The 72089-nt window shown below is 37.5% G+C and overlaps 1 protein-coding gene and 1 long non-coding RNA gene across 3 annotated transcripts; both read right to left on the bottom strand.

Moving 5' to 3' along the window:
• Positions 1-291: 291 nt before the first annotated feature.
• SrpRalpha (signal recognition particle receptor alpha) lies at positions 292-44721 on the bottom strand. Of its 2 annotated transcripts, none has more exons than XM_067782384.1 (3): positions 44494-44713; positions 43514-44140; positions 292-1451 (listed from the first exon to the last, which is right to left on the bottom strand). In XM_067782384.1, the coding sequence occupies exons 1-3, from the start codon at positions 44608-44610 to the stop codon at positions 378-380; spliced, it is 1818 nt and encodes a 605-aa protein (XP_067638485.1). In that variant the 5' UTR covers positions 44611-44713; the 3' UTR covers positions 292-377. The 2 variants fall into 2 exon arrangements, with proteins under 2 accessions (XP_067638485.1, XP_067638483.1); XM_067782382.1 differs by lacking the exon at positions 292-1451 and adding an exon at positions 12531-17301 and having other exon boundaries at positions 44494-44721.
• On the bottom strand, positions 1461-6387 carry LOC137250100 (uncharacterized). Its single transcript, XR_010952722.1, has 3 exons — positions 5088-6387; positions 4889-5033; positions 1461-4822 (listed from the first exon to the last, which is right to left on the bottom strand). It is a non-coding gene; the product is annotated as an uncharacterized lncRNA (long non-coding RNA).
• Positions 44722-72089: the final 27368 nt, after the last annotated feature.

A 72089-nucleotide genomic window follows, 5' to 3' on the forward strand; every position in this document is an offset into this window, starting at 1 on the left:
ACCCCTGTCGAAACGGCAAGTTTCCTTGGACTCCCATTAGAGGATATTGATGACAATTTGTGATCGGTCGCGAATATTAGGTGGGGCGAGCATTGCTACAACAACAACAACAAACGCCTCTAACACCTCCTCCAGGATATTGATTACAATTTTTAAGTGGTCGCGCCTATTGATTGGGCAGTTCTATACAAAGCGTATTTTGCCGAACTTGAAATGCACTTTAGATCAATCTCGTATGATAATTTCTTGGTAATACCAACAAAAGGAATAATCATAAACAACGCCTCAACCTAATGTACATACTTGTTTAATTATGCAAATGACAATGACCATCTACACGGAATTAACATAGTTTACCTTAAAAATATGTAAGTAATTTATTTCATAAGTGCACGTACGACAGCGTTGACGTTTAAAGCTTTAAGATCTGAATAAGTTTGTCCGGTTCCAACAAAGACAATAGGCTGCCCAGTAACGTATGTCATTGATATGGCTGCACCCACTTTGTCATCAATGGTATCAAACTTTGTAAGAACAATTGCATCTATTGTATGAGGATTTTCATTTGCAGAATAATCGGCTAAAGATTGATTAAACTTGACAAGCTGATCAACCGCTTCATTGCCTACTAACGCTTCACCCACAAACAAAACCAAATCCGGATCATTTACTTTAATTAATTTTGATAATGATCTCATAAGCGGTTCATTATCTTGCATGCGACCAGCAGTATCCACAAGCACAATATCAATAGAGTTATCAAAGGCGTATTTAATAGCTTCCATTGCGATTCCTGCAGCATCTTTTCCATAACCTTTTTCATAAAGGTAAACCATTGTTCGATTATTGTGACTTTCCGGTGGATGTAATGCATTTAAATGACGCGTATGTATTCTAAGTTGTTCTACAGCACCCGCTCTAAAAGTGTCACACGCTGCAATTAGTACACTGAAGCCATTTTCAATTAACCAGAAACAAATCTTTGCAAGATTTGTTGATTTTCCCACTCCGTTAACACCGCAAAACGTTATTGTATATGGTCTTCCAACGCTTTTTGCTTCTAAAGCGTCACGAATAATGTCTATTCTCCTCTTTGGTGATAATATGTGCACAAGCGAAGTTGTCAAAGAATTTTTTACTAGGGATGCAATCGAGTCAAATGTTCCCATTGATTTTCCGGTTAAATTAGTTGCAACGGATTCACATAATTGATTGGCAATATCTGCAGCTACATTTTTCGATATCAAATGATCCCGCATTTTCTCAAGCGCCGGTTGCAAATCTGGTTTAGATAATATTTTCGAGCCAACGATTCCCCTAAAATATGACAAAATTCCACTAGATTTTGCTTTTTTTTTGGAGTTGGCTGATTTTCTCTCATCGAATTCAATGATGTCGTCATCACTTTCAACCTCTAGATCCCGAATGCTGCCTTGCATTGTCCCAACAATCTATAAGGAAAAGTTATATGAATTAAGGTTATCATAACTTTTTTGCATTAATTTAATAAATAGTGAAAGCACGTTCTAAATTGCAGCTCAAACAACGAACCATCAGAGTCAATAATTCAAAACCATTGCATTGTGAAAAGTGATTACTTCAACGTTTTGAGAAAATAAAGAAAGATTTATTTAGAAAGTGCAACTTCGGTATTTTGAACAATATGACTATAAATAAATAAAAACAAAATACATACTTGGTGCGATTGTAAGATGTTGTGTATGGGACACCGCAAGATATTTTTTTTGAAGCGCTAAACTCCTTTACTGAGTGTATTCTTGATATAAATAGGGCAATTGAAGTTCTAGATAGCAACAAAAAATTTCACTAAAGAGTTAGTAATTGTTTTAAATTCGATGAAATCTTCGTTAATCTGGGGTGTCATGAAATCCGATTGTTGTCGGAATCGGATTTGAAGCCAATAAATATTTCTACTATGGATTGTGAAATACCCTCCAAAGACCGCCCAACCGACATGAAGGGCGCATCCGTATGACGAAAGGATTTTGTTTTTGCCGAGTTGTTGATAGGCGGAGGTTTGTTAAACGTAGAGATCTAAAACTGTCTAGCTACAGAATAAAAATCATCAGCTGATACTCATATACATAACAGTTGAAAATTATACATATAGTAAATTTTTAAATAAGTTAACGCTTTTAGCATATAAAGATTTTTTTTACAATTTTTATTTTACTTTGTTACGAGTTAAGATAGGATAGGACACTTTTCCTTATAGTAAAAAGTGAATCCGTTATATCGAATGAGAGTTAAAATCATGACACAAACACCGAAAAGGTTCATTTAATTCGAAATTAGTTCTGCACTGTCTCAAAAGAAGAGGTTTGTAATGTCTTCACGCTCGTGATGGGACATTGAAGTTTACTTCGTTGAAAAGAAAGGGACTAGAAATTTGTCCATTCAGTATTTTAGCCATAAATAATACGCCTAGCATTTCTCTACGGCTAGCGAGAGTTGGAAGATTGATTAGCTTTAACCGACTAGTATGAGGTGGAAGATTATACGCAGAGTCCCAATGAAAATTCCTTAAAGAAAAAAGTAAAAATTGCTTCTGTATTGACTTAAGCCTATCTGCACGAACTTGATATCGCGGATTCCAGACTTTTGATCCGTATTCTAGTATCGGTCTAACTAATGTGGTAAAAAGGGCTTTGATTACATAAGGTTCATTAAATTCTTTAGACCATTGTGGTGATTGAAACCACTCTTAATTTTATATATAAAGAAACTTTTATTCAATAAAGAATAGTCCTAAATGTATGCGTCAATATCTTTTTAAATTTTTCACCATAATGAAAATTTTTGAAATACGAAAATTAAAATATTGATAAAAAATTTTAAAATTACAAAGTTCAAAGTAACTAAATACAAAGTTAAATAAAAATAATAAGAACCCTACCGTACTCCCCCTTCAAGAAAATTTAACATTAGACAAATTGAACGTAACTCTCTTTTTATGTAAATTCTTGGTGTTGTTTGTGTCTGTTGTTTCAATTATTGCAGGTTTTAATCTATCAATAGGAATAGTTTTAATATTCACCCCTATCATGCATTTCTTGAATCGAAATTTTCTCCGTTTGGCAACTTTGGTATCATGCGTTCCGTTTCCGTTCAGTTCAACTTCGAAATTTACAATTCTGCCTATCATGCACTTCGATCGTAGCTCCGTTTTTCTAAGTTGCAATTTTGTTGGTGGAAAACTTTTTGTTTTTTTATTTAACTGCACAAATTTTATTAATTTGCGTTATTTTTTTTTAATTTTCTTAAAATTTAAGTAAAACTTGTATTTAAAAGTTGTAACACTCACGCTATTTCCAGTTTTTGCGCTCGAATGATGTTTTTTGATATGCTTTCAGGTCAAAAACAACAACAGCAGAGCAATATGGAAAATTGGCAGATATGATGGAGAGTAAGCCAGATATAGCCAACGGTTTCCACCAGCCTCCGAAGGAAGATGTGCAGGATTTTTGGGAAGAGGTAGCATCTAATTTAAATGCACTTGGTCCACCATCAAAAGACTCTAATGCATGGAGAAAGGTAAGGTATTAATTGAATTGAAAACGAATTTGTAAAATCTAACGTTTTGTTACAGGTTTGGATTGACTGGAAGTGCTATATCAAATGAAAGCTAACTAGCAATAAGAAGGAAATGATGAGCACAGGGGGAGGGCAATGTCGTTTACAACGTATAAGTCCACTTGAGGAGAAAATTGTGCTTTTAACGGGGTTGGAAAGGTGTACAAGTGGAATAAGGAATACCTACGATTATGGCGATAGTGCACAATACGCCGACCGGACCTCCGAAATGGACATTTCGACACATTCAGACGATGTGCCTTCAACCAGCAGAGCTAGCAGCCATAACAGAGAAAGAAGAACAGAAAAGGAGAGCGCTGCATCGTTACTAAGGGAGCAACAAGATCTCCAGAAAGAATTTTATGCCGAAACAAAAAAACATTATCAAGCTGTCGATGGAAAAATGAAGGAAACTGTGACATATTTGCGGCGAATGAACCGCTCTCTAGAAGTTATCGCAGACACTGCAGCAAAGCAGCTTCAAGAGCAGCAAAGCAGTTTCAAGAGCAGCAACGACACAACAAGATAAAGGAAAACCTGTTCAAAGAAAATGTGGAAATAAAAATGCGAATGCTAAAACTAGATCCCAACTATAGAGAAGACTCGGAATAATTGTATACCTGATTTTTTTTTATGTATTATCTTTAATGAATTAGAAGACTCGGAATAATTGTATACCTGATTTTTGTTTGTTTTTGTATTATCTTTAATAAGCAACTTGAGAAATGAACTGAATGCCATTTTTTTGTGTAACAAAATGTCATATGTACTGAATTTAATTCTTAAATTAACATAGATAAATGAATTTAAAGAAAAACATGAAATATTGAAATAAAATTGTATACACTTTGAAAAGAAGAAAGTATGTTGTCACGAATACGATTTGCTGTTGAAGTAAATTCAGGGTCATTGGTTTGTTCCTCTTCCTCTTCCTCTTGACGGCTTTCATTATCAAATTCTATCGGATTCAAATCTTCTACATTGTAGAAAATGCAAATATTGTGTAGTGCACAAGCTACATTTATAATTTGACTCGCTTTTTGAGGCGAGTAATGCAGCTCTCGAGCTCCCAACAAACATCGAAAGCGGTTCTTTAAAACTCCGATCGTCCGCTCTATAATATTTCTAGTTTTGGAGTGCTTCATGTTAAAATTACTTTGCCGGCTGCCTTGACTTACGGAACGATACGGAGTCATTAGCCAAGGTTGTAATGGATATCCAGCATCGCCTTGAAAAAAAGCAAATAACTATTTTAAATTGTCTTAGAAACGTACATATATGTATAACTAAATACCTAACAGCCATGTGTTCCTTTCACCTTCACGATATCGTCGTTCCATATAGCACCTCAGCTTGCTCAATCCCCATACATGAGCGTCGTGATTGCACCCAGGATACCTAGCGTCAATGCTTCTTATTCGTAATTTGTGATCGCACACCTAAAAAATTAAATTTTCAATTATGGAATTGATTTCATGAAATACAATCCTCACCACCATAGCATTGATGCTATAAAATCCTTTTCTATTGTAATAAAGGAAAGGTTCATCGGATGGCTTGATTATTTGTATGTGCGTGCCATCAACGCACATGATAACACCTGGGAAACCAGCCTTCGTAAAAAAATCTTGTTTTGCTTCCTGCTTCTCTATTTCATTTTGCTCGAATTTTATCCACTGTGGGCATAGCTTCCGCTGCATTATTTCGAGAAAATTTGACAGCCACTTTGACACGGTTGACTATGCCATTCCAACATTGTAGTCTGCGCCAACTCCATGCTGGTAACTGCCTTCCGCAAAAGATCTTAAAGCGGATACTACAATGTTAAGCGGAGATAACGAGGACAAAGTACTTGCCATCGTTTCTTCCGCAAACGTATCTAGGACATACTTGAATGCGTCCTTATTCAGACGAAAGTTTTTTTTGAATCTAAATAAGTAAACAAATTGTAAAGAAAATTGTCTACTTTCACGTGCAATTACTTACAGTCCGTCATTCATCTGGAAGGGATCGCACATAGCTCGCAATCTTCTCCTTTCAATTCTCACCACAGCAGTAATACCACCAGTAACATCGCCGCCGATAAGGATTCCATACTTACGTTTAATAAAAATAATAATATAAAAATTTTACGGTTTGCTGGGTTGAGCTTATTGGTCGTCTAAATAAGCAAAATTTGTTTTTGTTTGATTTGCTTCAACGCGTTTCAACGCTTCATGCGTCATCCTCAGGAAGCTATTTATTGAAATATTTTAATAGTTTACAATTTTTTTAACAACAAACATGAAATTATTACTTACATTGATTAATTTACATAAATAGTATCACATTTTTTTACACTGTGTACAGAATACATATATATAGGTACCTTAATGTTGACATTTACTTGTTTTATTTTCTTTTCGCACAACCGCAGTATAGACATTACTTATGTTGTTTATATCTTCTTTGAAGTTCATTACATTGTTTATCTTTTGCTGTATTCTTAAGCTCTCTAAAATTAGTCTTGTCTTTTCTCTTTTTTCTATATCTAATATTTGTGCATTGTCAAAGTCCGCTATATGGTTACTCTTAGCCAAATGTTGCGCGAGAGCTGTGGTCATTTTCTTGTTTTTTGCATCCGCTCTGTGTTCGTTTAGCCGTATACCCAGTTGTCGCTTTGTTGTGCCCACATAGTACTGATCGCATTTTTCCTCATCTTTGCCGTTGCACTTTATTTGGTACACTACGTTATTTTGTTGCTCTTTTTCCACTTTGTCCTTTGTTTTGGTAAAAATATGTCGTATAGTGTTGTTAGGTCTGTGGGCGTAATTTATATTTTGAGATTTTATGATATTATTAGATATAGAAAAAAGAGAAAAGACAAGACTAATTTTAGAGAGCTTAAGAATACAGCAAAAGATAAACAATGTAATGAACTTCAAAGAAGATATAAACAACATAAGTAATGTCTATACTGCGGTTGTGCGAAAAGAAAATAAAACAAGTAAATGTCAACATTAAGGTACCTATATATATGTATTCTGTACACAGTGTAAAAAAATGTGATACTATTTATGTAAATTAATCAATGTAAATAATAATTTCATGTTTGTTGTTAAAAAAAGTGTAAACTATTAAAATATTTCAATAAATAGCTTCCTGAGGATGACGCATGAAGCGTTGAAACGCGTTGAAGCAAATCAAACAAAAACAAATTTTGCTTATTTAGACGACCAATAAGCTCAACCCAGCAAACCATAAGATTTAAAATTGGTCCAAACAAACTCTTCAAAATACAACATCGGTGAGCAAATCCGAAAAACCAACACTATCCAAACTCGCAACAAACAACAAACATGAAACATTTTTTTCGTTACATAAAAATCAATCACAATGAGGAAACCCAGTCCATAATTAAACAGTTCAATAAAAATTCTAAAAAAATCTTGAGACAGAAGGGAAGACTAAAATTTCTACTTGGTTGCAAAAGCTATGGAATTATACCAACACACCTTCGAGGTAGGACAAAGTCTTTGTTATATTGTTTTAAAAATGAGACAACACGTCGCAGTTTTGAAAAAATAGAGGAATGCTTTCTACGAAAAATTTTAAATTTGGAAATCAAGGAAACAAATATAACTATCAAAGTAATCGAAAAGGATCTAAAACGCACAAAGGACTCGCTGAAAACGACGCTCGGAGAAGCAGACTACAATAACATTGTAGAAAAACCAGATCTTTACATCAAATACATCGATACCATGATGGAAAAAACGCATCAAAAAAGCTACAAAGACAAATTTCTAAAAAGATACAACAATTTGGGATTCGATTTAACGAAGACTGGTTTATAAATAAAACTAAAATTGAAATACCAGAAGAGTACCGTTGGTTACTTTCGTTAGGCACAAAATTTGCTCTACCAGTGTCCAAAAATAGTTTTTCACCATTGCATATCATCGCAGAACTAGAGCAGGCTGTTCAGGAAATCGAAGATGACAGAACCAAAGATAGTACAAGAAGCAACATTGCAATGGAAATTAATAACTATCAAAGAAGGCTCAGCAACAACCCGAAAGACAAATTTATAATGAAAACATATGAAGACACGAAAAAATTCATATCAAAATATAAAGAGGAAATAGTTCTAACTCAGGCTGACAAAGGGAACAAAACAGTCTTGATGTACAGAAACGATTATGTAAAGAAAATGAATGAATTATTAAGTGACAGAAAAGTGTATAAAACGATAAAGAAAGACCCGACACAACAACTTATGAGGAAAAATAACACAATTGTAAGCGAAATGCTGAAAAGAAACGAAATTGACATTAAAGAAAAATTTCACTTGTCCAGTGTAGCATCCATCGCACCGAGATTATACGGTCTTCCCAAAATACACAAAGAAAACATGCCCCTTAGACCAATCGCATCATCGACAAAAGTACCATGTTACAACTTATCCAAACATATTGGGGGTATACTCAAAAATATAGTTTCTGGCGAATATAATATTAAAATTTCATTCCAATTAAAAGACAAACTTAAAAATATTCATATAGAAGATGACGAAATCCTCATATCATTTGACGTAGTTTCACTGTTCACAAACATCCCGATACATTTTGCAATACATACAATAATGAAAAAGTGGTCAGAGTTGGAAAAACATACAAAAATTACAAAGAAACGATTTCAAAATATACTCGAATTTTGTCTAAGAGAAAACAATTACTTCATGTACCAGTCAACAATATATCAACAAATATATGGCATGCCCATGGGTAATCCACTATCTCCCACCATAGCCGACATAGTACTGGACAAAATACTTGACGACAGCATAGCTGAACTTAACGCAAATGACATATATATCAAATACATAAATAAGTATGTAGATGATATATTCGCTATCATAAAGAGAAAGGACGTGGAAGAAATTTTAAGAGTATTGAACGCACAGCATAATAGTTTAAAATTCACAGTAGAAAAAGAGCAAGAAAGTAAAATAGCCTTCCTAGACTTACAAATAATTAGAAATAATAAAAAACTATTAACGAATTGGTACGCAAAAACCATTGCATCAGGAAGAATAATTAACTACCATTCGAACCATCCATACAATCAAAAACTAAATACAGCGACAAGCCTTATTAGGAAAGCCATAACGCTTACAGACATCGAGTTCATGGCAGAAACCCAAAACATTATAAACAGTATTTTATTTAAAAGCAGCTATCCCCAGAAGCTCATTGACAGGCTTCTAGAAAATACAAAGGAAAAAATACGCAAAGAGGAAAAGGAAACATCTAATTGTGAAAGGGAAAAAAACAAAAAATTTATCGGAGTAACATTTATACCGGGCTTAACGGATAGCAAAATACTCCAAAAAACCATAAAATCTCAAAATATAAATTACGCCCACAGACCTAACAACACTATACGACATATTTTTACCAAAACAAAGGACAAAGTGGAAAAAGAGCAACAAAATAACGTAGTGTACCAAATAAAGTGCAACGGCAAAGATGAGGAAAAATGCGATCAGTACTATGTGGGCACAACAAAGCGACAACTGGGTATACGGCTAAACGAACACAGAGCGGATGCAAAAAACAAGAAAATGACCACAGATCTCGCGCAACATTTGACTAAGAGTAACCATATAGCGGACTTTGACAATGCACAAATATTAGATATAGAAAAAAGAGAAAAGACAAGACTAATTTTAGAGAGCTTAAGAATACAGCAAAAGATAAACAATGTAATGAACTTCAAAGAAGATATAAACAACATAAGTAATGTCTATACTGCGGTTGTGCGAAAAGAAAATAAAACGAGTAAATGTCAACATTAATATATATGTATTCTGTACACAGTGTAAAAAAATGTGATACTATTTATGTAAATTAATCAATGTAAGTAATAATTTCATGTTTGTTGTTAAAAAAATTTTAAACTATTAAAATATTTCAATAAATAGCTTCCTGAGGGTGACGCATGAAGCGTTGAAACGCGTTGAAGCAAATCAAACAAAAACAAATTTTGCTTATTTAGACGACCAATAAGCTCAACCCAGCAAACCATAAAAATTTTACTTTTATTTATTTTCTTTAAACAGCACTAATATGTGTATTTTTGCTTTGTTATGTTCCATTTTCACGTATTTCAAGGCAAACAGCTGGTTTCGAAAGAGTTATAGCTCTTCCTCTTCTTCTTTCAATCCAATTGCAACGCATGATACCTACTTTCGACTCCGGCGGAGCGTAGAGCGGGAACGTAATCGAAATGCATGATAGGGGTGATTATTATCTATTTCAAGTTTAAAACATGTTTGGTCTTTTTCCACAATTTTGTAAGGTCCTTCATATGGTTGTTGTAATGAATGTTTATTAATGACTCGAACAAATGCAAATTTACAAGTTTGAAGATCTTTCGAAAATGTTCACGTAAATTACTTAAAATTTCAGTTGATGAGATATTTTTAGCTGATGGCACAACAACTTCCCCTGGCAAACGTAAATTCTGACCGAAAACCATTTCCGCTGGTGTAGCCGAAATATCTTCTTTGTAAACAGATCGCAAACCAAGTAATATGACAGGTAACTCGTCATAACAATTATTTGTGTCCTCTCTAGCTATTATAGTAGTCTTTAATTGTCTATGAAACCTTTCAAGCATACCATTTCCTTGAGGATGATATGCGGATGTTGTAATTTGGTGACTACCAAATAGTTAACTCTAAAAACAATTTCGATGTAAATTGGCTACCTTGATCAGTAGTGGAATTCACTAACTTTTTTAACGATATTTGCCATCGCTTTATTTGCGAATCGATAACTATAACGATTTCGTTATTCAGTAACTATTTTTTATCGATATTCGTTAATCGACGATCAGCTGTGTTGTTAAATAAACGGCAAGTGAATTGGCTGCGTTAAAAATCATTAAATCTACATTTCGGCCAATTTTACTTAAAAAAAAAATCGGAACTTCAATTAAAAACTTTCAAACACGAAAAGTTGCTTTATTTATAAATCAAATGGCATTTGAGTACTTAGCATACGTTTTATCACAAGATGAAGGGTTACTGAGTCCATCGCCAGTGGACAGACGCCTTCTTAGAGAAGTAGATAACCCATTCCACCTGAATGCAACGGAGTTTCGAAAGCTGTACCGAATAACCCCAGACTTGGCTCATGATATTATTTCTCAACTTGATGGTCAATTAAGGGATACAAGAATAACTGCGATATCAACAGAGAAAAAAATTTATTCTGCATTTACTTTCCTTTTGTTAAAATAGGTAAAAGCATGTACAATAATGACTTTTAAAAGCAGTTAGTATATGGAATTTGTTTATTTTTGGCATTCCTTTTGTGCTTTTCGCATTTTTTAGGTTTCGTTAAGCTGTGCTGCCACCTTTCTACTATTTTAAATGTCATTTATTGCGAGTCGTTAAAACTAAGTTAGTGAATAGTATAATCGATAAGGCAAGCGACAAAATCGTTAATTAAAATCTTGACAAATAGCATCGTTATAAGTTAGTGAATTCCACTACAGTTGTTATCTTTAACGGAACTCCAAACCGAGAAATATATTCTCTAAAAAACTTATTTGCAATTGTAGTTGCTGAAATATCTTTTAATGCATATGCCTCAGGCCAACGGGTAAATCTTTCAATAATCTTTAAAATATAGCGATGTCCTTTTGAAATAGGTAATGGTCCAACTATATCTAAGTGGATGTCTTCAAATCTATTCTTGGAATTTGAATTTTGACAACAGGGGATTTTATATGACGATAAACTTTAGACTTTTGACAATTAAGACACCCTAGGCCAATAATATTTTTTAACTATGAGCCGTCGTGTAGCTCTTGTACTCGGATGCGCTATTCCATGTAAAATATCAAATACTGTTTTTTCCAAATTACTCGGTACAAATGGCCTAGGAGTTTCTCCTGAAATTTCACACCAAATATTAAAATTTAAAATGGGAATACTAATTAGTTTTAAATTTAGATATTGAGAATCAGATACAAGTTGATTTATGTCATCATCTTTTTGTTGTTCAGTTTGTAAAATTTTAAAATTCAGTTCTGTATTATATATTGCATTAACCTCAAAAGCTCTAGATAGCGTATCTGCTATAACATTGGATTTTCCTTTAATGTATTGTATGTCATCAGTAAATTGTGCTATAAATTCCAAGTGTCTCGTTTGTCTAGGACTTCGTTCTGTTTTTGAATTTAAAGCAGTAGTCAAAGGTTTATGGTCCGTATAAACTGTAAATTTTCGTCCTTCCAAAAGATATCTAAAATGTTTTATATTTAAGTAAATCGCCAATAACTCCCTATCAAAAGCACTATATTTAATTTCAGTTGGAGAAAGTTTTTTAGAAAAGAATGCAATGGGTTCAGTTTTACTATTGTAATTTTGTTGTATAACGCCACCAATCGCTGTGTTAGATGCATCTAAAGTTAAAGATAATTTAGCATCTTTGTTAAAATGATTTAACAATATCGTAGATGCAAATTTTTCTTTAATGCTTTCAAAAGCTTCATTCGTATTCTCGTCCCATACCAAAGTTTTGTCACGTTTCTTACTAACTTTGTTAATTAGATCATAAATTTTGTTTGTAAATTCTGCTAGTTTTGGAATGTATCTATGATAATAATTTACCATACCAATAAATTTCTGTGCCTGCTTAACTGATTTTGGACGTTCGAAATTGCGAATAGCTGATACCTTTTCATCGGAAGGTCGAATACCTGTTCCAGAAATGTTATGTCCTAAAAACTCAATACTTGGTCCACCAAAAGTACATTTACTTGGTTTAATGTTTAAACCGTAAATCTTTTAAATGTTGTTTTTCGTCTTTACTTGCAATAAGTAAGTCGTCGATGTAAGCATATACAAAATCTAAGTCACCTACTACCTCATTTATAAATCTTTGAAAGGTTTGTGCAGAATTTCTAAGTCCGAAAGGCATTCTCATGAATTCAAACATACCGAAAGGAGTTGTAATAGCAGTGTTAGTGTTAAAATGCGGGTTGCGGGTTGTAAGTTTTACTTACGCGAGGATTATAGCCGATTATAAAGAACACTTCCACTTATTTTTCTTTGTTTAATTACTTTGAAGATAAACGCAAGTAGCCATTGACAGCTGACAGGCAGTGCTGCCAATGCCACTAATTAACGTTTGATATGATTACATATAGAGATGCCAATTAGGCGCAAACATGCCGGCCGCCTTGAACGACCGTTCAAAATTAGAAAAAGGTACAAAGCATTTAAAGTTTACATCAATAAAATTCAAAGTGAAAAAATGTCTGTTTTTGTTGGTAATAATGATAGCTTCGCAATAGGTCTTAGCAGCTCTCCTTCGGATGTTCGTAGGTTGACAATTCGTACGCGATCATCTGAGCCGGTATAGCTGTCGAGAACTCGACCAAGTTTCCATTTAGTGGGCGGAGCGTTGTTGTCGTGTATAACTACGACATCATCTCGTTGTAGGTTTTGCGTTGGACGAACCCATTTCGATCGTCGCTGAAGATTCGCGAGATATTCGTCTCGCCATCGCTTCCAGAAGTGCTGCTTTATTGCTGTGATTGCTTGCCACCGCTGATGAAGGTTGCCCTTGAAAGGTTCTGTGTCAAGCTCCGGTAACCCCTTTATTGGTTCGCCGATCATAAAGTGCCCAGGTGTTACCACTTCGAAGTCTTGTATGTCAGAAGGTATCCAGCAGAGTGGTCGAGAATTGCCGCATGCTTCCACCTAGGTTAGGACTGTTGAAAACTCTTCGTAAGATAGTAACGCGGAGTATAGTACGCGTTTTAAATGATGCTTTATGCGCTTAATTCCAGCCTCCCAATAGCCGCCCATGTGTGGAGCGCTTGGAGGGTTAAAATGCCAGGTGACTTGGGTGTTGGCGAAGTAAGATGCCAACTTGTCGTCGTTAACGCGCCTTTCAAACGCGACACGTAGCTCCCTTTCGGCAACGACAAAGTTCGTGCCATTGTCGGAGAACATATGCTGACATCTTCGGTTGGTGAAACGTTTGAATGCGGCGATAAAGCTTGCAGACGTGAGGTCTCCGGCCAATTCTAGGTGCATGACGCCTGTGCTCATACATATAAATGAGCAAATGTAAGCCTTTGTTAATTTCGCGCCTCTACCATGAGTAAATTTTACGTTATATGGGCCGGCAAAATCGACCGCACTTTGAAGGAAGCATCGCGTACTCGTAACGCGACTAGGTGGTAGATCGGACATCTGCTGCTGTAGCGGTTTGCGGTTCAAGCGTTTGCATCGTACGCAATGGCGGTATGTACCCCGAACTAAATTGCGAATGCCAGGGATCCAAAATTTACGTTGTATAGCAGCTTGCATCATTTGCGGGCCAGCGTGCAACATACCGATGTGAGTTTCAGCGGTTATTGCTTTAGCGAGCGGTGAATTTTTAGGCAAAATTATCGGATGTTTTATATCGTTCGTGTACGATGCGTTCTTAATTCGACCTCCTACTCGTAAAATGCGAGCGTCGTCTAAAAACGGCTGATGACGAACGAGGCTAATACGTATCGGTATTGGCTTCCCTGACCTGCAATTAGAAATTTCTTGTTGGAAAACGTTAGCTTGGGAATACCTTACCAAAGATAATTCGGCTTTGCGGATTTCAGAGCATGTTAACGGTCCGGACAGCCGTTCGTGTGCACTCGACTTCTGAGCAGATATGCGAGCGTTGTTTATGAAGCGAATTATATGTGCAGTCACTCGTTTGAGTTTGTTGTAAGAGTGAAATTTCGTTAGTAAATCCCAATCTTCGTGCGTTTGCGTTACATGAGAACTAGCTTTGATTGATTTCAGTTCCAAATTCGTAGTATGTTTCGTTATGTGCTGCGTCCAAAAACGATCGGTTTCCGATAACCAGTGTGGCCCCTGCCACCATAAGCGGTGATCGAGGAGCTGTGAGGGTGTGAGACCCCGAGAAGCGCAATCTGCAGGGTTATGCTCTGAGATGACGTGTCTCCAATGCTATGACGGCAAGACTTCTTGTACATCGGCTACACGATTTGCAATGAACGTTACCCAACGATTTTGATTTGATTGCAGCCATGCCAACGTTATCGTTGAGTCTGACCACGCGTACAGCTTTTCAAGTTTGTGACCAAAACTTTGTTGAATTAGGCGGACGGGTTTAGCGCCTAGATGAGCTGCGCAGAGTTCCAGGCGAGGTAACGAAGTTGTTTTTAGCGGAGCTACTTTAGTTTTCGCAGCAATGAGCACGACGTTTATCTCGTCGTCCGATGACTGAGTGCGACAGTAGATAGCGGCTGCATAGGCAGCCTCTGATGCGTCAGTGAAAACATGGAACTCTGTGTCGGCGTTTGGACTAGTACCAAGCCAGCAATTTAGCTTCAGCGATGAAAGCATGGCCAACTCTTTTCTATGCGTTAACCAATCTGTAGCTATCTCAGGCGGAACTAACTCATCCCAATCGACATTACAACGCCAAATTCTTTGCAACCAAATTTTTGAGCGAATGGTGCATGGAGATATGAGGCCGAGAGGGTTGAAAATCTTGCTGGTATCGGAGAGAAAAATGCGTTTTGTTAATTCGCACTGGAGTGGCTCTATATTGAAGGCTATCGCAAGAGAGTCGGTATCCGTGTGCCAAATACATCCTAGAGTTCGGATATCGCTTCCATCAGCCAAGAGATGGGACACCTGTGTAGACGCATGCGGCATCTGTTGTCTCAATGGCTTGCAGTTTGTTGCCCACTTCCGGATCTCGAATCCATACTGAGATAAGACGTGTGAAATGTTACGTTGAAGCGCTGTCAGTTCTTGGAAAGAGTCGGAGCCGGAGAGCAAGTCATCCATGTAAAAATCCGACGTAACGATATTTGCGATATTTTGATATAACGCGCCAGCTTGTTGTGCCGCGCGATGACACGATTTGACAGCGAGATGAGAAGCGGATGCTACCCCATAGGTAACCCTTAATAGACGATAGTCGCGTATTGGCTGCGATGAATGCTCACGCCATACAATGCGTTGATAGTCGACGTCCCGTTTATCGACGTAGACCTGTGGATAAATTTTCTCGATGTCCGCAATTATACCATAGCGATGGGTGCGGAAGCGGACTAAGATCAGGAAGAGATCTTGTTGGAGCTGAGGGCCAACCATTAGCGCGTCGTTTAACGAATGCCCTGACGACGTCTTCATTGACGCGTTGAATACGACCCTAAGCTTAGTAGTGGAACTTGTTTCTTTTACCATGGCGTGATGTGGCATATAGTATGCGGTTTGCGTTGTTGGAGTAGCTAGCTCCATATGACCCAAGTCAAGAAGCTCCTTCATAAATTTGCAGTACTCTTCGTGAAGGTCTGCGTTACCCGAACGGCTGCGTTACGCGACTCACCAATTAACACCTCGGGTTTTAGCGGTAAACGTACAATAAATCGGCCGTCAGTTGCGCGCTGTGTTGTATCGTCGAATAACTTCTCACAATATAACTCTTCGGGCGTGTAAAACTTTCTAGGTGGTAGCTCTTCCAGCTCCCAAAACTTAGCGAGGAGGTCAGTTAGTTGTGTATTACAATAATGCGTTGAGATTACCCGGGGTTTTATTTGTGGGGGAGTCGCGTTCCCAAACAGCACCCACCCAAACACGGTGTTCTGTGCCATCGGAGTGCCATTTTCACCCTTTTTTAGGCCGTCGAGTAAAAACTTGTCCATTTCGTCCATGCTAATCAAGACATCTATCGGACCAGGTTTGAAATAGTTAGGGTCAGCAAGCGGTAAGCCACTGACATGCGGCCACCGTGATTCGGACAAGGCGTTTGTTGGTAGGTCGTTAGTAATTTTAGATAAAATAAGCGTACTCACGTGAAATTTAGAGATTAGTGACTTTGGCGCTATGGATAACTTGACCTCACCCTTTGTGCGACCTCCTTGTACGGATCCAATACCCGTGACGCAATCTGATGACGTATTTCGTGGTAAACGAAGTCGTTGAACGCAGGGCTCCGTGATGAACGAAGCATGTGAGCCGTTGTCGAACAGTGCCCTGGCTGGCTGACAGCGGCCGGAGTTATCTTGCAATAAAATGTCAGCAGTACCTAGTAATACTACGCGTTCAGCACCGGCGTTGTGCGACGTTACGTTGTTTTGGACGGCATTTTGCATAGCAGGAGCTGCCTCGTTTGTATTGAGCCCAGCATGAAGAAGCGTGTGGTGGCGGCGTTGGCATATGGGGCACGATGGCGAGCTGCGGCAGTTAGCGAAAACATGTCCTTTACTAAGGCAGTTTAGACATGCACCATCTGATTTGATTGTGGATAGCTTTGCTCTCGCGTCGAGTTGGTTGAATTTTTCGCAAGTGTAGATTCGATGCTCACCTTTGCAGTATGTATACGATGTGGTTTTAGCGGTTTTTGATGATGGATGATTTTTTGGTACTAATTGGTTGCATGTTGTATGCAAAACGTTCTTTGCAGTTGTACGTGCGTTTGCGGCAGCGGGCACCATCTCCAAAGAGCGGGCTCGCGTTTCCAAAAAATCTCGAAGCGATGTAAACGATGGCACATCGTCGGCTACAAGCGATAATTCCCACTGTTTTCGCGTTTCATAGGCTAGTTTCAAAACAGTCAAATGGACAAGCCAGTCGTCCCAAAATTCAACCGGGCGTTTGAGGGCACTTAGCGCACCAACGTGCTGCAATGTTAAATTTAAAAGTTGTTTAATTGCTTTTGCGGAGCCATTTTGCATTATTGAATAGTGGAGTTATTTATTCAACAGTTCAGTGATTCGAACTTAGCAGAAGATTGCAAATAAGGGGAATTGCAGTAAATTCGTTACAAAATTATCACCCAGATATAGACGTAAATTCAAATTCAGTGCACTTGTAGCAAAGCACCGTTTGTAGTATTTGCATTTATATGGTTTTTCACCGGTATGAGTACACATATGCTGGGTTATGTACGCAGTATGTATAAATCGCTTATCACAAAGTTCACATTTATTGGCCTTTTCGCCGCTATGACATAGTTTGTCTATTTAAAACCGATTTTGTTTTAAACATTTTTTCAACAAATATACATGCATATATCTGAGATACTCCTGAAAGTATGCAATGAGAAAAACTATAAAATTGTGCAATTGTAGTTACAGCTGAGAAGTTTGAGAGCTGCTGGACTAGTAGATTCTGGAAGCGCCTAAAAGATGCGAACGTTGAAATTGAATACAAGCGGCAATTGTAGAGGCGGTGGAATTCAGTTTCATTTGAGTTGAAAAGCAGTTTCGACTAAGACGCTATATAGCGAGCAAGAGCAGTATTATTTTGAATAGTAGAGTTTCATTTGAGCTTTCAATCAGTTTGGTTATTAAGCAAGCTATTCGTGCACAGTTTGAGTGTTATTGTGAAGTACTTTAATAAAGGCCATTTTGCTTTATTACAAATTGGAGTTATTTATTCAATAGTTTAGTGATTCGAACTTAGCAGAGGATTTGCAAGTAAATTCGTTACAATTGGTGTCAGAAGAGGAATTGTTGAATAAATTCCAGAGGACAACAAGGACATGGCAAAGTTCAGTGAATTGAAGATCCAGCAACTGAAGAAGGAGTTGGAGAGCCGTGGATTGAATACAAGCGGCGTTAAACTTGAACTTCAGGCACGGCTACGAGAGGCAATGGAAGTAGAAGGAATTGACGTGGAAGAGTATGACTTTCATCTTGATGGCGAGGAAACAACAAAAATGGAAGAGACAGTTACGCAGACAGTTACGAGCACAGACTTGAACATGATTTTGGCTGCAATATCTGCTCAAACATCGACAGTGGCATCTCAACTGGAAGAACAGAAAACATATATGGCATCCAAGATGGAATCATAGGAGACACGTATAACATCCAAGATGGAAACTCAACTGGAAGAACAGAAAACGTATATGGCATCCAAGATGGAATCACAGGAGACACGTATTGCAGAAATGTCGTCAGAAATAACATCGAAGATTGAAGCACAAGAAATGTCGACACAGATTACATCCAAGATGGAAGCACAAGAGGAGCGCTTATCATTGCAGGTGGCACAAATGTCTTCGCAGTTAGAAGCACAGAATACAAAAATTGTACAGCTCGAGGACAAAATGGATGCCGAGATAGAAGCTTTGAGAGGTCGTATACAGGAGTTGCAAATAAATCGCCCAACAGTTTCAGCGAGTAATCCAAAGGTAAAGACACCATCCTTTGACGGTTCTGTTCCTTTTCAGGTCTTTAAGCTACAGTTTGAGAAGACCGCAGCAGTGAACCAATGGAATGCTGAAGATAAAGTTGCAGCTCTGTTCGTGGCACTGAAAGGGCCTGCCGCGGAAATCTTACAGACTATTCCAGAGTACGAACGGAACAGTTATGACGCATTGATGGCTGCTGTAGAACGAAGCTACGGAAGCGAACACAGGAAACAGATGTATCAAATAGAATTGCAAAACCTTTACCAAAAAGCGAATGAGATTTTGCAAGAGTTTGCTCCGGTTGTTGAAAGGTTGGCTCATTTGGCAAATGCGGACGCACCCGTGGAATACGCCGAGAGGGTAAAAATCCAGAGTTTTATAAACGGCATACGGGACGTAAAAACGAAGCGAGCGACATATGCAAACCCAAAACCCACATTCGCAGAAACGGTGTCACAAGCTCTAATTCAGGAAACAGCGTCGCTTCTATGTAAGCCAGTTTTCAAAACACGCCGTGTGGAAGTAGAAAGGCCAGAGTGGGTAGACGCAATATTGGAGGCGCTGAAAGGATCGCAAAAGCGGAGTGAAAAAGTTATCAAATGCTTCAAATGCGGGAAGTCCGGTCACATTGCACGTCATTGCGATCTTGGTCCTAATAGTTCCAACAATGGGGGTGGCCGTAAACGCAAAGGTGGAGGAAATGAGCAAGAGCGTGTCGGATGTAAAGAACGAAAACTTGTCCCGGCTATTGAATGTCCTGTGATATCTGTGTCGCAAATTGGAAGGAAATCAAGCAGTCGTACCGTCAGAGGGAATGTGGATGGCAAGGAGCGTGTACTGACTGTAGATACGGGCGCATCTCATTCCTTGATCCGATCTGACTTGGTCAACAGGAAAGTAAAACCGTTACCTGGAGCGAGGTTGCGTACGGTCACTGGCGAGTATAACCAAGTCCGGGGAGAAGTGATCTGTGAAGTCTTAATTGAGAAGGTCATGGTTTTACACAAAAAGAAGTTATATTGGGAGTGGATTTCTTGGTTAACCATGACATCAAGATCGATATGCATAGAAGGGTGATGCATTATGAGAACCAAGATGTGCCACTTAACTTCAGTTTGGAAAAAGGGTTCAGCAGTAAGCGAGTGCTGGTGGAGAAGACTCACGGCTACAAAAGTCATAAGGAAAGGTTGATGGATGAATGTGCCAAATAAAGCGAAATTAAAAGTACTTGCGAGAAAAATACCGGCATCGACAAACCCTAATGGATGCACTAAAATGACTGAAAGAATTTTTCAGAAAGAATGCAAGGATGGTTTCAAGCCAGCGCGCACTTCTGTTGGGAAACATCGGAACGATACTTTGTATGTGAAGCCAATCCGTCAAGAACAAGCTCTACAAAGTAGTTCTTCATTGGCCAAGCAACAGAGTGCGAGAGAACGATCCAGAATAATAGTAGTAAGATGGAACACAGGTACGACACGGAAAATAATTCGGAAGGTTTCCGGTAGGGAGATTTGGTACTGCTATACAACCCTCACCGGCGGAAAGGTGTTCCATCCAAATATCGGTGCAGTTGCAAGGCCCGTACAGAGTTGTGAAGACGATCAGTGATGTCATCTACCGCATACAAGCAATTGTGAAATAACGAAATGGAAGAGTGGTACATTTGGCGATGCTAGCAGCGTTTAGATCAGGCATCGGAATTTAGTAGCACAATTGTGCACACTCAATTCACACATATTGTTATTCTCTTTAGTTTAGTAGTCACTGAGCATTTGGCGCAGCAACACCGATTGTGTGCTTCGCTCGCAATGTTGACGAATGTTATTAGCAAGCAACAAGCAAAGATCGTTTCTTAATTTTTTCAATGCGCACAAGCGAAAAATATTTAATGTTGACCAACCCTTTTGCGCAAATACAATGTATTTAATTGTATAAACCTTTTGCTTCCCATTTTCCGCATTTAAAATATAATAACAAACGATCTTGTATTGTTGCTGGCTAATAAGCGAATGAACTAAGCAAACCGATGCATCAAGTAATGTGCGCGACTATCGCGCTCTCACTAACACATCTGCATTTCCAAAATGCCGATGCCTGGTTTAGATCGAGAGATTTGTCTGATCGGGACGATCAGACATAGGTGGAGGGCAGTGTAACGAATGTTAGCAGCACTGAGCGATGCTATCGTCTCTAAGCCTATGCTAAGCAGTGACGTGAATTCACATCAATAATTCAATCATTATGTATCTACATAAACGAAACAATAATTGCGTCTACATATATGTACCATGTACGTATACGAGCAGCGGAGAGTCAATGCACAAACACATGCATATATCTGAGATACTCCTATAAGTATGCAGCTGCTGGACTAGTAGATTCTGGAAGCGCCTAGAAGATGCGAACGTTGAATTCCAAGAGTATAAAAGGCGGCAATTGTAGAGGCGCTGGAATTCAGTTTGATTTTAGTTGTCAAGCAGTTTCGACTAAGACGCTATCTAGCGAGCAAGAGCAGTATTATTTTGAATAGTAGAGTTTAATTTGAGCTATCAATCAGTTTGGTTATTAAGCAAGCTATTCGTGCACAGTTTGAGTGTTATTGTGAAGTACTTTAATAAAGGCCATTTTGCATTATTACAAATTGGAGTTATTTATTCAACAGTTTAGTGATTCGAACTTAGCAGAGGATTGCAAATAAGAGGATTTGCAAGTAAATTCGTTACAATATAAAGAAACTTTTATTCAATAAAGTATACGCATAAATATATACGTCAATATCTTTTGAAATTTTTCACCATAATGAAAATTTTTGAAAATTGAAAAATCAATATTGAAAATTAAAATATTGATAAAACATTTTACAATTACAAAGTTCAAAGTAACTAAAATACAAAGTTAAATAAAAATAATAAGAACCCGACAGTCATCTCTTCACGAATGATAGAACACCTCTAGCCTTATTGGCAGTAGTCATAATATGAAGGTTGAAACTTAGTTTAGCATCCATCGTGACTTCCAAGTCAATAAAATAATTTACTGATACAAGACAAAACTTATCAGTTACGTAAGAGGCAGCTGGCAAAGATATCCGAGAGAGGCACATGAAATTACATTTAATGAGGTTCAGCGGAATTGAATTCGCGTTGCACCAAGCAACTAAGCAGTTTAAATCCGCTTGAAGCAAGGGACATTCTTCAATAGACGCATAGGACCTAAAAAGTTTTACATCATCAGCATACATTAAAATTTTGGAATATTTTATTGTGGTATAGATATCATTAATAAATAGCAAGAACCGAATTGGACCGTGATGACTGCCCTGTGGGGCGCCAGAGGGAAAATTAATGACATGTGAGAGTATTTTACTTGTTGCGTTCTACCGCAGAGATACGAAGATATACACTGGGTGAGACCAGGTTGGAAGCCAAGTCGATCCAGCTTGTGGATAAGCTTGTGGAAACTTTGTCAAATGCTTTACTGAAATTAGTGTAAATAACATCGGTGTGAAGATTTTCTATAAATCCATTAGAAACATGAATTGTGAACTCAAGTAGGTTGGTTGGTAATGGTAGATTTGCCTTTACAGAATCCATGCTGAGACTCTTCAATCAATGTAGAAAATGTTAGCTCATTGGTAACAATGGGTTCAAATACCTTTCGGATGGCAGACAATTTTGCAATTCCTCGATAATTTTCTACACATGACCTACTACCGTTTTTGTGGAGGGGTATTAGAAAAGATTCCTTCCAAGCAGCAGGAAAAACACCATGTTTTAGGGACATGTTGAATAAATCAGTTAGGTCTGATAAATGTGTTCAGCGCATTTTTTGAGAAAACTTGTGGGAATTAGGTCAGGACCGTATTTATAAGATTCCTTCAAAGACGTTAAATATGTAAAAACCTGTTCTGGAGATATTGGTGGTTTTAGAAAAATGCAAAAACAAAATGTTTTTAGTAAAAAATAAAAAAATAAAATGAGATTTGTCTTATAATGACGTATTTAAGCATTAAGTAAGATAAACTAATGATTTTGATAAGATAGCGTGGCACTTTCCACTTATGTTAAAAAGTTGTATCTAAGTAGTCACGTAATCAATAACTACCAAAATCGATAGACGTATTGTTTCTTTTATATGGCAATACTCTTATAAAACTCAAATGTCCGTTTTTGGTGCCACAATAACAAGGTGCTTCAAAATTCATCGTAAAATTTTACATGTTTTTTTTTTAATTTACAAGCCAAATATGTATTTTATTAATAACTAAAAGTTATTGAAAGTGGTTCAATGAAATTTTATTTGAGCTAAAGATTAAACAGCCAACGAATTTTAGAAAAGGGAGTGAAACTGCCCATTTATGCTAAAAAGTTTGATCTTAGTAACCGATTTACCAATTTGTACCAAAATCGATAGACGTATTGATTTCTATAAAAATTTAATACTCGTTTGAAGGCGAAATGGCTTAACTTTAAAATAAATTTTATAAACTTTAGAGAAATGCAATAACGAAAAGTATATATTTATAAATTACTAAATTAATTAATTCTTTTATTTGAAATAAAAAATTAACTTGTACATAGATATCTTATTTTTCAATAAAGTAACAAAATTGATTAGTAAATCTCTTCTGTGAGAAACTTATTTTATCTTAACATAGTCATCGTCACTGGAACATATATCTAACAAAGCAACCATTTCTGAGGTATACGCATCTGTAAGATCTTTTTGTGTTCTTACATACCTTATAGATGATATGACTGGATCAGAAGAGATAGCTAACATGTTGAAAAGGTCTTCGTTTGTCTAACCCGTGATACTTTGCAGGTGTTCATACATCTATATCTTTTGTAGTCCTTGTTCTTAGATTATTGAGCTTCTTCAGACAATTCTCCTAATGGTAAGCACTGGTACTCTATTAAATCTTTTCTATGTGCTAATATTTTATGTACCGTTGGTGTAAGTTTCTTCTCAGGATACTTTTGATGCAGCAACTCTGTAGTTTTATATGCATATTTTCCAAATTTGGGCCCATTAACTGGTTAATGGCAGTTTCAAATATTTAAAATTACTCCCAATCTTTTCACAATATCTCTATCAACTCCTGTTATGCGAGCAGTCACTTCATCGTTTTCAAAAAATCTTCTTGAGGAGTTACCATCATTTGTATTTCCGTATCCATACTTTGGACAGTCAACTTTAAGGCTAATCTCTTTATAGAATGCATCCTGAATTATTTTTTTCTCCTGTTTTGTTTCTCCTTACATATTGTATTGTCGTCGAAAACTTCTCCTTGTTGTAGTAGTGTATAAGCCAGCTTCAAAACAAATTCCATACATCTTATCCTAGCATGCAACGGAGATATTCCATACTCATAATTTAGTTCGTCAGTTATTGAATCATCAAGATTGTCAAAGTCCTTTTGGCTCTTTTACAAATTGGACATTTCATTGTAGATGTCGTATTTGTTATTAAGTTCAAAACTTTTCCATCGACCATTGTTATAAGAAAATCATGCTTTATTGTAATGTAATTCCCCTCTTCAATTTCAATTATTGTTGGTTCTAATTTGGCAATTTGATTTTTTATATCACTCACTGTAGCTTTTATGAGTTCCGAAGACTCCTTCTCGTATTTAAATAATATCGGGCGGCACAATATAGTTGATGAGGGACGTGGATTTTTCCAATAATCAGAAGCTTCATCTTTTAGTCGTAATAGAACAATAGAAGCCATAAACATTAGGCCGGGTCGATTTGTGGGGAGGCAAAAAAATCGCCCATTCGTCTGTGAAAATCATATTCTAGGGATCAAAATAAGAAACTCTGCCGAAGGAACCATACCTCTAAAACGAATTCTGATGTACCCCCCTTTGGGTCGTAGGGGCAAATTTTGAAAAATCCCACTTTGAAATGTCTATGTTTTTTCTTTTTGGAGTTTATTTTTCTCTTTAGAAATGTATTTAGTCAGAACATATGTAAATGAAAAAATGAATTTAACTTAGTAATAGAAAAGAAATTTAAAAAAATTATTAGAAATTAGCGTTTTTACAACCCCCTTTTAAAACCAAGGCATCACTGTGATGCATTTGCATGTCGTAAACATAGTTGTGTGGGTTTTTTATTCAACCGTTTTAAAAAATGAAGGTATCACTGTGACACAATTGCAGATCGTAAAATTGCTTGTGTTGTTTTTTTTAAGCCACCATAAGACACAGTAGGTAGAATTGAAATTGCCCCTACCCAAAAGTTCGACCTAAAGGGGGGACATCAGAATTCGTTTTTGGTATGGTTCCTTCGGCAAAGTTTCTTATTTTGATCCCTAGAATACGATTTTCAGAGAGCAATGAGCGATTTTTAAATCGACCCGCCCCAATAAACATATTACTATCTGTAATTGTTTCATCGTCTACATTTATTCTTTTTTATATGCGCTTTGTCCTGATGATCCATCACAGCCCCACTTAGTTATCAATGCTAGCTCCTTTGGCAGTGATTTCAACTTTTCTTGAGTAAAACTTTGAAGGAGTCGTGTAGACGTATGATCCATTAGGTTTTGTAGCTCAATTTCAGCTGATACTTTGGTTATTTTGGGACTTAGAGGAACTGCTTCTTTCTTGGCTTGAGTAATTTTTTTGTATCCAGGTAAAATATCGGCATTACGTTGCAATACTGACTTACGCAATATAATATATTTTTTCTTCGTTAAACCGAGATCTATAAACAGGGTCAAAGCTTCTTCGGGAGTGTATTCCTAGGTAGCGCATTTGGTGGTGTGGGAATGCTGTTTTTGATCCTCATCAGTCGCACTGGACTTGCTACCGCAACTGCTTCTGTTATATGAGACTTCACGTTTTCTTCGTCTTTTTTATATTTAATGGCCAGTGCTTCTGAAAGATGATTCGTGGCCATAGCTTTTGTGGTATCAGACAGCTTCCTTTTCCTTGTGTAGGTAAAACACTCTTCTATGGGTTTTGTTGGTCTCCCTCTAGTTGGATTGGTTGACGTGCTAGGTGTTTCTTCGTCCAAAAAAGTTTTGTCAGTTAGCCACTTTTCATGCTTACTTAGAAATTTTGAATTGTTACGATAGACGTCCTTCCATTTTCTTTCTTTCATAATGTATTGTAAACCAATTTTTTCTTCCAGGCCTTCCTTTTCTTTAATGCTTGTTTCACTCGCTAGTTCTCTCATAATAGCCTCAACGAAATCCCGTCTTTAAACACCGCAAATAGTTTCGAGTTTTCTAGATACATATTAGAATTGGCTTCGAGTGTATCTGACTAAATATTAAACTATGACCTATATTTAAAAATACTATTCACTTCATTTAAGTAAACAGAATACATAGTTCCTTAACCTCCAAAAGACGAATGATAATGTGCATTGCAATCGTAACTAAAACAAGTAAGGAAGGCTAAGTTCGGGTGTAACCGAACATAACATACTCAGCTGAGAGCTATGGAGACAAAATAAGGGAAAATCACCATGTAGGAAAATGAACCTAGGGTAACCCTGGAATGTGTTTGTATGACACGTGTATCAAATGGAATGTATTAAAGAGTATTTTAAGAGGAAGTGGGCCGTAGTTCTGTAGGTGGACGCCATTTAGGGATATCGCCAGGGCTGACTCTAGAATTTGTTTGTACGATATGGGTATCAAATGAAAGGTGTTAATGAGTATTTTAAAAGGGAGTGGGCCTTAGTTCTATAGGTGGACGCCTTTTCGAGATATCGTTATAAAGGTGGACCAGGGTTGACTCTAGAATGCGTTTGTACAATATGGGTATCAAACGAAAGGTGATAATGAGTATTTTAAAAGGGAGTGGGCCTTACTTCTATAGGTGGACGCCTTTTCGAGATATCCCCATAAAGGTGGACCAGGGGTGGCTCTAGAATTTGTTTGTACGATAAGGGTATCAAATGAAAGGTGTTAATCAGGGTTTTAAAAGGGAGTGATCCTAGTTCTATAGGTGGACGCCTTTTCGAGATATTGTTATAAAGGTGGACCAGGGTTGACTCTAGAATGCGTTTGTACAATATGGGTATCAAACGAAAGGTGATAATGAGTATTTTAAAAGGGAGTGGGCCTTAGTTCTATAGGTGGACGCCTTTTCCAGATATCGCCACAAAGGTGGACCAGGGGTGAATCTATAATGTGTTTGTACGATATGGGTATCAAATTAAAGGTATTAATGAGGGTTTTAAAAGGGAGTGCTGGTAGTTGTATATGTGAAGGTGTTTTCGAGATATCGACCAAAATGTGGACCAGGGTGACCCAGAACATCATCTGTCGGGTACCACTAATTTATTTATATATGTAACACCACGAACAGTATTCCTGCCATGATTCCAAGGGCTTTTGATTTCGCCCTGCAGAACTTTTTCATTTTCTTCTACTTAGTATGGTAGGTGTCACACCCATTTTACAAAGTTTTTTTCTAAAGTTATATTTTGCGTCAATAAACCAATCCAATTACCATGTTTCATCCCTTTTTTCGTATTTGGTATAGAATTATGGCATTTTTTTAATTTTTCAGAACTTTTTCATTTTCTTCTACTTAGTATGGTAGGTGTCACATCCATTTTACAAAGTTTTTAAGTTATATTTTGCGTCAATAAACCAATCCAATTACCATGTTTTATCCCTTTTTTCGTATTTGGTATAGAATTATGGCATTTTTTTAATTTTTCGTAATGTTCGAAATCGAAAAAGTGGGCGTGGTCATAGTCGGATTTCGGCCATTTTTTACACCAATACAAAGTGAGTTCAGATAAGTACGTGAACTGAGTTTAGTAAAGATATATCGATTTTTGCTCAAGTTATCGCGTTAACGGCTGATCGGAAGGACAGACGGTCGACCGTGTATAAAAACTGGGAGTTGCGCCCTTTTTCATAAAACAGTTATCGTCCTAGAATCTAAGCCCTTACCAAATTTCACAAGGATTGGTAAATTTTTGTTCGACTTATGGCTTTAAAAGTATCCTAGACAAATTAAATAAAAAAGGGCGGAGCCACGCCCATTTTGAAATTTTCTTTTATTTTTGTATTTTGTTGCACTATATCATTACTTGAGTTGAATGTTGACATAATTAACTTATATACTGTAAAGATATTAAATTTTTTGTTAAAATTTTACTTTAACATTTTTTTTTAAGTGGGCGTGGTTGTTCTCCGATTTTACAAATTTTTTTAAGAATACATATAGTAATAGGAGTAACGTTCATGATATCTTCAACGACTGCCAAATTACAGCTTGAAAAACTTTTAAATTCCTTCATTTAAAAGTGGGCGGTGCCACGCCCGTTTTCCAAAGTTTTACTAATTTTCTATTCTGCGTCATAAGTTCAACTCACCTACCAAGTTTCATCGCTTTACCCGTCTTTGGTAATGAATTATCGCACTTTTTGTTTTTAGAAATTTTCGATATCGAAAAAGTGGGCGTGGTTATAGTCCGATTTCGTTCATTTTAAATAGCGATCTGAGATGAGTGCCCGGGAACCTACATACCAAATTTCATCAAGATACCTCAAAATTTACTCAAGTTATCGTGTTAACGGACGGACGGGCGGACGGACATGGCTCAATCAAATTTTTTTCGATACTGATGATTTTGATATATGGAAGTATATATCTATGTCGATTCCTTTGTACCTGTACAACCAACCGTTATCCAATCAAAGTTATTATACTCCGTGAGCTAGTATAAAAATGTATGTTGTTAACAAGTTCCAATAACAAAAACGACCTTACGGACGTACTGAATTACACTGGTCAACAACATTTTTGTACATGGGTCGTGCGTATATTTTTTTTATTGCTTTTGCACCCAGAATTAATTATCTGTAAGCTCTGCAAGGTCTTTAAGACACTTCCACATCTGCTTCATGTTTCCGCCATTGTTGAGCACCCTGTCTTCCATGTACTTCTTCTTTTTATAAATAATTGTACTTTTGTATATTTTCTTAATAGCATTATAATCATCCCAGTATCCAGTAATTTTAGCAATATTATAAAGATCTAATTTTCTTTTGTGGAGAACTGTTAGCTCCCGGTCATACCACTTGTTTCTAAGTTGTATTTGTGTTCTCTTTAAATACGTCAGTGTCTGCATGACTTCTGTTAGTATATTGGTCAGAGCTGAAGTTTTAATTTCTACACCCCCAGTACACATAAAGCTAAAATCGCATGTTCGCAGTAAATTCAGAAGATTTTCAGCAATATAGTATTCCCATGATGTGAACGAAGCACATTTTCTCATTTTACAAGACTTCGTTCTTGGAACTTCGACAAAAATTGTCTCATGATCTGCAATTCTATAATCTCCTATATTTTCCGCTTTCACTAGATCATTATTACTGAAAAGCAAATCAATTTTCGTAGTCGAGCACTCCGTTATTCTCGTATTGAAATCAATTCTTTGTATCATTCCCATTTTTGCAAATAAATTTGTAAGATTGTTCGAGTATAAAACCGTATTGATTTTGCTCTTTTCGAATGTAAATAAAAGCGATGTTCGAATCAGCTGTTTTGCGATGCACCGGCAATTTTGATGTTAATTTTAAATAATAAATAAATGCAAAATTTTATAAAATAGTTTTGTGCATTTAAACAGAAATAAACAAATTTATTGGCATCAGCAGTTGTAGCATTAATATTATTGGAAGAAGAAAGTTGCGAGAGGGTCAAAAAGGAAAATTTTGAGAGATCGCAGCAATCCATTTAAGTTGCCAGAGGCAGCGTAATTAAAAGTATTTCTTAATGTGGGTTTCTAAATATTTAGAGTGTGTTTGCAGTTACATTGCATACTATCGCATAAACAAAGAGGCTATCCGAATGGTATTGGACACCAATGAAGGACCCTTAACTGGCTCGGAAGTTCTGCCAGTGCTGCAACTAGCAGCTACGTTACGATTTTTAGCTGAAGGATCCTATCAAAAATCACTTGGCAATGATTCTATCATGAGTGTAGGTAGAAGCACGGTGTCAACGATTTTAGATGATGTGCTTCGTGAAGCCCTTCGCAATATCTGGATGTTTCTCCATAAATTCAGTAAAAATACTGTTTTGCATTGAATTTTTATGTTTACCCCTATTAGGAATGAAAATATAAGTAAATTTAGATTTATTTTTATAAAATAAACCTTTATTTACTTACATTTTTAGAAAATACTCAACTGCAAGAGAAATACAACTAGGAAAAAATTAAATCCAACAGCATTTAACTGATTGGATTGTTTCCGATAGCAAAATCGATATTATCGGATTCTGTGACACCTAAAACCGACACTAACTCCAATTCGAACATTAAACCGATAATATTGGATTTCATGACGCCAAAGTAATTATTTTGTCGTTTTTAAATCCGATTCCGACAACAATTATATTCCATGACAGCCCTGATTATTGTCAGATTCCTTAAGGTGGTCCGTTATGATCTCACCTAAAATGTAATAAATTCAACATCACTGCTACTTGGTGAGTGATACAATACACCAATTTGCCATTTTAACGAACATTTTTTGATTTTTATAATAATGCACCACACATTCATATCAATGAATTTATTGCAGACTACACTAAACTGTATATTTCCATGCACATACATAATAACAGCACCAGTATTTCATTTTCAATTTATTTAAAATAATGTATTAGTGCAATAAGATCGATAAATGATCTTTTCTAGCACAACAGTTAAATATACAAGAAATATATATGTTACTCATGAGCAAGCTTAAAACTAAATATTAATAGTAATGGTAAAACATTGAAATAAAATGTAAAAATTTAACATTTGCAATACCATAACAAAAATTATATATATTGTAACGAATTTGCTTGCAAATCCTCATATTTGCCTTTTTGCTAAGTTCGTATCACTAAACTGTTGAATAAATAACTCCAATATTGAATAATGGAAAAATGGTCTTTATTAAAGTACTTCACAATAACACTTATACTTTGCAATTAGCTGGCTTAATAACAAAACTGATAGCATAAATGAAACTGACTTTCAAAATAATACTGCTATTGCTCGCTAGATATCGTCTTAATCGAAACTGCCTCTACAATTGCCGCCTTTTATACTCTTTGATTTCAACCTTCGCATCTTCTAGGCGCTTCCAGAATCTACTAGTCCAGCAACTCTCAAACTTCTCAGCTGTAACTACAATTGCACAATTTTATTGTTTTTCTCATTGCATACTTATAGGAGTATCTCAGATATATGCATGTGTTTGTTCATTGACTCTCCGCTGCTCGTATACGTACATGGTACATATGTGTAGACGCAATTATTGTTTCGTTTATGTAGATACATAATGATTGATCTATGGATGTGAATTCACGTCACTGCTTAGCATCGGCTTAGAGACGATAGCATCGCTCAGTGCTGCTAACATTCGCTACAATATATATATATGTAATTAAAGAATTTAACTAACTATATGATAAATATTATATAAATGAAAACATAGATAGCAAATCTCATCGTTGTACATATATAAATCAGTGAAAGTATGAATATAAAGTTTTCTTAAAGTTGGTTTTATTTAGACCATTCTTAATAGAAGCTGGGATGGAATTCCAAACACGAACAGCGTTGACAAAAAATAGTCTTGCAGAGGCTAGGAGAGAAAAGTTGGGAACAATCAAGTAATTTAGTCGGCCAGACCTTGGAAATATCAATTTCTCATATAGGTAATTAGGTTTTTTCCCCGCCATCAGACGATAAAGAAAGATACAATTTCTTGCCTTTAAATACTCCAAAATTTCACAGCCCAAGAGGCTAGATTTCCATGCAGAGATATGCTCGTATCTTTTTAGTCCGTATACATATCTCGTCACATTATTGAACACCACTTCAATTTTATGAGCAGACTGGGAGTCCATCTTGCTATAGATGAGTTCAGGATAGCAAACGATCGGTAGTATAAGTTGTATAGCGAGCTTTCTCCTAATGGCGACCGGAGTATATGAGGCAGAAAATCGTAGGTTACGTAAAACATAATAAACTTTACTTATGATAGAGTTGACATGATCGGTACATGTTAGGCTAGAATTAATGATAAAACCTTACCTAGATTAGTAACCTTTGACACAAATTGCACACTCTCATCTCCTAAAAATAGCGGTGGAATTGTTACGGAGTCCACGCGTCTGTTGCATATAGGGAGAACATAGGACTTAGAGCAGTTCAAGCGGAGGCCGTTTTGCAAAGCCCAAGATGCGATAAATGATAGGTCTTTGTTGAAATCAGAACATAATTCATTAGTCTCCTCAAGAGGGCGTGACATGTAAAGCTGTACGTCATAGGCATAAGCATGAATTTGAGCGGACTGGCACGTACTAAATACGTCATTGACAAACATGCATGCTAAACAGAAGTGGGACCAGTATAAACATTTGTGGAACACCAACTAAAAGAGGTTGCAGCTCAGAGACTTCAGAGGCAGATTTTACACGCTGGTATCGACCTTCCAAATAACTTTTAATTAGCCGCACAGCAGATTCTCTGAACCTAAAGTATCTTACTAGCTTTGAACACAGTAGTTCATGATTGACGGAATCAAACGCCTTAGAAAAGTCTAGCAAGCACAGCAGCGTCATATGGTTCTTGTCAAATGGTAAGCGGATGTCGTCAAGTATTTTCATCATAGCCGTGGTACAGCTGTGCTTGGTCCTAAAACCAGACTGGAACGGAGATAACAAGCCAAAACAATTAACATGTATATGGATTTGCTCAGACATAATAGACTCAATTACTTTAGACAGTGCAGGCAAGATACTTATAGGACGAAAATCACTGGGACTACATGCAGATTTAGCTTTAGCTACAGGAATCACATTGCAATTTTCCATACATCAGGAAAACAAGATGTCGTGAAGCAGTGGTTTATGATATGGGTAAGCGTAGGTAGGATAATTGGAAGAATAATTTTAATAAATTTTAGGGGAATTCCATCTACACCAACCGCATTAGACCGTATTTTAAACACACATTTTGCAACATCTAATTCCGACACAGTACTAAACTCAAACATTTCACCAACATTATTAGTAGGACACGAGTAGTACGGTTGACAAAAGCTTCGTTAAGAGTGTCAGACTCTAGCGAGCATTCTACATTGTCACTAGCATCTACCCGAAGGTTTCTCAAATTTCGCCACAAAACATTGCACGGCAATACAGGATCCAAATTTTTAAGGAAGTACTTTCGCTTTTCTCGCCTAATAACTGAAGTAGCTTCATTCCTAGCAGTTTTAAAGGCATTCCATTTTTCATCCGTCCTGGATTTTTTGCAAGCGGAATACATCTTGTTTCGCCTTTTGATCACATTCAAGACTACCCTGTTAAACCATGGACATGAAGCGGTTTTGCAGTCATTAGTGCGAATCGGGACATGTGATATAAAAGCCTGTTAGACACAATCATTAAGAAAGCTCAGCATCTCATTAACAGAGCAAAGCCCCCAGCATGTAGCCCAGTTAACTTGTGAGACATCTCTACTAATCTTTCAACATTCAACATTCTATAATCATAAAAACTGTACGAACGATTTACTACACTTTTTTTGTCAACATGTATATCAAAACAACAAAAAATCATGTCACGGTCAGATATAAACGAGAACTGGTCAAACTTTAAAACAACATTGACATCAGACGCAATAAAATAATCATCATTCCCATACCTCTCGGTATATTTACATTGAAAAGCGACATGACAACATTAAAAACATCCTCTAATAAACGGGATGTGTACAGATCTAGTACAGTAGACTAACGTTGAAATCGACGACGTTGAAACGATTATATGACTATAGTGAACAGCATAAGCGGACAGAACATTAAAGAATTCACTCACATTACAGTATTTATTGGGACTATATACACAGGACACAAGTACTTTAGACATAGAGCTAGTCAATTCGATAAAAAAAAATTCAACATTCGGACCAACGGAGGGAGAAACAAATTTGCTTTTTAAAGATTGTTTACAATATATAGCTACACCGCCACCCCTTCTATTTATTCTATCGTTTCGATAAAGAATAAAATTCTGAATGTTAAAATGCGAGTCGCAGATATCGGAGCTGAACCAAGTCTCAGAGACACAAACTATATCAATGGAAGAAAATTCAAAGGTATTTCTCACCATGTCCATTTTTGCAGAGTTAAGGCTGTGCGCATTGAAATGCACAACATTGAGCCCACTCTGGCGGGCGCATAAAATATTTAACATTGCAGCACTATTCTTCTCTTTTTTGTTACCCAGACTCATAAAGAAACAACTTTAAGAAAACGAACATAAGTGAAACAACACAACAAAAACTTGAGATTTGCAATCTTTACAATAGTAAAACAATAAATAATAAGACATAACAATAAACAAATAAGTAAACTAACGAAACGGCATCAAGTCGCCTTCACACATAATTTCGACAGCAGCGTTTTCATCCTTCCTTACATGAACATTTCCTCTGATAGTTCTCACCGCCAACAGTTTACCCTCTCTCCTTAGTTTTATGGCCTCTTGCAGTATTCGTCTATTTTCTCGAGTGAGACTTTCATAAATATGAAAGTTTCCCTCAAAACCAAGCGCGGAGAGAGATATTGCTGTTTTCATTCGCCGCCGGTAATCGCCAAAAGCACGTAAAGTGCGATTGCGATCAAGCTGTGAGTGAAATTTTATGATAGTGGCACTGTTGAGGTTTTAAGGCCTTTTTTTTTGTTCTGAAAATGTCGCGAACTTGAGGTGCCATAAAATCGATACACATGCATACCTGATTAAATATACTCTTCAGGTTTTCTCCCTCAGAGAATGGTACGCCAAACACAACCGCATCAGCAGCAACGTTATCTGAGTGTTTGAGCTTATACATGAGTGTTACTTGTTGTTGCAGATCAGCAATGTCATTCTCTGCTTTCCTCATATTTGCTTCCAGTATAGCGACACTGGCCGTTGACTCGGCAACTTTAGCAGCAACCGCGGCTAGCTCTTCATCTATTTGCTTTGAAAGCTCCTTCTCCAACTCAATTAATTTTTGCGTAGCACTCTCAACTTTTGGAAGAAGATGGTCGATTTGTTGTTGTATTTTATTCTCGATTTTTTTCCAATTTTGCAAACACAGCAGCGAGAGTGGGAGTCGCAACGAATGCATTTGTATGTCGGGATAATCAGCGCGGTATCCATTATAAGATCCGTTGTACAAGTTTCTGCGCATAAGACGATAACAGGCTTTCTTATTTCAACGAGCCCCTCCAACTCAGTTTTGTTTGCTGTTATACTACTGATGTTAAGATAAATACACTCCAATATGTGCACCCTGTTACTCTCACTTCTGTGATATTTACTTTTTTCTATTTTATTTGCAACGTCCTTTGGTTGCTAATAACCAATCCTACTTCTCCGTGCGGATAGCTTTCTTTGATAAACTGGACATGTTCAGTCCATTGTATCATGGTTTTCATCTAACCCTAGTTTTAATTCCTTATTAGCTCGCATACACTTATTGATTTTCTCCTTATTACATTGGGTATATTGATGCTCACCCAAACATTTCGTGCAGTCAATCGCCTTATGACTGAAGCTTTTACATTTAAAGCAACACAGTACTTGTACTGCATCGTATACTTTGCAGCGCTCCCAACCTACATTAAGCCTCTCTCAAGATAATACTTTCGCGAAGACTTCTACCTCCACTTCTAGTACCGCATTGTAATAAATTTTCTGGTTCTTTTTGACCTCATATTGCTTTACTACTTTGATATCAGTTTCATTAAGGCAATTATTTTGCAGCTTAATTCGCTGTTTCAATTCGTTGTTGTCATATTTAAAATTTATACCCGTAACAATAACCGTTGGTTTCACTTTTTTCTTTACCTCGTAATTATTTCCAAGTTTATTTTCGATGGCGTTTTTTTATTTTATCACGTTCTTGATCATTTTCACTTTCTACAATGACTACTCCACTTTGCCTGGCTACTATATTAGTTATATGTAGCTCCTTAGGATCAACTTTTGAGTTTAGGTCACTTTTGGTCCTTTCAACATCTTGATTTTTACTCGGTTTCACTATTAAGGGATGGTGTTTTCTTATATCTGGCAACCCTTCTTTTTTTTTTGCTTATCGCTTTTTGCTACACTCGCATACGATATTTTGGCTTCAACACTATTGACATTCTTCTTTAGCTCATTACACATTTTTTTATTCTCCATACTTATTGCTTCGATCAGTTTTTTATTGTCATCTTTATTTATTTTTATCTCGTCACGTACCTGCTCACTACTTTGCTTGAATCCTTCCGCTATTTCACGTATTTTATTAACTTCTTTGACGCTTTTCTCACGAGATTCTTGCGGTTTTTGCATTGCCTTAATTCTTTCACTAAATGCCAATTCTACTGCTTTTAGAACTTGTTTTATTTCTTATTCATTTTTCTTTAGTGCATTATCAAATTCACTTCTGTACTCCGATAGTTGTTGTCCATTTTGCTTAACTACCATTTGCATGTCTTTTAAAATGTCATCTACGTTATGCACATATTGCTCACAATCAGTACACATGAACCTCAACATTTCACATTCCTCCAGTTTGTTTACGCTGTATTGTTCCAAGCCCGAACATTTTGGTGTTAGATGGTAATATTTACCACACACCCCTTCATAGCGAATCTCTGTTACCTCTCCGCGAATCGCACTTTTCACTTATCGCATTTTTTTTTTTTTTTTTTATTTAAATATCTCGCACTTACCTTTACATATAGATAAGCCTGCACAGTTGTATGTGTATATTTTCCTTTAGTTAGAGTCACTAACTCACAAAATATTTTAAATTAAAAGTTTGCACTCTAATGTAGTGTCGAAAACAACTTATAGAACAGTTTACTGAGTCTCTTTCTCACGCTTTAGATATTTTTATCAATTATTTTTATATATTTTACCATTTTTAATCAAAGTTAAACGAGCAAAATTAAAACAACCGTTCGCTTTCACTTCACTTCACTTTGGTATCTAGCTAATACAGACGAAATCTAAACCATTTTCGGAAAACGATCGGTGGTGCTCTCCGTCTCCTCCCGCCATCCTCCCTCCTTCAATTGTTTTTATTAGCACGCTTTTATTAGCTTTTCCTGTATGTTTGTTCATAATTGTCGCAATTTAGGGTTCCTACACGATTTAATCCATAAAAGGCAACCGGAATACCTATTTAGAAATTTATGTTCTTCAAAATCAGACAGAACTGGCAACCTTATGTATCTTACATCTTCCAGAACATTCTTTGTCAGTGCTATCAAATTATGGAACTCACTACCAAATAAAATTAAAAATTAGCGCAATACTCGCTTTAAATTGGCTTTATTTGAATTTCTGCAACATGTACATACATAATACTTTTTCTTAATTTTTTTTTTTTGAATCAGATTCATTCTTTTATTTTGGTTTTTATTTTTCTTCTTACTAAAATAGTCAAAGACCTTCTTGAGCATTCATACAAATATACATACATAGAATAGCTGATAGTGTTTTGATTGAATTAGTTTTCATAATCTATTTATTTAACATAATGTATATTAAAAATAAATTTAGAAATTAAAAATATTGTATTGTTGATAAATATCCGAATGTTGATTTACGTTAAGAGACAATAGTCTCACATGTACAAATTTATTAATAAACTTTGAACTTGTTTGTAACTCTTCATTCGTTTCAACGCGTTCGCTTGCTTTAATAATTAGCTTCACCTTATTTGTAATCTCGTCAGGGTCATATCGATACCCCTCCGAGATCATTTCTGGATAGGTTTCAGGATCCGTCCGGCATCCCGTCGGGGTAATTTCTGGAATTTTTCTGGACCATTTCGGGATCGTGGTAATTTCGGGACTTTTTCTGGACTATATCAGGGCCATTTCGGGACTTTTACGGGATCATTTCTTTATAGTTTTCGGGATCCGTTTGGCATTCCGTCGGGGTAATTTCGGGACTTTTTCTGGACTGTGTCAGGGTCATTTTGGGACTTTTACGGGATCATTTCTGGGTAGTTTTCGGGATCCGTCCGGGATCCCGTCGGGGTCATTTTGGGACTTTTTCGGGACCATTTTGGGACTGTTCCGGGATCATTTCTGTACAGTTTTCGGGATGCGTCCGCGATCCTGTCGGAGTTATTTCGGGACTATTCCGGGATTATTTGGAGATCCTTCCGGTATCATTTCTGGATGACTTTCGGGATCCCGTTAGGGTCATTTCGGGACTTTTTCGAGACTATTTCGGGATCATTTGGGGATCATTCCGGGATCATTTCTGGACGGTTTCCGGGATCCCGTTCGGGTAATTTCGGGATGATTTTGGGACCCTTCCGTCATCATTTGACTGGATCTCATCAAGGTCATTTCCATTTCTGAATAGTTTTCGGGACCCATCTGGGATCCCGTCAGGGTTATTTCGGGACATTTTCGGTATTCATCCGAGGCATTTCTGGATCCCGTCAGAATTTATTCGGGACTATTCCGGGATAATCTGGGGACCCTTCCGGCCTCATTTACGGATGGTTTTCGGGATCCGTCCAGGATTCCGTGAGGGTTATTTCCGGACTTTTCCGGGAGTATTCCGGGATCTTTTCTGGATGGTTTTCGGGATCCCGTTGGGGTTTTTCTCGGCTATTTCGGGATCATTTGAGGACTCTTCCGGTATAGTTTCTGCATGATTTTCGGGATTTGTCCGAGTACCAGTCAGGGTCATTTCGGGATAATTTTGGGACCCCTACGAGTTCATTTCGGGATAGCTTTCATGAACCGTCTGGGATCCCGTCAGGGTTATTTCGGGACTTTTTCGGAAGTATTCCGGGGTCTGGATGATTTTCGGGATCCCGTCAAGGTCATTTCGGGACTATTTCGGGATCATTTGGGGACCCTTCCGGCATCATTTCTGAATAGTTTTCGGTATCTGTCCAAGTTCATTTCGAGACTTTTTCAGGAATATTTCGGGATCATTTGAGGACCCTTCCGGCATCATTTCTTTATGGTTTTCAGGATTCGTCGGGGATACCGTCAGGGTAATTTCGGGACTATATCGGGATCATTTGGGGGCCCTTCAGGGATCCTTTCTGGACGGTTTACAGAATCCCGTCGGGGTGATTTCGTGACTTTTTCTGGATTATTTCGGGTTCATTTGGGGAGCCTGCCGGTATCAGTTTTGTATGGTTTCCGGGATTAATCTGGGATCCCGTCAGGGTAATTTCGGTATCATTTGGGGATCATATCTGGATGGTTTTTGGGATCCGTCCGAGATTATTTCTGGATGGTTTTCGGAAACCGTCCGGGATCCCGACGAGGTCAATTCGTGACTTTTTCTGATATATTTCCAGATCATTTGGGGACCCTTCTGAGATCATTTCAGGATCCGTCCGGGATCCCGTCAGGGCCATTTCTTTACATTTTTAGGACTATTCCGGTATCTTTTGGGAATACTTCCGGTATCATATCTGTATTGCTTTCGGGATCCTGTCAGCGTTATTTCGACATTTTTTTGGGACTTTTTCGGGATCATTTGGGGTTCTTCCGGCATCATTTCTGGATGGTTGTGGGGATCCGTCCGGGATCCCGTCAGGGTCATTTCTTTACATTTTTAGGACTATTCCGGTATCATTTGAGGATACTTCCGGTATCATATCTGTATTGCTTTCGGGAGCCTGTCAGTGTTATTTCGACATTTTTTCAGGACTTTTTCGGGATAATTTGGGGTTCTTCCGGCATCATTTCTGGATGGTTTTCGGGATCCATCCGGGATCCCGTCCGTCGCCTCGGGTCAAAGTCATTTCGGGACTTTTTCGGAACTATTTCTAGATCTTTTCGGGACCCTTCCGGGATCATTACTGTATGGTTTTCGGGACTCCGTCAGGTAATTTCAGGACTTTTTCGGGATCGTTACTGTATGGTTTTTGGGACCCCGTCAGGGTAATTTCGGGACTTTTTCGGGATCATTTGGGGACCCTTCCGGCATCATATCTGGATGGTTTTCGGGATTCGTCCTGGTCATTTCGGGACCCTTCAGGGATCCTTTCTGGACGATTTACGGAATCTCGTCAGGGTCATTTCGCGACTTTTCTAGATTATGTCGAGTTCATTTGGGGAGCTTTCCGCCATTAGTTCTGGATGGTTTTCGGAATCCGTATGGAATCCCGGGATCATTTGGGGTTCTTCCGGGATCATTTCTGAATGGTGTTCGGAATCCGTCTGGGATCCCGTCGCGGTCATTTCGGGATCATTTGGGGACCCTTCCGCCATCATTATTGGATAATTTTCGGGACTATGTCGGGATCATTCGGATACTCTTCCGGGATCATTTCTGGATGGTTTTTGGGATCCGTCCGCGAATCAGTCGGGGTAATTTCGTGACCTTTTCTGGATTATTTCGGGATCATTTGATTAACCTTCCGGATCGGTTCTGGATGGTTTTCGGGATACCTTCGGGATCCCGTCGGGGTCATTTCGGGACTATTTCGGGATCATTTGGGGAACCCTAAGCGATAATTTCTGGATCGTTTTCGGGATTTGTCCGGGATCCCGTCGGGATCATTTCGGGACTTTTCGGGGACTATTTTGGTATCATTTTGGGACCTTTCCGGGATCATTTAAGGACCCTTCTAAACCGGTAGTTCAGCACACATGCCTTTTTAAATTATGAGCTTTTATGGCCATGAATTTGTTGCAAATTATTCGTAATTAAAATTCGGTATGTTTTATTTTTAATATATAACACTTTTTCGTTCTCTTTTTGAGTTTTTTAAATGAATCCTGTAACGAACTGTTATAACTATAATTACTCTTTTTGTAATATTTTAATCAAATAAATACCCGAAAAACCACCACTATTTTCCTCTAAAAAAGTATTTTTGTTTTTAGCTAATTGTAGTTTCACTCCTTTGTTCTATGTATAGTAGTTCCTTCACCCCTATCATATCAATCAATTTAACTTAAAACAAAATGTATTTTTTAATTCGAAAAAACTGTATTGTACGTAAGCGTGCCTTAAAAGTTATATATAAATAATTTTTAAACATAACGTGAATAGCCCATATATTTTATTTTCTCTTTGCGGACGGGGCCGCGGATAAAGGCTAGTAATATTATAAATGCGAAAATTTGGATGTTTGGATGTCCAGACGTTTGTCTTTGTGGCTCAATCACAAAAGAATGGCTGGACGAATTTGGATGAAATTTGGCACACATATAGCCAATAGTCTACTAGCTATATTTTTTTTGAAAAGGGGGGGTCCCCGCCCCCTACGAACAGTTATAATTTAATTATTAGATTTTTTCGCCTTTGTGACGGCTACAAGGATTTTGATGAAATTTGGGACACAGATAGACAATAGTCTACTGGCGAAATTTGTTTCGAAAATGGAAAGGAGGGGGCCGTCCCACGACCCTTCGAACAATTACTTTTTAAGAATTTTTACACCTTATAACTTTACGTTTACTGACCTTCACCAATATTACAAACTAACTAGGTCAAATAAGTCGAGGGCTTACATAGTTGCGTCTCCCCAATCATCAGCATGGCTTTCGAAAACTACATAGCACTACCATCATGCGGATTGAATCGAAACCACCCCCCCCCCCCCCCCCCCCAGAGCAGTACCGTAGCGCAATACCTATCAAAAGCTTACGATGTAGTCGGGTTAGGGGGTCAGAATATACCCGCGGTAGGTATGCCTGTCGTTAGAGGCGACTAAAATACCAGATTCAAGGGGCTTTGCAGCGCAACCCTCAGGTTGCCAGAGCGATATATATTGCTTCTCCAAACCCAATTGTCAACCTCACCTATCCGCGGCGAATCCTGTTTCACTAACAGACGACGCTCTGGCGACCCTAAGTTCCTGCTGGAACTTGGGGTTGGGGAGAGAGGGGATGGCCTGAAGGTTACATCGATAACACTCCCCAAAGCCTTCTGGGAGCAACGTTATCGCTACAACAACAACAACAACAGCATGCAGTCAACCGAGGCACGTTACTGCAAGGCTTGAAAGGGTCCTCCCTTCCTCAAAGTCTCCAAAGGTGGGTCGCAAATTATTTCTGGTCGATAAGCATCGGTGCAATTCAGGAACGTAACATCTAAGCCGACAAGATTTAAACGAAGATTACCACATGGTTGTGTCCAATCCCCGCTTTTGTTTAACTTCTATATATTGAAGCTACCTTCGCCACCAGAAGAAGTCACCCTTGCATCCCCCTAGCCCTCAGTGATATCCACAAAAAGGCGTCGGACCCCAGTCAAAGTCAAGAATTGCCCGGCGAACTCACTTCTTAAAGAAAAATACCCAGAACTCGCAAAAGAACGCACTCTCCCTAGGGAGACGCGTGTCACTACAGTTCAACTTCGTTTTGGATACTGTGACAGGTTAAGCTCTAACCTACCCAGAAACAACTCCGACATACATAATGTATGTCCTGCTGGCTGTGTGCCCCACATGACACCAACCATCTCTCTTACCTATCCAGAATCAACCCCGACATACAAAATGTATGCCCCGCTTGCAATGTGTCCGCACCTGACCCAACCATCTCTTTACTTGTAATGCCAAACCAATGCCTCTAACACCCCTCTCATTACGGTCCGCCCCTGTTGAAACAGCAAGTTTCCTTGGACTCCCGTTAGAGGATATTGATGACAATTTGTGATCGGTCGCACCTATTAAGTGGGGCGAAGCACTGCTACAACAACAAGCAACCATCTCTTTAATTGCAATGTGGAACCAACGCCTCTAACACCCCCAGCGGGTCAGGGGCTTAGAATATACCCGCGGCATTCATGCCTGGCGTAAGAGGTGACTAAAATACCTAATTGATTCAGAGGTTGTGTAGCGCAATCCTTTCAAGGTGTTGCCAGCGCAGAATATAGCTTCTGTTTGTGTAGCGATAAGGACACTCCCCGAAGGACTTGGGGAGTGTTATCGATGTTGATGGTCCTTTGCCGGACGCAGATCCGGTACGTTCCGGTACCAAGCCCACCATCGCGGGAACGATTTGTTATGACAACATGCAACCTTCTAGGCCATACCGCCCTCCCACCCCCTAGATCCATGAGGAGTTCGGAGTCGCCTGAGCCTCGGCTGTTAATGAAACAGGATTCGTCACGGATAGGTGAGGTGGACAATTGTGTTTGGAGAAGCTATATATTGCGCTGGCAACCTGGAAGGGTTGTACTACACAACCCTACAACGCTACAACAACAACAACAATGTATTTGGTATTTTAGTCGCCGCTTACGACAGGCATAGCTAACACGGGTATATTCAAACCCTCTAACCCGCTGGGCTTCTCCAACCCAATTGTCAACCTCAACTACCCGTGACGAATCCTGATACTTTAACAGCCGAGGCTTTGACGACCCCATATTCCTCACGGGTTTGCTTGAAATCCCGTTAAAGGATATTGATGACAATTTGTAAACGGTCGGACCCATTGGATAGGTCGAGGCACTGCTACAACAACAACAGCGAATTCCTATTAAATATCAACAACGGGACCGTTTTACGCATCGAACTCATAAGAGGCATACTTTACCACGGAAATATTATATGCCCTTAAACCTGCTGAGGTGATTTCCAGCTGTCTGGGATATTGTCGAACACACCGCCATTATGAAGGTGAGTACTGATGTTGTTGTTGTAGCAATGTGTCGTGAGTACTCACATCATTTTGTATGTTTTTGTATTGAACATCTTGAGGCTGGTCCTTTGAGCGATCTAAAACTACGGCGTCTTTCGCACTGCCACCTAGGTCCCACACCCTTGGTTTTTTACCAGCTTTTTCTAATGAAGTAGATTTGCACTCTGTAGGGCTCTTTTTTCCGGCAAGTTTTTCCTTGAGTTTTTTCCGATTTTCGAGGATAAAGTTAACGGTTGTTGCACTTGCTTGCTGCTGCTTGCTGGTTTCTTGTATAACCACTTTTTTTTCTTTTTCTGTCTTAGTTTCATCGTACATAGATGCTACGTTTTTTTTAGATTTTGTTGACTCGTTAAATGATCTCATTTGTTTTGGGGCCATATTGACTTTATTTGCTGACTTTTCCACAGAACTTAAGGTTAACTGATATTCCTTACTAAAATCGTACGATGTGCAAAGTCTTTGTACCGATACCAACATTTCAACAAACATTCTCTTGAATTTACGTTGCATGTCTTCAAGAAGGGCCTCTACGTAATTCAATTTAATCACTTTTTGGAACACCACAGCATAAACAAGGTCTAATTCATTATCAAGCTTGAATTGCACCGCTAAATTCTGGTTCTCAAAATATTTGTAATCCGTATTACGCTCCTATTGATAAGATGAAGGTTAAAACTGACGTGTGTATGGTCAGAGAGGGTAGATAGAATAAGAGACGTCATTTCAATTTTTATTTGTAATGTACCTGATTGGCGAGTATTAGAAAATCGCCTTCTACACATTTTTAAGAAGTTTATATTAATATATATTGTGATTGTTGGAAAGAGGATGAGGATGAATTAATACGATTCTTTAAAGCAATCAAAAATACCTCATGAAAATGTGTAGAAGCAATTTAAAATTACCCCCCAAATGGGACATTACAAATAAATTTCGCAAAAAGTACGAAATGACGTCTCTTATTCTATCTATCCTATCTGGTATGGTCTTCAGCATTTACTTACCTCTAATACAATAGTCCGAATAACATTATTGATGCAAGTATTGTATGTAAAATCGGAGGAATTAAAGTCCCATAGGATAATGCCGCCTTTGGTAAATACTACAACGTAATCTAACATTTTAGGGAAATAGAATTAAATTCAATGACACGTCACAACCCAAATCAAAAATTTTTCCAACGTTTCCCTACAAAAACCACAGTGTGCAATAGGGATGGAATGATACAAGTAGGGAAATTTCCATACGCGATTAAACGGCTGCTGTTATCGAGTATCGCACATCAATTTAGCATGCCAAAGATGCTTTTACATAGAAAGCTTTCGTAAGGTCTCCGTCATGGTTCAATTATGTACAGATTGGCTCATCTCATCAGCTTATTTTATATATGTCATTACATGGTCGAAGGGATTGTCAAAAGGAGATGGCAAACTCAAAATAAAACCAACACATTCACAACATTTTACTTACACATACAAAAACTGCTAAGTTTTATGTTTCCATTCCATACCATTCGCACCAACACCAATACACAGATTTTGACAATTCGAACAGACATATTTTGTTGCTTTACAGATGAGCCAACCTGTATATAGTTGAACCATGGGTCTCCGTATTTTAACAAACCCTTCAAAAAACGCGAGTACTCCATAAATAATGTAAGGAATACTCCTTTGAGAGTATAGGAGTGTCCAAAAATAATCTGTATTCATACAAAAAATGTGCTCCAATTAATATTGCGATGTCCTGGGAGAGAAGTAGGTGATCCCACTCTCGCTTTGTTTGTGAGTATTCCATAGAGTACATACGTGAGAGTACTTTCCAAAGTACTTTCACTGTAGTACTCCATGGAGCACCCACAGAGCATCATATGCCAAAGTACTAAAGAGGCATTGTGTCGGAAATAATTATCGGAGTGAATTTAATTTAAAATGAAAGTAAATGAAGAAGGGCAATACAACATTTATATTTTTCACTACGAATATTCTTATGTTATTTAGCATTTGCGTGAATAAAGAAACTAATATTTCTCTATACTATAGTATGTATACATAAAACCAGTGCGCGGTTGCATTTTATCAGAGTTGCCATAGTAAAATTTTGTTATCAGTTATTTGTATGCAATATTTTACTTTTGGCAACTCTGTTCGATCGTCATCGTGTTGTGATCACGGTCGTTAAAAAACGAGCAATGATCGAGAGTACTCCAACATGAAGAAAATGGAACACGTAATCCAACAATTTTTGCAGGGTAGTAGTGATATAGAAGTATTACATATATGTAGTAGACAAAATTTAAACAGAATAAATTTGAGTACATACATATAAAAATAATGATCAAGTTTCCAATAACTGGTACTTTTATATTTTTCAAATAGAGGGTTGAACAGTATTTTCGCGGTTTAGTGTTCTTTGCTTCATTTCAACTTACAAATTTAATGTGGGTAAAAGAAATTTTTTAATACTAAAAAACGAGTCACAGGCGTCAAAATTTTTACAGTGTTTATTAAAATCATGACATAAACAGCGAAGTGGTTCGTGCATCTGCATGTATCTACAACAGCTACGTACAACAAGATAGGATCCCACAGATGAATACCAAAAACAAATCAAAGTTGCTATAAAAAAATGCAACAAATATAGTAGATTCTAACATGGCACATATATTGGTTCAAATGAACCCTTCGGCTCCTCCACTGATTACTCTACCAAAAATCCACAAGCCGGATACGCCAATGAGGCCCATTATTAATTTTAAATCGGCACCATGTTACAAACTGTCCAAATATTTAAAAACGATATTGAAAGATAATCTTGAACTAAGGAACGAGTATGCAATAGCTAACACAACAGAACTATGTTATGGAAACGCAATTTTATGGGAGCAGCAAGGAAGGCAGTCGGTTGATCTAGTGGTGCTCTGTGCCTAGTCATGTAGGCTGGGCGGGGTTCTTGCCAACCTTGCCGTCTTGTGCCATAAACAGAAAAATTCCTATCATGCCTATTCAAAACAACCTTTCAAAAAGCGCTGAACTCATTCAAAACGCTTACATTTCAAAATAAAACGACATCTGGCAGAACCGGAAGCCACGGACAGACCGTTAAACATTCAAAATTTAAAATTCAAAAAAGAAATTCAAAAAAATCTAACGCAAAAAAAATTACCGAACCGGACATGACCGGTTGCTAACGCCGAAAACCAAATTAAAAAAAAAAAACTGGAAAAGGGGGAAAAACAAAAAAAGGCCGAATATATTTGGGTGCATATTCCCACCTTCAAAAACCATGGCCACCGACGCACCTAAATTTTCGGTGGCCCCTTACTTGTAATAGCCTATATGCCTTCTAAATGAGGAGAAACATCAGCATTCCCATTTATGATACAAATTTATTTATAACTTATTATCCAAAACAATGCAGTGAAAACTTATTCATTACTTACATGCCAATACATGTTATGCGACTAACGCCATACTAAGGCTTATTCAAACTATTATAGGGGAAACCCTAAGCAAAAGAAAAAAAAGACTCAAGCTTAGGTGTATCTCAAGATGTGGGGGAAGGTGCATTAATTACATATTCTTTTCAACAAAAAAAAAATTTTAGTTGCAAATTTAGCGGAAGGCCATAGATATAATTAAGTAGGGGTGCGGAGGAGTATTTATTTAGTGTTTATTTTATTTTATTATAGTTTATTTATTGTAGTTTATTTTATTTTATTTTTGTTTATCTTATTTTAGTTTATTTCATTTTATTTTATTTTAGTTTATAGGCGATTGAACATTTAGTTGATTTATTTTAGTTTATGTTATTTTATCTTAATAGTACTATCACTTCATTATCTTACTATATTTTATTTTACTTTACTATTATATGGTTCCCTTTCTAGAACCTCTTTGGAAGCCACCCAACTTTGGGCTACTAGCCCCACGTTCAGATTTAATGTCCAAATAAATTGTTCTTATTTAGGTTTTTGTTTGTTTATTTATGTTGTATTTCAGTTTGTTTATTACAATGAACACTTTGTAAAACTTTACACCTAACATTAGTTTCTTTTTATTAGTTCAATTAAATATCTTAGTTTTTATTTCCCCACTTAGTTCGTGTTTTTTCTTGTGTCGTTCAAATTTTAATAATGGCCGAGCCACTCACGCGCCGGGTTGCATTCGCCCGTGCGAGCGTGTTCGGTCAACTAGTACATACATCAGCTGATGTATGGTTGATGTGGTGAGTTGCTCTTAGGCTGTCGTTACATCATCTTTTTTGGGAAAAAGAAGAATTGACAAAGTGATAAATTTTGTCACATTCTTCTTTGGCCAAAAACTTATAAAAATTGTTGCGGACAAACGAATATATATTTATATTGGGGTGTACCTCCCCTTTTTAATTCGTTGGTTCGGAACCATTTTTATTACTGATTATTACAAATGAACTTACGAAGTAAAAATACTCAAATTTTATTTACATTTATGTTAGTTTACTGCTAGGGACTGGAAAGTTATTTGCGGGAATATTAATTACAATTTAAATTAGTAAAATACTTTTTATTTTTTTTTTGAATTTTCTTTTGTAAATATTTACATTATATATATATACAACTTAAGTTTTGTTCAAGTTTTAGTTTTTGTTGCTTCTGAAATTTTTTTTTTGTTTTTTTATTTTGTTGTAATTTAAGAAATACAATTTCGTTATAAGTTATGAACTATTTTTATGACATAGGTTTTTGAATATGCAAAATTTTGTGCTTTTTTTTTTTTTTGTTTAAACAATTTATTGAGCCTTCGTGGCTGCTTAAATGCTAGTACTAAAAAAATTTTGGATTTATTTTTCAATCGAATTTAAAGTTTTATTAAAGTATTAAAGTAATGTTAATTTACTTTACTAAGGCGGTTTTTATGTACCACTTTTTCTTTGTTTTTAACTTCATCGAAAATAGTTACGTTAGGTTCGTTAATTTTAGTTATAATAAACGGAACTTGATAAATAATTTCTTGTTTATGATGTGGTTCTTTCTGTAAAAGTACTTTATCTCCGATTTTGACAAATAAAGGTCGTGCCGTTTTAGCGTACAGATTTTTACTTTGTAACTTATTTTTATTAATTAGGTTTTGTGCCATTTTGTGTGCTTTCTGCATCCTAAACTTGACATCTTTGGCATAGTTTTCGACGTTATAAATTGGGTCAGTTGTTTCTTTTGTCAATTCATTAGGCATAGTTGCCTTTTTCCCAAAAACTAACTCGAAAGGAGAAAATTGATGGTCGAAAACTGTGCTACTCGTAGTGTTGTGTAGGAAAGTAAAATATTTTAAATAAACATCCCAATCAGAAAAAGTATCTTTTAAGTATTCATTAAAAACTCTATGATTATGTTCAATCGTGTCAACAGTTTCGTGATGGTATGCAGTTGAAAAATTATGTTGAATATTTAAAAGCTTTGTTAATCCTTCGAATAATTCATTTTTAAATTCAGTACCTAAATCTGATTTTATGGCATTCATTGTGCCGTATGTTAAAATGAATCCTTCAAAAATTGCTGAAGCGATTGTTTTTACCGATTTGTCTGGCACAGAGACTGTTACAAGGTATTTAGTCATGTCGCAAATCATGGTAAGTGCGAACTTGTTACCATATTTGGACTCGGGTAGGGGTCCTATTGTGTCGATTACTAGTATATCGAATGGTTTAAAAGGAGTTTGTGTTAAAATAAGTTTTTCTTTTGTTTTAGGTTTAACTTTGTTTAAAAGACAATCTTTACAATTTTTGAAGGATTCATTTTAACATACGGCACAATGAATGCCATAAAATCAGATTTAGGTACTGAATTTAAAAATGAATTATTCGAAGGATTAACAAAGCTTTTAAATATTCAACATAATTTTTCAATATATCACGAGTCATGTTCTTCCAATAAAATTTTGTCTTTTCATTCCGCAATGTCCACCGGAAATGGGATCATTATGGTAAATTTTCATTATTTTTAATTTTGTATCCTCATCTGTTACTGTCTCCACTGGATCTGTTAATATAATTTCTAAAGATTCAAAAATTTTATTTCCAATATTTTTGAAATTTGTAATAGTATAATGTTCGAACAAAATATCGTTTTTAGGCCATTCAATTTGCTTAATTTTACGTTTGCTTCTGATTCAAGCCTCGAAAGTAATTTCTCTAAAGTCATTATTTCGTTAACAAGCTCAAAACTAAGTAACTCGAGTTTCTTATGCTTAATATGCGCAAAAATTCTTAAACTTGTTGTTTTATTATTTTTATCGTACGTATTTGCAGATCTTATTCGTGGAACTTTTTTCGAAAAATTAAATGAAAATTTGTCGTAGACATGTAAAGTAAGTTGTCTCTCGTCGTTTTTGTCTGTTTTAAAATGAAGATTATTGTCGTTTTACCGTTTTGTCATTTATCTTGTCTGAACTGCTAAAATTTGTTTGTTCGATTCCTTAATCTCATCGATTGTAATACGCGATAGTGCATCAGCACCAACGTTTGATTTACTCTTTATGTAAACTATAGTGAAATTATGTTCAGCTAGTTCTAGTCTTATTTTTGAAAGTTTTGAAGATGGGTCTTTCATATTGAATAAGTATAATAGAGGTCTATGATCTGACTTTACAATAAAATGGGTACCATACACATATGGTCAAAATTGCTTTATTACGAAATAAATAGCTAAGAGTTCCAACTCTATAATGGGTTTTTTCTGTTCGGCTTTATTAGCGAAATAAATTGGTAAACCACTACCTTGCTGTCCTTGACTTAAAATAGCGCCACATCCGGTTGTGGAAGCATCAACGGTAATAATGAATTGTTTAGTAAAATCTGGATATTGAAGTAATTTTGGTGAAAGTAACGCTGCTTTCAAAGATAAAAATGCTCTTTCGCACTCTACATCCCATACAAATTCAACTCTTTTTCTGCTTAATCGATTTAGAGGCGCTGCCAGAGACGCAAAATTAGGTATAAACCATCTGTAATAGTTTGCAAATGCGACGAATCGTCGTACCGCGTCTTTGTCAGTCGGTTTTGTATACTTTTTAACTGTGTTTGTTTTAGAGTCGTCTGGCAACAAACCTTTGGCTGAACATTTGTGACCTAAAAATGTAGCTTCTGGTCGTAAAAAGTTGTTTTTTTTTTTGGGCTAAGTTTGAGATTAAAAGACCTACAAGTATCGAAAACTTTTGAAAGATTTTTAATGTGGTGCGCTTCACTACAACCTATGACGATAATATCGTCGACGTACAAAAATGCGACGTTGGGTGGTATACCCGAAAAAGCTATTGTCATCATTCGTGAGAATGAATTTGGTGCTATGTTTATACCGAATGAAAGCACTTTCCATCTAAATGCGCCGAACGAAGTGCTGAAAGAAGTAATGTCACGTGTGTCAGGATGCAAGGGGATTTGATGAAATCCAGAAAAAAGATCTAATGTGGAAAAATATTTTTCTCTACCGAGATTGTCTAAAATATCGTCAAATCTAGCTAGTGGAAATTTATCAGCAATGAGTTTTTTGTTTACTGCGCGAAAATCTACGCACATACGATAAGCTTTTTGGCCATTAGTATCTTTCTTTGGGACTACAATCAAAGGACTATTGTAGTTCGAATAACTGGGTTCAATCAAATCGTTGTCTAACAATTTATGTACTTGGTGATGTATTTCTGCACGTTGAGAGTATGGCAATCTATAGTTTTTAACATATACCGGCTCGTTGTCTGTCAATCTTAATTTTTGCTCGTAGAAGTTGTTTAGTCATTTTGTCCGTGTCAAGAGCGAAAATGTCGGCATAATCTATGCAAATGTTAATTAATTTGCTATGAGCATGTTGAGGTATTTGATTTTTTAAAATTGAAATAAGTTTTTTCGTACGTTTTTCTTCTGTTTCTGTCTTGTTAATTGTATAAACATTGTAATTTGAAAGTTTTTCTGTCCGAATACTTTTTCTTTTGACATACTTTATATCATCCGTGGTATTTATGACTTCAAGTATTGGGTTACTGGAATTAACAATGCACCTAGCTGTGAAAACACCTTTTTCAATTTCCTGCGAGTCCACGAAAAGTGGCTCGGGTGAATCTCCTAAATCAAAAAGTCTGAATATTTCGCATCTTGGGGGAATGATACAACTATCTCTTTCTGTTCTATGTAGGATTGGTATCGCGATTTTTTCATTACCTAAAAGGAAATACTATTTCTTTCATAATTAATAATGTATTTGTTAATTTTCAGAAAATCTTTACCCAGTATACCATCAGATGGAATATTAAAGTCTTCATTTACTACATGTAAAAAATTAGTAAAAAGAGCAAAATTTTTGTGACTCGTTAAGTTGTAATTCAATGAAATCAGAGTAATTTAAATTTAAACAATAGATGCCTATTGCTGAGGGAAGTTCGCTTACTGGCTTAGTTCGTCCTCCCCCAGTGTTCGCTCCTGAGGGGCGCTGGCGTTTAAAGCGCGAACGTTTGCGTTTCGACCTCTACCGTTTGACGATCTTGAATTGTTGCTTCCATTGTTACTATTATTTGTATTTGAATTGGAATTTGTATTTGGACGCGTATTATTATTGTTGCTATTCTGGTATCTATTTCCGTTATAATTCCTATATCTTTGATTATTATTGCTGTTATAGTTGCTGTTGTATGCAAATGAATTATTGTTTCTATAACCAGTATAACCGCGGTTTGGGTAAAAACCTGGATAACTACCGCGTGAATTTCTGAATGTATTGTTACCACGCGATCGAAAAGCTAAAACCTGACGCTCAGTTACTTCGTTGTTTTTTTCTACAATTAATTTTGCTACCACGTTGTTGTTGTTGCTACCACGTCTTTCGGATCAGTAAATGCCGTTGAGGCTATTTCCGTTATAATTCCTAAATCTTTGATTATTATTGCTGTTATAGTTGCTGTTGTATGCAAATGAATTATTGTTTCTATAACCAGTATAGCCGCGGTTTGGGTAAAAATCTCGATAACTACTGCGTGAATTTCTGAATGTATTGTTACCACGCGATCGAAAAGCTAAAACTTGACGCTCAGTTACTTCGTTGTTTTGTTCTACAATTAATCTTGCTACCACGTCTTTGGGATCAGTAAATGCCGTTGAGGCTAAAATGGTTTTTACTAAATTGGATTTTGCATTTAATCGACACACGGTAACAGTTTGTTTGACTGCCATTTCATGAGCTTTCGCCTGAGTGATCCCTTCAATAATGAGAGACCGCTCAAGTGAGTCAGCTAAATCTTCAACTTTCTTTGCAAAATCTGTGTAATTGTTATTGCTAGCGTGCAACGCTGCAATTCTCCCTGCTACAACTTTCGAGTTGTCTGGTTTGATCCTATTACGTAAAGCTGTTTTAATTTCATTGACTGAAGTTACTTGTATTGGTATTGCTTCACGGGCTTTACCCTCAAGTTTTGATTTTAAGAACGCTATGAAAGTATCAGTTAAATGTGCAGTAGCGAATTGTTCAACTAATGCAATTTTGTCTATAAAAGAATCAGGTGCAAGAGGATCACCACTCTAGTTTTCTCTAATAGAATTAGCACATGTGTTAATAAAAATTCTCTTTTCCTCAGGTGTTGCCATGATTTGATCGTTAAGGTCTGGAGCTGAATTAGCAGAAGGTGAGGCCACGTTTGTACTATTTGGATCGTTATGATCTGATTATAAAGTAGAAGAAGTTGAAGTTAATATTTCACTATTTGAATCGTTAAGACTTGAAACTAAATTAGAAGTTACATTTTTACTGGAAGAATCTTCGAAGCCTGGGAAATCTGCTGACAACGATAATTTATTTTCCTGTTTGGTGACTTTATCGGTCGAAGATGAAGTTAAACTATCGTAGTTTGAGGCTGATTTATCGGAATCGGATTCTGAATCTGAAGTTTTTTGCACTTGCTTAACACTTCTAAGGTTGTACATATGAAATTATCAGAATAGCACAGATAATTCAGTTCAAACTATGAAATTAATGAAGTACTTATTTGAATGTCTGAATTTATATTTAAGCTGAAATATTGAGGAAAAAGAACAAAATATTTTTAAAATTGAACTGATTTACAGGTGAATAATCGCTAAAGAAATATTTAACAATTTATTTGAAGAATTAATGAAAACTGCATTATACTTGTATAGAAAAATCTTTAAGAAGTAATTGAATTTAAACTTTGCACAAAAGTATATAGGTATTAGTTGGTAAAAATTTCAAAATTGTTGTAACTTGTTCAAAAAAAATCCATTTATATTCACAGACGCACCGCTTTGTAAAAAAAAATTCGTATATTTTCACGGACGCACCGCTTTATATAAAAAGTCTGACTTGGTTTTTAACAGCACCACCGCATATTTCAAAAAAATTTTAATTGGTTTTTAACGGAACCACCGCATATTTCAAAAAAAATGTACTTGGTTTTTAACGGAACCACCGCATATATCGAAAAAGTTAATTGGTTTTTAACAACCCACCTTTTATATCAAAAAGTTAATTGGTTTTTTAACAAAACACCGTTTATATAAAAATTTCAATTGGTTTTTCACAAACCACCGTTATGTCAAAAATCCAAAATTTATATGAAATGCGAAATTATTTTAATTGACATGCGAAGGCACCGAATTTAATAAAAAATTTTAAATTGTGATATATATACATATACGTTTAAAGAAAAAATGTTAAATACATATATATATAATATACTTATTGTACTGCTTCGCTGCTGCTAAAATGATGGCAGCCGCTGATGTCGCCAATATTACTGCTGCCGGAGCTGCTTCTGCTGCCGAAGTCGCTGCCGATGTTGTTGCTGCTGGCGGTGGTGGTGGTGTTTAAAAATGGCGATGTTTTACTGTTGGCTAGTGGCGTGGGTTATATATATATATATATATATATATGTGCCGTTATTCAATGGCGTGATTATACTCGTACCAGATTTTCTATTTTTAGCTTTATATTAGATTTGTATTATATCTGTACCGTTTATTTGTATTTTTTAGCACATTTTGTTAATTGAAAGAATTTGTGTATTATTTCTTTTTAATTTAGTTGTAGTTTTTAGAAAATTTTTGTTATTTAGCGCTTTTTTTACTTTATTTCTCCACCATTTAACGTAGGATTAGTTCTGTTGTATTGCAAATTTTCTTTTATCTCACTTTAAAATTGTGTATTTTCACTGCCACTGCCACCTCTAATTGCCTTTGCAAAAAAATAATTTAACACCACCACCTACCTTCTTCAAACAAAATCCGGTTGCCTGCTGAGGCTCCAGCCTAACGGTCGCCATATATGGTTCCCTTTCTAGAACACCTTTGGAAGCCACTCACCTTTGGGCTACTAGCCCCACGTGCAGATTTAATGTCCAAATTTTAATAATGGCCGAGTCACACACGCGCCGGGTTGCATTCGCCCGTGTGAGCGTGTTCGGTCAACTAGTACATACATCAGCTGATGTATGGTTGATGTGGTGAGTTGCTCTTAGGCTGTCGTCACGGTCGCCATATATGGTTCCCTTTCTAGAACCTCTTTGGAAGTCACTCACCTTTGGGCTACTAGCCCCACGTGCAGATTATAGTCCAAATAAATTGTTCTTATTTGGGTTTTTGTTTGTTTATTTATGTTGTATTTCAGTTTGTTTATTACAATGAATACTTTTTAAAACTTTACACCTAATTTTGGTTTGTTTTACTTGTATTGTCTTTTAAATTAGTTCAATTAAATATCTTAGTTTTTATTTCCGCACTTAGTTCGTGTTTTTTCTTGTGTCGTCCAAATTTTAATAATGGCCGAGCCACTCACGTGCCGGGTTGCATTCGCCCGTGCGAGCGTGTTCGGTCAACTAGTACATAAATCAGCTGATGTATGGTTGATGTGGTGAGTTGCTCTTAGGCTGTCGTTACACTATGCTTTAATTTAGATACCCTCTTTTTCCTCCCTTTTTCCTTCTTTGGTGTTCAATGGAAAAAAATAAAACCTGAAAAAAATTGTGGATAACTATTCAGTTCAATTCCAAAAAAAAGTGTTAAGAAGTTCAAAAAAAAGCTTCATGAAAATTTAAAAAAAATTTTGTAGTTTCTATATTGACGAAAATCTAGAACACAACCCGGCGGAAAATTCTCATTAATAATTTCGAATATTAGTTGACTTCATCAAATACTCAGACAAGTTGAAGTAAATATAAAATTCCCTATCACTAGCAAACTGGGAGATTTTGTTAAGCCACATGAACCTTGACAGTATACGTATAAATCAAACCCAGATATTAGAATACAGAAAAGAAAAAAAAAATGTTTCCCCAAAACGCAATAGGTATTGTAATATTAATTTTATATGCAGATTACTAATATAAATATATATACGTTATAGGCATGTGATTCAAATGTTTAAATTTAAATAAAAATATATTCATAGATGTGCCAAGCCAAATGTACGGCGACTTAATGTACGTACATACTCTATACATACATGGAAGCATTCATTATATGTATAACAAAATAAAATTATTCTCATTATTGAAATTCATATAATGGATTGATCGAAACGATTCTAAAAATTTGGCGCAATGTATTACAATATTTACAAATTTCTTCTTTGTTTTGTTTTAAATTTATCTAGCCTTAGACACATGTGACTAAAGATCTTACAATTCCGTATCACGGAGCGAACTCACCCATTAGATGTTGTTCTCGTTGTCGTAGCCGGTGCTGCAGGAAGTCGTTTCGTTGGGCCTCTGGCTTTTTTTGTCACTGTTGGTGGTGCAGGAGGCCGTTTAGGTGGGCTTCTGCCTTTTTGTTGTCACTGTTGGTGGTGCAGGAGGCCGTTCAGGTGTGCCTCTGTATGCGACCTGCCGTTGTTGTGCCGGCAATTGTTGGCGTTGGCCGGCGTCGTATCAGGTTTTGTAGGCGGGCCTATGTATGTGGCCTGCCGTTGTTGTACCAGCAATTGTTGGCATTGGCCGGCGTCGTAGCAGGTTTTGTAGGCGTGGTTGATGGTGGTAGTTGGGTGCTCCTGTGAAAAGAAAAAAAGTAAAATAAGTGGCGTTTATGGTCACTGCGTGTGGCATCTATTTCGCTCGACAAAGCAACTTCGGGTGTTATGCTATTACAGCTTAATTTAGAGCGTGATGGTGGCGTTTAATTGGATTAGGATTTTGTTACCCATATTGCCCACTGGTTTCCTTTTTCCTATGATGTTGATGTTGTGTAAGTTGTGGTGGTGGGTTGCGACCACTTGCCAGGCTTGTAACTGTGGAGGTTGCATTGCTGTGGTAGCTAGCGGTAGGTAGCGTTGCTGTGGTAGTTATTATTGCATGTGGATGCTGTTGGTGTGGCTGCAGGAGGTGCAGGAGGCCGTTTAGGTGGGTTTCTGCCTTTTTGTTGTCACTGTTGGTGGTGCAGGAGGCAGTTTAGGTGGGCCTCTGCCGTTTTGTCGTCATTGAGCCGCTGTTCGACCGTATAATTTTTTTGTGGCTAACAATGCCGTTTCATCATGCACTTGGGCATATAAAGTGTTTGCAACAGGCGGTTGTAACTTTACTGCATCTTCATTCCTGTGCACATAACCGCATTTCCTTTTATGTTTATTATCTACCTAGTTAGGGGTTCGTATGCTTCAGACGTACATTTAATTTCACTGTGCCACTTGAAACACATGTAAATAAATCATCCAGTTGTTTAAATAAAAATTGTGCATATTTTGGCCTAAGCGGCTTGTAAAATTATATTGCAGCAGATTTTCACGTAAATTCACGAAAGCAGTCATTCGCATACACATTTCTGCCTATACATACATACAAGGAAATTTCGTAGAGAAAAAATGCGGTGTAAACTATTGAAATAATTGAGTTTTTGCTGAATTATCCGTTCGTTAAAATTTTTCTCAAGTTGGACAATTTTCCAAGATTTTCGTATACGCACCAAAATGCTCAAATTTATTTTATCCCAATTTGTACGCTTGTGGTCCAATGCTTCCACTGCTTGGTTCAACAATAAACGCGCAACACTCGACTTTCTTCACTTATTCACACGCAACCTGATACATTTTTTTTTCACTTGATTTCTATAAAGTCAAACTCTTTTTTTTTTTTTTTTAATAAACCTTCACAGGTGCAGTCAAAAAAAAGCCAAACATCGTTTTGTTTTTTTTTTTACTTTGTTACGCGCACGGCACGACCAGTCATTTGCACACCACTTTTATTTTTGATTTCAAGAGAAGCGCGCCACACCATCACGGCGTTAAAACAAAATTCCACCATTATTGCGACTGCGCAGTGGAACGGCGCTGTTAAATCGGATGATTTAACTTTGGTTGCCCATGGTGGAACCACACAAGGTGGTAGCCACGGTGCATTCCTGGTTCCATATTTAAAAGTTCCATGTACTTTGTTTTTGTAATTTGACGAACTAATGTCAAACTCGTACTGCGCCGGAAGTTGATGTGTCAAATACCATAAAAAGCTACAAGTCCGCTGTCACCTAGTCTGGTTACGCCACGTTGGTTGCCGTTATTGGGAATTTTCCCACACCATTGGATCCTTTGGCTGCCACCTGCGCGAAATTAACGAAATTTTGTTTTAACCACCCAGGCAGACATGAGTGAGGGTGAATCCTAACCTTTTCCCTATTAACTAGCCCCCTACCACCAGTCCGTAGAACGTTCAGAATGTGAATCTCCCAAGCGGACCATAACAACTAATAGAGAAACTTGAGACCGTAGAGCTAACAAAGAACAGCAAATTGGTATCTTTTGACATAAAATATTTATACCCATCAATACCACTATCGGAGACTTTGGACATAGTTAGCTCAACAATAGTTCATAATACAAAAAACAAAGTGAAAAGTATGCAAATCACAACAACTCTAGCAACCACTTTACGTCAAAACTATCAATTCAACAATAAAATATATAGACAAACAAGCGCTCTTGGAATGGGAAGCCCCACATCAGCCATTCTTATGGCAGTGTTCAGGCAAAATCTGGAAGAAATGTTCATACAGGAGCTGAAGTCCAAATTAGGAGTGTCATTTTATGCTAGATAAGTGGATGACATAATATGCGTTTTAACTACTAATAACAGAGATCTTGTACTGGAGTACCTAAAAAAGCAGCACGAAAATATAAAATTTACAATGGAAACCGAAAAAGACCGAGGAATCAACTATCTAGACCTCACGATAAATATTGATAAAGAAGCCAAAAGATTTAACTATGACATATATAGAAAGCCAACGGCCACCGACACAATAATACATAATACCTCAAATCACCCCCAACAGCATAAAAAATGCAGCATTAAGGCATTTAGTACATAGACTTGAAAGAACACCTCTTACACAAGAGGCATATAAGAGAGAACTTGAGGTCATATATAACATCGCTGCAAACAACGGATATAAAAAAGCACTAGTAGATAGGTTCAGAAGGACAAATGGAGAACCAAAAAAAAAAAATACTGAAAAGAAATTTAATAGCTGGACGACTATGACATATACTGGAAAAGCAACATATAAATTGGCAAACTTCTTTAAAAAATACAACATTAACACAGCATTCAAAACATCGAACAATCTAGGGCGAAAACTAAGAACTAGCACTAACTCAAAGGATCCGTTTAGCAGCCACGCCGTATACAAGCTTACCTGCGGATGGCAACATAGTTACATAGGACAAACAGGACGGCAAATAAGAACGAGGTTCAGAGAACATATTATAGATTACAACAAAAAAAATACGGAATCCAAACATTATACCAGAGTCTAACTTCGCGAATCACATGGTCCCCAGCAAACATCAATAAAACAGTTAGGGTTCTTCACATACAAGAAAAAGGCAGACGCCTGAACGTACTCGAAAACATGGAAATCTACAAACAGAAAACATTCGACGGTAGAATAATAAACGAACAGATAAACACAATTTCTGACACAATATTCGAGCCTTTAAAACTTGTTTACAAGACACAAAGTAATAAAGATATAAACATAGGTACAACAGACAAACACACAACAACAAATAAACCGAAAACAATTAACGCACCACAACAACAAATTTACAAAGAAGGTCAAACGACTTAAATTTCGTATTTTTACCTGCCTCAGTCAGCCACACAAATCGATCAGTAGAAAACCACCCTCAGTTCTGAATGAACACACAGCACATACACATAACTAAATATACACAAGCATCAATTCTGACAATACCTGATCATGTACCTACGAACTATAAATACAGGACAAAGGACAACAACAGATCAGAACGAAAATCGACACTGATGGTGTCACAACGCCGAAACCAGTTTGTCTCAAAACCAAATTTGACAAGGGATGACGGAAAATCGTTCCAATATACATCGTTTATCCACCCTGTCGGAATATCAACAAAACAAAATAAGTCAATTGAAATAAAATGTCTAGATACTTGATTTCACTAAGAAAAAATGGACTATTTATTGACCCTCTTATTAGTTTTAAAATAAATAAGATGCCAAGCATCTCCCTGCGGCTCTGTAACGTGGGTAACTGTAACAGTCTTAACCGGTTGTAGTAGGGGGAAGATTTTTTGAGGGATCCCATGGTAAGTGTTTTAAAGCAAAAATTGTTTCTGGACCGATTCCAGCTTGCCAGAATGGACCTGATAACGCGGATTCCAAATTATTGAAGCGTATTCCAAAATAGGCCTGGCCAATGATATAAAGAGAGATTCAATATGAAATTTAAAATCCCGTTTTGGGTCCATTGTAACGCCTAAAAGAATAAAGTTAGTGACTTGCTTGATTAAATAATCGCCAATAGCACAATCATGGGATTGGAAGGACTTCCATGTAAAACACATGAACTTCGGTAGGTTTAGTGACAAGGCGTTTACACTACACCAATCAACTAGATTATTCAGATCAGCCTTAAGAAATGCCCTATCCCCGGGTAAGCGGATAGGCATTATAAGTTTGACTTCATCAGCGTACATGAACGACTTGCAGTGCTTCAAAACACTTGGAAGGTCGTTAATGAACAGCAGGAACAAAACTGGACAAAGGTGGCTGCCTTGTAGAACCCCAGAAGCTACGTTTAACAACCGAGACCAGCAATTATTGAATATAACTGTTTGTTTTCTTTCCTTTAAATAAGAAGAACCCCAAGAAAGGAACAATGGAGGAAATCCTAACCGATCAAGTTCGAATAAAAGTATGGAATGAGAAACTTTATCAAAGGCCTTACTAAAATCAGTATAAATAACATCAAATTCACAATTAGTCATAAAACTGTTGGATACAAAGGTTGTAAACTCAAGCAAGTTGGACACCGTAGACTTACCTTTGGAAAATCTATGTTGTGAAAAGTCAACTAATGAAGATACTCTAAAAGCAAGCTGTTTTGTGATAAGCGATTCAAGTAGCTTAGGAATAGTGTTGAGCTTAGCTATTCCTATATAATTTATAACACACGTTCTACTTCCATTTTTATGCAGTGGTATTATGAATGATTCTTTCTACTTCTTAGTAAATATCCCTTGCTTCAGGAAGGCATTGAACAAACAGGCTAGAGGTCGATATAAGTATTGAGCACAAGATTTCAGCACAACTGACGGAATTTGATCCCGACCACCAGAGTAAGAAATTTTTCCATTTTACAGGTGAGCTAAAACATCATCAGTACGTATAAATGGGACTGCCTGGGAAATCAGGGGAGACAATTTGAAATGATAATTCAAAGGCGGTATTTGAATAACTAGATTCGAAGAAATCCGCGAACATATTAGCAATTTCGAAGATATCGTTGGAAATGAGATCATTCAGCTTCATTGTAAAAGAAAACCCTTTTATCTGTTTCGAATTAACGAGGCTGAAAAACGACTAAGGATTGTCAAAAATTTGGCTCTTAATCCTACTGATATAGTACTTGTATCAAGTTCTATTTAACGTGCTATACTTGTAACGTAAAATTGAGTAGGCGGCATAGGCCTGATCCAGATTGTTTGTATCGTTTATTTGAACGCGTCTTTTGATTTTTCAAGCGCTTCAGTTCTTTAGTGCCCCAAGCCGACGATGCTATTGCAGTGGTTTCGGACATAGGTATGTATTTTTGGAATATTTCGTATAATACATTATTAGAATGAGATATACTCTCATCAATATCCCCATCGTATTCAAGCCAATTTATTTTCGACACTTCGAATATTAATTAAGACCAGTTGGCTTTTCTAAACAGAAATCGGTGAGGGGTCTTTCGCAGTACATTGGAGATAATCTCAGATAGATTGTGAGATTCCATAAAAATCGCAAGAGCTGGATGATATACATCCTCAGGCAGGGCAATGGGATCGCATCGATTTACAAAACAATTTGATGAATCGTCTGCAAAAATTAAATCCAAGCATTTACCAAATTTATTGTGAATGTTGTTCACTTGAAAAAGTCCAGCCTCAGATAAGTCGTTCAGGAAATCGTAGAAGATAGCGCGAGAAGAATTAGGGCTAGTATTCCTTCTATAAGACTCCCCGTCACACATGGCAGATTAAAATCGCCAAGCACAATGACATAATCGCAGATCCTGGCTCTACTGAACACAGATTTCACGATTGAGGAATGCTTTAAATATATAGAAATATCAGAATGTGGGGGAATATAACATGCAATAAAATATTTGTAAGTTGAGGACAATTTTATCCTCACACAAAGAAACTCAGCATCCTCGGAGTCTGCAAAATGCACCTCCTCCGCAGAAAACCTAGTGTGAACGGCTATTAACGCACCTCCACCAACTCTGGCTAGTCGATCTTTTCTACAAACCTCAAACGAGTCTGATAAAACTTCGGCATTAAACACTGTTGGTTTCAAACAAGTTTCGGTAAATACCAATACATCATAACAAATGTCATGACTCTGAAGAAAAATTTCCGTTAGTTTGGTGTTCAACCCCCGTAACGTTCTGATAATAAATATTAAGTGTCAAGTTCTCGTTTGATGAAACATTATTTAGTTTTGTACCACCTCTGGAGTATTTCCTGACAAGTTTTTTGAATTATATAGAGTACGGTTCGACATTCTGTTGTACATATGTACCACAGAATGTTTGGGCCAGAAAGAAGCATCAAGCACTCTATAAAAGAATGAATCAGGAACTGAGATTTTAAAAGAAGCAATTTCCCTCTCAGTCTTAAAATTACACTTAAAGACATTAATTTTACAAGGTGTATCACCAAGCTTTGAACAGATATAGTTAGAAATATCAGCTTCCGTCAGCGATGCATGCAGCATCGATTCAAATGATGAAAGCGAAGATGATATAGGGTTAGTGATTGTAGTTGTTATTGCAGCAGTCGAAATACAACCAGCATTTAATTATTGAGATGCTTCGTTAATAGCATCGCTAGGGAGGTTAAAGGCATAATGTGAAGTACTTGGCACAAACGAAAATGTAAGGCAAGGTGCACACGAGGCTACGCGTCATAGACGCTGCAGGCGAAATTTGTACGCTTTGATGACGAACACATGTATTTGAATGAAGAGCTGCATACGAGACGTCAGCTGCATGAAAGCGACAAAGCATGAAATTTTGGTACGCCTAGTACAGCAATGTTGGTCGCTAGGCGTAAATGAGCCTAGAAAAGAGCAAGCAGAAGATGTTTGTTTACAATTTTTCGTTTGCAAACTTGTGTGCTGTGCTTCTGTTGCTATAAATAAATATTGAATTTATTTCATATAAAAAAATATAAAATGGTCAGGTGTGTAGATTTTGGATTTCTTTTTATAAATAAAAACAAAGAATATGTCTAAATAGATTTAAATTTATTACACTCTTCCTTACAGTGCCTGATTGCAAAGAAAAGTGGAAGAACTTGCGAAATGGCTTTGTAAGAATTCTCAAGCCAACTCCTAGTGGATCTTCTACTAAAGCGAAGAGGCCTTACTATTTGCACGACATTATGCAATTCGTTCTTCCATATGTAAAACCAGTGCAACATTCTGAAAATACCAACAACATTATAATATCAAAAACGGAAGAACAATATTTTGATGAACTTGAAAATGGATCAATTGCTGACGACAACTACAGCGATTGCGCCCCCACGAAGACAGGGTCCTTGATCTGCAACAACCTAGAATCACATCCAGCCAAAGAAAGCAATTTTGAACCAAAATTTAGTGCCAAGAAGAGAAAGAAAACAGCCCGAGATGAAGTCGATGTGGCGGTGCTAAATTACCTTAAAACAAAAAAGGGAAATACAACTTCGGAAGATCAAAAAAAAATGTTTCTAATGAGCTAACTTCCGGACGTAAGAAGTCTTTCTCACGAGAATTTGGGCACATTTAAAATTCGATCTATGATGCTGCTAGAGGAGCTTTTAAATGAACAAAGGGCACAATCTGTCAGGCGGGAACTGTTTGATCCAGCAACGTCTTATGGCCAAAATATAGAAGTCTGCACCCCAGCTCCTTCGCCCGATGATACTCCAACCTATACTCCAGTACTATTTGAAACAATTGACTGTGAAAATGAAAGAGCCTTTTACACAAACGAGTAAACTTGCGTTTTTGTATATTATTTATTATATAATTATACTATTATTTAGTTATAAACAGAGGTTAGAATGGGTATGTTTTCAGTGTGCTGATCTCATAAGTATCTTACTACATAGAAGTAGTTATGAATTAGACGATACAATAGTGAACGAAAAAAGTACCAGTGTTACAAGTGATGCTAGTTTGAATACAGGTACACTCAGGGAAGTAAGTATTGGCACAAGGCCTTTTTTCGGTTTTCACCTAGTTTTGCTTTAAAAAAAATAATTATATAAATATATATATAAATAAGATGGACTAAAAAACCACATGCTTAAAATGTTTCCCAAAATTTAGAACACGTTTTTGAAATCGGTTTGCATAGTTTTCGTTCTACAATTCATATAAGTTTTATTTAAAAATAGTGAAAACAAAAAAGGAAGTAGCTCAAACAACTTGCAATTAATTTTTGCTGCTTTAATTTTATTCGCATGTGTACACATAGTTCAAACTAACCTCATTCACAGAACAGATCGAGTACTATTCGTAATATTATTTGATATGAATTATTATTCACTTTTTTTCAACTATTTGAATTAAATTTATTGTAATAAATGTTGTTAAATGGAAAGTAAAACAGTCTAACAGTTTTTATAAACAATAATTCCACTGCCAGGGTAAAGAAACATTTGGTAATACAAAATAATTGCTTAAATAGTGTCGTAAGTTTTGTGGGGCAGAATTTTCCATTATGTTTACATTATCGAACTCTGGCAGAGTACTTGGGTTCCGCTGAACTGGTTGCTGGTTTTCGATATCGGGAAGGAATGTCGTGTATGATATGCCATCTTTTTTCCTTATAAAATTATGTAGGATACAAGCACTTTGTATAATTTAAATGATTGCTTCGTACTTTTGGCATCGTATAGGTGTTGAGAAAACTCCAAATTTTTTTACCATCATCCCGAAACTGAACTCTATGTTCTCCCTACCGCGACTTAGTCTATAATTAAATATGCGCATCTTGTTGACAATGTTTCTTTCCGGATAAGGCCGCATAAAATTTTTCCTTAAAGGAAAGGCGTTATCTGCTACCAAATAATATGGAAACTTATTTCCACTGTCGTCATGCGGTAGTTCCTTTGGGGATGGTAAATTATTATAACTTTCTAACCAACGTCCAAACGTCGAAATTCTAAAAACTCCCCCGTCGCTATTTCGTCCTGCAAATGCGCATTCTATTGATGTAAATATCCCGTCGGCATCGCAACAGGCAAGTAATATTACTGAATGGTAGTTTTTGTAATTGAAATTATCTGAACCCGAATTTGGATATTTTTGAATTCGCACATGCTTTCCGTCGATAGCTCCTAAGCAATTTGGCAGCTGCCATAGATCAGAGAAGCGTCCCGCAATACTCTTCCAACGCTCCTCATTTGGCAACGTCATATAACAATCTTTAATGAATTCCATATAGCTTTTGTTGTTTCTTCTACAATTACTCCGATTGTACGTTCTCCTCTTTGAAAATATTGTAACGAATGTTAGCAGCACTGAGCGATGCTATCGTCTCTAAGCGATGCTAACCAGTGACGTGAATGCACATCAATAATTCATCATTATGTATCTACATAAACGAATAAATAATTGCGTCTACACATATGTACGTATACGAACATCTGAGCGGCAATGCACAAATACATGCATATATCTTATCTGAGTTGTCACAAGAGAGAGGAATAATTTGTGCACGTAGTTGTGGCTGGCGATTTTGTAGCCGAAACAACTAGTAACTTCTGGAAATCGAAGAGCCTAGAAGTATGCAGCGTAAACTATAAAAGCGGCGCCAGCGAGTAAGAAGTAATTCAGTTTGATTTGAATTGTCAAGCAGTTACGAGTAAGACGATATCTAGCGAGCAATAGCACTATTATTTTGAAAGTCAGTTTCCTTTAAGATATCAGTTTGGTTATTAAGCTATTCGTTGCACAGTTTGAGTGTTATTGTGAAGTACTTAATAAAGGCCATTTTTCCATCATTCAATATTGGAGTTATTTATTCAACAGTTTAGTGATTCGAACTTAGCAGAGGATTGCAAATAAGAGGATTTGCAGAAAATTCGTTACAATTGGTGTCAGAAGTGGGATTGTTGAATAAATTCTAGAGGACAACAAGGACATGGCAAAGTTAAGTGAATTGAAGATCCCGCAACTGAAGAAGGAGTTGGAGAGCCGTGGATTGAATACAAGCGGCGTTAAACTCGAACTTCAGGCACGGCTACGAGAAGCAATGGAAGCAGAAGGAATTGATGTGGAAGAGCATGTCTTTCATCTTGATGGCGAGGAGACAACAAAAATTGAAGAGAAGAACGAAACATCGCAGACGGTTACCAGTACAGACTTGAACATGATTTTAGCTGCAATATCTGCTCAAACATCGACAGTGTCATCTCAACTGGCAGAACAGCAGACATATATGGAATCGCAGGAGAACCGTATAACATCCAAGATGGAAGAACAGAAGACATATATGGCATCACAACTAGAATCGCAGGAGACACGTATAACATCCAAGATGGAAGAACAGAAGACATATTTGGCATCTCAACTGGAAGCGCAAGAGGCACGTATATCTGAAATGTCGGCACAAATTTCGGAACAGGTATCAGCGCAGCTCTTTGTGAAACTGGAAGAGCAGGATGCAAAAATTTTACAACTCGAGGACAAAATTGATGCCGAAATAGAAGCGTTAAAAGGTCGTATGGAGCAGTTACAACTAAACCGCCCAGCTGTTTCAGCGAGTAATCCAAAGGTAAAGACACCATCCTTTGACGGTTCTGTTCCTTTTCAGGTCTTTAAGCTACAGTTTGAGAAGACCGCAGCAGTGAACCAATGGAATGCTGAAGATAAAGTTGCAGCTCTGTTCGTGGCACTGAAAGGGCCTGCCGCGGAAATCTTACAGACCATCCCAGAGTACGAGCGGAACCACTACGAAACATTGATGAGCGCTTTAGAGAGACGTTACGGAAGCGAGCATAGGAAACAGATATTCCAAATTGAGTTGCAAAACCGCTACCAAAAAGCAAATGAAACATTGCAGGAGTTTGCTTCAGATATTGAAAGATTGGCTCATCTTGCAAATGCGGACGCACCCGTGGAATACACTGAAAGGGTAAAGATTCAGAGCTTTATAAATGGCATACGGGACGTCGAAACAAAGCGAGCTACATACGCAAACCCAAAGCCAACATTCGCAGAAACGGTGTCACAAGCTCTGATTCAGGAAACAGCGTCGCTTCTGTGTAAGCCAGTTTTCAAAGCACGCCGTGTGGAAGTAGAAAGGCCAGAGTGGGTAGACGCAATATTGGAGGCGCTGAAAGGATCGCAAAAGCGGAGTGAAAAAGTTATCAAATGCTTCAAATGCGGGAACTCCGGTCACATTGCACGTCATTGCGATCTTGGCCTTAATAGTTCCAACAATGTGGGTGGGCGTAAACGCAAAGCTGGAGGAGATGAGCAAAAGCGAGTAAGAGGTAGAGAGCTAGATCCGGCTATTGAATGCCCTGTGATATCTGTGTCGCAAATTGGTAGAAAATCGAACAGTCTTACCGTCAGAGGGAATGTGGATGGCAACGAACTAATACTGACTGTAGATACGGGCGCATCTCATTCCTTGATCCGATCTGACTTGGTCAACAGGAGAGTAAAACCGTTACCTGGAGCAAAGTTGCGTACGGTCACTGGCGAGTATAACCAAGTTCAGGGAGAAGTGATATGTGAAGTATTGATTGGGAAGGTCATGGTTCTACACAAATATGTTGTGGCGGAGATTGTTGATGAAGTTATATTGGGAGTGGATTTCTTGGTTGACCATGACATCAAGATCGATATGCAGAGAAGGGTGATGCATTATGAGAACCAAGATGTGCCACTTAACTTCAGTTTGGAAAAAGGGTTCAGCAGTAAGCGAGTGCTGGTGGAGGAGATTCGACAGAGACCACGAAAGTCAAGGAAAGTAGATCGAACAAAGGTTGATGGGTCGAATGTGCCAAATAAAGCGAAATTAAAAGTACCTGCGAGGAAAAGAACGGCATCAACAAACCTTAATGGACGCACTAAAATGACTGAAAGAATTTTTCAGAAAGAATGCAAGGATGGTTTCAAGCCAGCGCGCACTTTTGTTGGGAAACGTCGGAATGATACTGAGTATGTGAAGCCAATCCGTCAAGAACAAGCTCTACAAAGTAGTTCTTCATTGGCCAAGCAACAGAGTGCGAGAGAACGATCCAGAATAATGAGTAGTAAGATGAAACACAGGTACCATGAGAACAATAATTCGGAAGGGTTCTTGGAGGGAGATTTGGTACTGTTAAACAACCCTCTCCGGCGGAAAGGTGTTCCAGCCAAAATTCGGTGCATTTGGGAAGGCCCGTACAAGGTTGTGAAGAAGATCAGTAATTCCATCTACCGCATACAAACCATTGGGAAACCACGAAATAGAAAGGTGGTTCATTTGGAGATGCTAGCGGCGTTTAGATCGAGAGATTTGTCTGATCGGGACGATCAGACTTAGGTGGAGGGCAGTGTAACGAATGTTAGCAGCACTGAGCGATGCTATCGTCTCTAAGCGATGCTAACCAGTGACGTGAATGCACATCAATAATTCATCATTATGTATCTACATAAACGAATAAATAATTGCGTCTACACATATGTACGTATACGAACATCTGAGCGGCAATGCACAAATACATGCATATATCTTATCTGAGTTGTCACAAGAGAGAGGAATAATTTGTGCACGTAGTTGTGGCTGGCGATTTTGTAGCCGAAACAACTAGTAACTTCTGGAAATCGAAGAGCCTAGAAGTATGCAGCGTAAACTATAAAAGCGGCGCCAGCGAGTAAGAAGTAATTCAGTTTGATTTGAATTGTCAAGCAGTTACGAGTAAGACGATATCTAGCGAGCAATAGCACTATTATTTTGAAAGTCAGTTTCCTTTAAGATATCAGTTTGGTTATTAAGCTATTCGTTGCACAGTTTGAGTGTTATTGTGAAGTACTTAATAAAGGCCATTTTTCCATCATTCAATATTGGAGTTATTTATTCAACAGTTTAGTGATTCGAACTTAGCAGAGGATTGCAAATAAGAGGATTTGCAGAAAATTCGTTACAATATAAACCAAGCGTATTGAACGTGCATCATGTAGCCAGATACCTAAACAAAAGTTATAAAGAATTTAGACCACGCACATACACAGCAACATGTTCGCCACCAACTCAGTAGTGGCATCAATTCAAAGATACTCAGATCTAATGAAAAGCTCCGACTCAGAAAATATTCCTATAACAAATCGAATTTGTCATCAGAACAGGGTTGTTGTTGTTGTAGCAACACCTAACTCTAGGAGTTTCAACAGAGTTGGACGACAAAGAAATTACTGCTAGAGTTGTTGGTTCTACATTACAATTGACTCGGTGGTGTATGTCATGCGGATTACATGACGCATGCCGGGGTGATTCTGGATAAGTAAGAATTGACTCTGTAACAATATCTAGATCGAAGCTAAGCAAGTGACAAGGTGACAAGGAACTCACTGGGAAGTGTTTAATTACCCCAGGTCCCGGAAGGTTTTGGAGGGACTAAGCACTATTGAAAGTACTTTAACCAGATTATGAAAGGCGAGATGGTATCGGGCCTTGGAAATGTGCGTACTTATCTGCAACGTATGGAAATGCGGTTTAAGCCAACTGTGTTTAGAAACCTTTTTGGGCCAGCACGTAAAACGGTTTTCGGTCGGGAAATCCCGGCTTAGAAAATTTCAGAAGCAGCTTGTTTAGCATATTGTTTCGATCTTCAACAAGGAGGAGTTCGTGTTATTCAGATGTCATAACCAAGCATTCCATAGCAGTTATGAGTGTAGAATTATGGTAGGCCTGCAACTGTATCCAGTGGAGGTTTTGAAGATCGGAAGACCATACTGGTGGCTCACAAAAAAGATCGGCCGGCCAATTGCGTTCTACATTGTCAAAGGTGTTGCTTTGTACTTTCCCCCAGGTGCTGCAAGCGATTTTGTGTCGCATCTCTACGCATCAGTTTAAATGGCCTAGGCGGTTATGTGCTATTTAGTGATAACGACGGCTAATAGCTTTCACCGTAATCAAATCCAATCGCTCGCTCAACAGTTGAATTCAGCAATTGTGTAGGTCAGGGAAACAGACTCTTAGTCCCTCCTCCCTTTGCACCGTTTGCCAGCACAGAATATATACGTTTGCGACATCCGCCCAATGCAGCTCCTGCCATGGACGGTGCCACTTTCCTATATGTTCTGGTCTCCGCGACGATCTGCACTGCAGACGTGTTCTGGGTATAATGTCCACAGAGAAGATCATGGGAGCGGAAATGGAGGCGGCCTCGCGTTTATCATACATCACTCTGTGCAATATCATATATTTTATCCCGGCATCGACCGCAGGGACAGTGTCTTAGAACGTCAAGGCTTATCTGTCCGGTCAGGCGATGCAAACCTAGAAATCATCAACATCTACATCCCTCCTACCACCTGTTGCCCCAGTGGATACCGCCCTAATATCAGCGCCTTACTCACTGTCAACAATCGCATTATCTTAGGCGATTTCAATGTCCATCACGATCTATATCAAACTTGCGGGCGTACAGTAGGGGTGAGATGTTGGCGGATCAAATAGAAGAAACGACATTCTGCACAATAAACGGAGACGCCCCCACACGTATGGTAGGAAGCTGTCACAGTTCGTCGGACATATCAATCGTGAGCGCAGGACTCGTAAACTGCGTCAACTGGCAGCCGATGGTAACATTGGCATCCGACCACCTGCCTATACTTATTTCGCTCGAGCGTTCCGCTGACTTCATCGCCACAGAAAAACGCACTTTCATTAACTTTAGAAAAGGAAAGTGGGACGAATACAAATCCTTTACTGACAACCGCTTTGCTGCCCTCCCTATCCCGACTGATGCCCGCCAAGGGGAGCGTGCTTCCCGCAAGGTCATAGAATCCGCCTCGGCCCGTTTAACTCCCGCCGGTAGAATTCCCGAAATTCGGCCCCACTTCCCAGCGGAGGCCGCAAGTTTAGCGAGAGAACGTGACCTTATAAGACAGCCCGATACCGGCGACCCCCAAATAAGGGATATAAACCAACGCATCAGATTGCTTGTGGATGAATACAAGCGGGCGAAATGGGAGGAGCACCTAAGCGCTTGTAACCTCTCTGCCGCTGTAGGTAAACTTTGGTCCACCGTAAAGTTCCTATCGAATCCGTCTAGGCACAATGACAAAGTTTCCATCGCCTTTGGCGATAAAGTGCTGTCGGATGCGAAAAAATGCGCGAGCGCTTTCTGCCGACAATATATAATGCATTCTACGGTCGACAAAGATAGACGGAGGGCCAACAGACACGCACATAAACATAAATTCAGCGCACACCAATTACCATCACCACCAAAGAGGTTGGCGATGCCATCGGCCATGCTAAACCATCCAAAGCAGTGGGCCCAGACGGCATAGCTATGCCGATGCTTAAAAGCCTAGGGAAAGAGGGTTTCAAATATTTAGTGCATGTCTTCAACCTGTCTCTTTCCACCTTTGTCATACACGAAAAATGGAAAATGGCCAAAGTGGCCCCACTCCTAAGGCCTGGGAAACCAGCTACCATAGGAGAGTCATATCGCCCGATATCTCTCCTGTCGCCAGGAGCCAAGGCACTTGAAGCCATTTTGCTCCCCTACTTCAAAGCAAATTTGCAACTAGCCAATCATCAGCATGGCTTCAGAAAATTACACAGCACATCCACCGCGTTAAATGCCATTAGTACTCAAATAAATTTCGGATTAAATCAAAACCCTCATCATCGGACAGTACTCATTGCGTTAGACCTGTCAAAAGCTTTTGATACGATCAAATATGGCACGTTACTGCAAGACCTGGAGGGGTCTCCCCTTCCTCCAAATCTTAAAAGGTGGACCGCAAATTATCTGTCTGGTCGGCTAGCATCGGTGAAATTCAGGAATGCGACATCCAAACCAAGAGGAGAGCATGCAACCGCAGAGTCGTAA

This window comes from Eurosta solidaginis, chromosome 4 (assembly GCF_040869045.1).
Source record: "Eurosta solidaginis isolate ZX-2024a chromosome 4, ASM4086904v1, whole genome shotgun sequence".
NCBI lineage: Eukaryota > Metazoa > Arthropoda > Insecta > Diptera > Tephritidae > Eurosta > Eurosta solidaginis.

What these genes read in the sequence shown, in the direction of transcription:
- SrpRalpha (XM_067782382.1), bottom strand. Translation starts at nt 44,610, where the DNA reads ATGTTAGATTACGTTGTAGTATTTACCAAAGGCGGCATTATCCTATGG. An exon ending in TTCGGACTATTGTATTAGAG is followed by an intron (nt 44,141 to 44,493) that starts GTAAGTAAATGC and finishes TCTTATCAATAG; the next exon opens with GAGCGTAATACGGATTACAA. An exon ending in ACAAAAACATACAAAATGAT is followed by an intron (nt 17,302 to 43,513) that starts GTGAGTACTCAC and finishes TTAACATTGCAG; the next exon opens with CACGTTGGTGCGCTAAGTGC.